The sequence below is a fragment of the Diadema antillarum genome, unplaced genomic scaffold, assembly GCF_040938485.1.
Source record: "Diadema antillarum isolate AM-2024a unplaced genomic scaffold, OU_Dant_1.0 scf00000092, whole genome shotgun sequence".
NCBI lineage: Eukaryota > Metazoa > Echinodermata > Echinoidea > Diadematoida > Diadematidae > Diadema > Diadema antillarum.
Window position 1 is genome coordinate 2,087,013 of NW_027270981.1, and position 72,089 is coordinate 2,159,101.

The 72,089-nt window shown below is 37.1% G+C and overlaps 1 protein-coding gene across 1 annotated transcript; it reads left to right on the plus strand.

Moving 5' to 3' along the window:
* Nucleotides 1-13,350: 13,350 nt before the first annotated feature.
* LOC139718294 (uncharacterized) lies at nt 13,351-34,567 on the plus strand (the record flags this gene model as incomplete). Its single annotated transcript, XM_071629778.1, has 3 exons — nt 13,351-13,466; nt 29,985-30,489; nt 34,450-34,567. Coding segments are annotated over exons 2-3 (576 nt in total), but the record flags the coding sequence as incomplete, so codon positions are not given.
* Between the last annotated feature and the right edge of the window lie 37,522 nt (nt 34,568-72,089).

The window sequence follows — 72,089 nt, forward strand, 5'->3', positions numbered from 1 at the left end:
AGACACGTGGTTACAAACACTAAGTTTCCTTTGCTTTCATCGTTATCAAGAAGCGATTTTGAACAATTTCAGATGTTCTGGTTTTTTCAATTTCGTTACGAGAAGGCAATAATGATTTCATGTAAATCATGTTAAGGAAAGTTGATAGTTTGGTTATTTTATCATTACTCATCTTTGTCTTCTCAACAAGAAGATGATACACATGAGCTCATTTGCTAAAGAAGTTGAAGGATTGCTGGTAACCACGTAGGGGCTTTTGTCATAACATTTTGCATCTTCATCCCTCGAAACTAAGTACATGCAGTATTAGTTTATAGATAACATAATATTTTTGTTGTTGCTGTGAGCTTATTCATATGAATTTTAGACATGTTTCTCGAAAGGTTTCTGTCATATGCTTTACTGAAGAACAGCAAATGTTGAGTTTATTGGCAAGAGAGGTTGATCATTACTTTACATTTAAGTTCATTGAAGTGCCGGAGCATAAACTTGTCTTGAAATATTAGCATCCAAAACCCTCCAAACCAAAAACGTGCAATATTAGACACGACAGGAATTCCTTGTTGTTGTGAGTTATGTTTCTTAAAAACACTGATTTTTTTCTGCTTTTGCAATGTAATATGTTCAAAAACACTCTTGAACAATTTTCAGATTTCGTTTCTTTCTTAAGAGAAGAAAACGGTGAGGTCATGTGAAGCATGTTCCTATAAGTTTGATTTCGTTAATAATTTTTCTTTACCCATCTCCTCAACCGTAAGGTGATACGGTACCTAAAAAGTCATAGGCCAAAGGTGTTGAGCTTTACTTCCCCTTTTTAAAGCAAATTTAAGAGCTGGAGCATTATTTTTAAAAAAGTTGGCATTTTAAGCTATGTACACCGAGGACGAGTCTTACTGAATGGATTTCTTGTTGCAGTAGAATTGTATTTTTTATGAGCTTGATGGAGTATTAGACAATTGTATAAAGTGTTTGCAAAAACTGTTAATGTATTCCCTTTTGCTAATGTCCAAAGAGTTCATTTGCCAAGTTTTGATTGTCTTTTGTTTTAATCATCAGGGGTTTGTTTTATCATGGTCATAGAGGAAAGAAACTTGATTATAAAAAAGCCTTCATATAAGAAGAGATACTGTAGGACACAATTTCATAAAAAGTTGTGATTTTCAAAATTTCCAAAATGCAATTGATGAATATTTCTCCCCAGGGCACAGAAAGAAAGTAGTTTTTGGTCTTGTTTTTTTTTACGTCAGTATGTTATAATACCCGCGGGTTTACGCCCATCCCACCAATTTCCATCCGGATACTGTACCCGGCCCTGTTTTTTTTTTTTTTTTTTTTTTTTCATTTTTGTTTTACACTGCAAAGAAAATGAGAACACTGATGTTTGAGAAAAATCCCGACATGTTTGATTGGGCAATTCTTTTTTATGTCTATTATTCTTTCCAAATAAGTTTTTTGGTTATCACTGAGGACAAATACAGATACCCTATTTCTTCTGCCAAAACCACAGCACTGTATATTCTCATATTTCTACAGTATTTCGTCTCAACACTTGCATGCCCTATTGATATTTCAAAGCATGTTTCCCTGTGCGCTCAAGAAACTCCCCCATTAAAGGGCACCTCCGGGTGATTCTCAGATTTTTACATTTGTACAACTATGAACTAGTTATACTGAGGACAGAGTTTCAGAATTTGTGATAATTGGGATGAAGAATAAGAATATTTTCAAAAAATAGAACAAATTGCAATGAACAAGGATGATGACATGGGAGAGTCACCATAAGAATGCATGAGTTGGGGCTCAAGGAAACAGAACAAAAGAATAAGGCAATGCATAAATTATAGACAGGTGAACTCGCAAGCAAGCGGTATTTTTATGGAATTACATTGCTATCATTTCTGAAATATGTGAACCTTATAGCTGGTAAAATTGGGTCTTTGAGAGCGTCTGGGGGCTACGCCCCACCACTTTTAAAAAGCGTCTGGCAACGGTCATGCATTTATTCTGCAAGTGTAAGAACAAGTTCCAGTGGGTTTCATGGGCTTACTTTCCTAATTTTAAGCTAGGCTAGCCTAGCTGGTAAGAGTTTGGTCTTTGTGGCGTCTGGCGGCTATTGTCTGGCAACAATCATTCAATTATCCTTTGAGTGTATCACAAGAACAAGTTCCAGTGGGTTTCAGGAGGTTATTTTTCCAGGTATATATAGGCTAGTCTAGCTGGTAAAATTGGGTCTTTGAGGGCGTCTGGCGGCTGCCCCCCCCCCCCCCCCCCCACCACCATTTAAAACGTCTGGCAACGGTCATGCATATATCCTGTAAGTGTAAAGAACAAGTTCCAGTGGGTTTCACAAGGTTACTTGTTCAGCTAGGCAAGCCTAGCTGGAAAAAGTTTGGCCTTTAAGGGCGTCTGGCGGCTACCCCCCACCACTTAAAACGTCTGGCAATGGTCATTCATTTATCCTGTAAGTGTAACGAACAAGTTCCAGTGGGTTACATTAGGTTACTTTTTCAGCTAGGCTAGCCTAGCTGGAAAAATTTGGGTCTTTAAGGGCGTCTGGCGACTACCCCCCACCACTTAAAACGTCTGGCAATGGTCATTCATTTATCCTGTAAGTGTAACGAACAAGTTCCAGTGGGTTTCATGAGGTTACTTTTTCAGCTAGGCTAGCCTAGCTGGAAAAATTTGGGTCTTTAAGGGCGTCTGGCGGCTACCCCCCACCACTTAAAACGTCTGGCAATGGTCATTCATTTATCCTGTAAGTGTAACGAACAAGTTCCAGTGGTTTTCATGAGGTTACTTTTTCAGCTAGGCTAGCCTAGCTGGAGTTGGGCCTTTAAGAGTGTCTGGCGGCTACCCCCCACCACTTAAAACGTCTGGCAATGGTCATTCATTTATCCTGTAAGTGTAACGAACAAGTTCCAGTTGTTTTCATGGGGTTACTTTTCCAGCTAGGCTAGCCTAATTTTGGGGGGTCCTTTTTGTGGCCCTCCTGGCCACACCCACCACCGATGACCAGCCAGACGTGCATTTCCATACTTAGGGGCATACGTACTAAATTGCTATATACATAAAAATTGGTAACCTTTTCAGCTAGGCTGACCCCCGCTGGCTCCCGGACTATTATAATTAAAACTTTGTAATCACAAAAGACTTATTTGTTTATTTTGTTTTTGAATACGAAGTACGTAAGTAATGAAGTAATGGAAAAAAAATCCCATAATTACATTACAGATTGGCCAGATACTCATACATATATGTAAGTAAATCTAAAGTAAACACAGACCCCCTTGAGGCAAAAGGACAAAAAAGCATACATTTTTCTCTCCTTAGTGACCGAATAATGCATCTTACCAACAAAGATATCGCCTTGAATTGATTTCTGTTGGGCCAGTGCAATATCTGCCTCCCAACACTTTTTTTTTTCTCTGGGATCTCCTTGAAATCGCGCTGTCCTCGCTGCGAACCTGTGAGATGCTTCAGGATGTCATCTTGTTCTCAAGATGACTCTTTATTGCTGCGTTTGTTGTTGCAGTTGTTGCTCCACACCCTTGTTCCTGTATGTTGTCGAATTTCATTAATTTCAGCATCCAGAGGCAAGATCAGGCAGCATAGGATATTGTTATTCATTCAAATATATGATTCCATTTTCGAGAAAGTGACCAGTGCCTACGTGTCATCATGTATTTATTGCAACTGGATTTCTCCTCCCTCTATCAGTGCTCAGTGACTTCGATTTCATTTCCAGTATTCCACTTCCCTTATCAGTTATAAAGCACATCAGGGCCCTGTTGAATAAAAAAAGATGCAATCAAACATATGTCAGAAAATCAAAATTAAGTCAGAGTTCAGCCAATCAGAATTAAGTATTTAAAGACTTATGTTTGATTTTCTGGTATATGTTTGATCTCAACTTTTATGCACCTGGGGCCAGGTTACTTACAGTTCTGATCGACAAAATGAATTATTATTGCGTGCAGGATGATCAGCTTCCTAGGGTTGTGAACAAATTTGGTAAAACGCCCTATTCATCATTATCATCATTTAAATTTTCTTTTCATTTCCAGCCAATATATTATCAATCAATATATTAAGTGAGTCTGTAAGGTTTTAGTGATAAGATAGACATTTGTGACCATGTGTTTTCATTTGATTGAGAATCAGCTTCTTATCTAACAATCAAATTGTTCAAACTTAGCTTGTATGATCTCAATCATATTCATAGGCGTTACAGTGGACATTGCTTCTTCAACAGGTGAAGATTGATGACACTAATGATGTTTTTTTTTTTTAATTGCCGTCTTCAGAATAAAAAACAACAACCCACACACAAGTTCCATATACACTGCATACGTACAGTATGAAGAAACAGGGGATTGCCCGTTCAGTCATATCTGCAAAATATGACTGTTCTTCCACAGGGTGGTGAGTTGGCTCAGTCAGTAGCGCATCTGCCTTACAATCCTAAGGGCCCGGGTTTATACCCGAGTCTGGACTGAGCAATGTTGTGTGTAATCATACCATCCCCTCTAGCAAGAGGCAAAACACTCTGTCCCTCGGATAGGACATAAAATGGAAGTCCCGTGTATGAGAGAGTCACAACTCATGCACGTAAAAGATCCCATTTCATTCATTCATTGCAAAGAGCAGGGTGTTTAACCTGATGAAGTGGTCCCACCTCACATCCAACTGGACCCTGGACAATATGGGCTATCCAGCCATCTTCTCAGATGGAAATGAACAAAACAAACAAACAAACCACACGGTTCCAAACTTGAATGATGATGCGATGTCATAATCTTTATGATAATCTTCTTCTTTTTTTTTGGGGGGGGGGGGGGGGGGGTGGGGGGCGTATATAATGCCAACTACTATAAAGTCTGTAAGTAATGTGTGTGAAATAAACTCTTTCAAAGAAATAAAGTGAGGAATATCCTGGTACAGAAATTACATAGCAAATGGTGTACATCAATACACACACAAAACACAACTAAAGAACAACTTTCAGGTTGTAATTAACCATAAATGCTTATCAGTGCTTCACACAGACAACCATTGTTATTTAATTTTTTGTTAATTTTTGACCCTATTTTTCATGCAGATATGTAAGTGTATTTACAACTCTGTTGGTATAAAAAGAGATTTTTACAATGCTGCAATGCAAACAACCGGGGAAAGAAACTGTGCCAGAAGCTAACCTTCAATATTTTTTTTTTTTTCTAGAGGCATTGAATGCCGGCTGTATGAGTTTATGACTTGGAAGCTAACCTTTTTATGTTTTCTGTAACTCATACTGATTTCTCTTCTCTTTCTGCTTGTATGCTTATAACAATTTTGTGTCTATTTGTGGGCTTGTAAACCAGATTTTTGATAGGTCTATTTCGTTTGTCACAAATCTGTCATGTGTTAAATCTCTAAGCCCCAGTTTCTGTTCTATTCCCTTGCTACCTTCCAATCCCAGCGTTGGAAATTTGGGATGTAAATCTTACCTCCAACCTAACATTATGAAAGATCATTTTATTTTGTCAAATGTTCGTGGCTACCAGCAATAATGTTTGAATGATCATGTAATTCTATTCTTGTGCTGCTGTTTGTTGTGAAAAATACACAACAACTTAAACAGTTTATAATTCCGGATGCAGAACTTAATAAGCGCAATGCCAAATAGTTTGGTTTTGATGAAGGTGCATCCTGTGTCATCCGGGAACAAAAAAAGCAAAAAACAAAACAAAACAAAACAAAACAAAACAGAACAAAACAAGACAAAACATAAATCCTCACAAATAACAGAAAACAGACCCGTTGAAGTTCATATTACTGCCTACAGTTCAGTTTCATAATGGTCACGTGTATAGATCCAAACAGCTTCTGCACAGATATCACCTTAATTTTTGTCTCTATTTTTTTTTAAAACAACATTTCTTTGTGATGCTGTTGTTATTGGTGGTTGTTGTTGTTGCATTTTTTTTTTGGGGGGGGGAGGGGTTATCTCATTCACATGCTTGCATTGCTATATATATATATATATATATATATATATATATATATATATATATATATATATATGTATGTATACATATATATATATATATATATATATATATATATATATATATGTATACATATATTTTTTTTCCCAATAGATAACTACAAATAGTCTTCTTGTACATTCTGTGAAATGACACTAGGGCCTATATTGTACTAGAGTATTATACTGCATTACAAGAAATGTAGCAGAGATTTTCAGTACAAAAATCAAACAAAACAAAAGAGCATGCATGAAAAGAAAAAAAAAGAGTCAATGTAGTAGGTCCATCATTATAACTATATAATGAAGATGAGTTTGATGAACATTCAATAATCAAAACCTCCAGTTATTCTTGTTCATGAGTGATTTGGTGCATAAAGTCATTAGTCACCACCAGTCAAAACTAAAATCTTGTTCTAGCATCAGAATATAGGATACAGAATTTTGAAAGTCAAAGGCATTGTTTACCATTTGCAGATGAAACAAAAATTCAGCTTTAGTGCTTCAAAGTTAGGGATAGAAACAACCAGTGTAAAAAGTAAATGAGTATAATCAATGTTAAGTATTGCTAAATATACAAAATATGAACAACAGCTATTATAAAATTGTATCTAGACTAAACCATCTACAGTTTTGGTTTAGTGAGAAAAATGGTGATATCTCCTTATATTTTAGGCTTTAGGGCAAAATGTGTATATGGTAGGATGTTTTTTGATACGACTGACCTACACATATGCATCAAATATGATAATTTGAACATTTTTTTAAATCACTGTTCCCAATGTTAAACAGCACCTTTAATGTGCCGCTATGTCAGGAATATCCAGGGACAGGAAGTGCGGGTTTCCTATCTGCTGGCCATCTTCCAGCTTTGCATACTTCAATGACCAGAGAAGTGGCATCCTCAAAAGCAAAGGGACGTAACAGTTTTTATGCATTATATGAGGTGTTGTGGTTTGCTACCAGAAATAATGGTTAACTCACATACATCAAAGGGATCACTGTACAGGAGTTATTACTAGAAAGACCGTATTACTATTCTGAATCCAAGTATAGTTACCCTAGAAACCACCACAGTAAAAAACAGAAGAATTTGATAAAGCTTCATTTATTTTTCTTACCCATTCATGAGAATGGAGACAATCTTGAATACATGTGCAGGAGACATTCATGTGATGGAAGTTGTGACCAAAATTCGGACATTTTTTTCATATTTACATAGTCTTATTTGTTTACATGATATTCTAGAAGAAACTGTAAAGCTTAGGAGTACCAACTTCTGACAAATCAAGAATGTTATATCATTATGCAGGATCTTTCAAAGAGGAATGTGCAGGTTTTACAAATGCTGAAACAATTTTTACATCATAACTTGTTGAGGATGAGTTGATTTTGCGCCTTTCTCATAGATGCACTTCCCACGGACATATGTTCCCCTTATGGGAACACACATTTCCTATAGATATGTGCCCGAGTGTATATTTGGAACTAGCCTTCAAAGGTTGAGGACAAAATCCATGCTTAAGTGGCACATGCGTGTCTAGTTCTAATGCCAACTATCCCTTAAATGGGGGATGATGAACATAGTCCAAGTTCAACAGATAAAGGGTATGTCCGGCCCTTGAAAGGTGGCAAATAGTAATTGAGCTGAAGAGTTTTAACCAGCATACTTTGTAAAGTATGCCATATGACCAAATCACTTTAAAAGAAATATCAACAGCAGACAGTGGATGAATATAATGTAAAGATCTGAGGTACACTGTGCTGTATTATTCATGAAGGCATAAGAGAGATTGCTCACACATCCCTGGTAACAGCCACGCTTTCGTTTTGTTGCCTTGTCCAGTTGTGCCGTCGCCATAGCTACTGCCTGGCTCCCCCTAGTCTGACAATCTAGACCCATGATTTGACTTTTTTTCCCCAACCAAAGAAATTAATGATGTATAGTAGTAACATTGATAGGGCATATGTACATATGCCGCAATACTGATAACCTTGTAAATGTAATGAATAGCAGTTCCTCAACACTCCGCTCTTGATACATACATCATATTCCTAGTATTTTTCAGTGTTGTTTTCTTGCTTCTTTGCAGTGCAATGGGCAAAAGGGAAACTAGTCTAGTCACTGTAATTTTGCCCCAGGCACTCTGCTCTTGTCTAAAAGCAATAAAAGTCTTCCCTGTCAGATATCAAGGGCAATGAAACAAAATATGATGGTTCGTTTTATCGAGAGCATGATATACACGCCAGAGTGTGCCATCTAGAACCCAATGTAATTCAATAAACATAATTAGACCCTGCTCTTACATGTCCTACCAGAGTCTGCTGTCTCTTCAAAGAAGAAAACAAGAAGATCATTCTATTAATGTTGTCGTGTGAGTGTACATATTAGATATAAGATAAATGTTAAATTATTGGTCACCATTTATTATTCCAAAGGTTTGTTATTCTAAAGTTTTGTTATATCCATAAATGAAATAAATTTCGTAATTTCAAAGGTTTGTTAACTAGTACACACCTTCTTTTCATCTTCGGATTAACAAACATGATTTCATTTATTGAACCTTGAACCTTTTTTTTTTCAATTCAGTTATTTCATTTCCATCAATAAAAGGAACTACATAATACAAGATGATACATTTATCAGTTCAACTGTTAAACAATTTGAAAGGACAAATCATTGAATATGATACAAAATATATGAACGAATGATAGTGTAGCAAAAAAAAAAAGAGAACAATGCCCACTTTGCAATTGCAACAAAAAAAAACTAAAAAAAGGCGATGGAGAGAGTGATCCACTGAAAAGCAAAGCTTGAAGGAAATGGATCACTAAGAAAAAAAAAACCAACAACAACACCAATATATACCAATATAACATAATTATGCTAAATCAATTATTTCATTTCTGGATTGATGAACCTTTGAAATAACATCACAAGTGTTCAGATTAATCCGTTAAAGATGGGATGATTTTGCTACAACACTACAACACACATAGACACTTGCCCGAGTACACTCGGGACTCGGGACTCGGCATTCGTTTTTCTTCTTCAACGGGCTAACAAACCCTGTTTCATTTTCAGAGTAACAAGTATCTAGGTATAAGGATTTTGCATGTTTCAGATGATGAACCTTCGGAATGATACTCTTTATATCATTTTTGCATTTACAAACCTTATGAATAATGAATATCACTCAATTCATTCTTGTTTTAATGTAAATCTATTTAGTTTTCTGAGTAGGCCTAGAGGGAATATAACTCATTTGCCTGAATAACAATGGTCCTCCATAGCATCATACGAATCATTTATGAAATGATATACAAACTTTACACACATGAAAGTGCAGCATAGAATTGTAATTACTCATTTATTTGTATATATATATATATATATATATATATATATATGTGTGTGTGTGTGTGTGTGTGTGTGTGATTGTGTGATTGTATGATTGTGTAAACATATATTTATGTATGTATGTATAAAGGCTCAACATAAACATCAACTAATCACTACATTTTATTTTCACTTGTGTTACAATATTAATTTTGCTGGGCAGAAAAGTAAAGAAAAGTATGAAAATAAATGATTTAATGGAACATTTAAATAATACAGCAATCTAATTTTGTAAAAATTGGCAGGTATGATGAAGTGCTTCAAATACCACATACTTTGACTAAGAAATTCTAAAGAAAAATAAAAAAATTCTTTGACATAGTATTAAAAATGATTATAAATCATGGGAATTATGTTAAAATTGGCAGACATGCTATTAGGCACTACATTGACTTGTGGCATAAACATGATTTTCCATGGCACCATCATATTCATGAAGTAAACATATTTAACAAAGGAGTATACTTACTTCTATCATGAGACTGAGTGTGGCTATGGGAAGAAAAAAAAAGTTTGGCTGAGTTTTCCCATAAAATAGAAAGAATTTGGCTTTGAAGACTAGCCGCAATATGGCAACCTTCATCGTGGCAACTGGCTACAATGCGTGCAGTTATCTAGCACTGAGCCAAAAGTTATTCTACCCTTTTAAGGCAGAGAAGAACACATTGGCCCGAATTCATGACAATGGTACAAATGAAACCATGGTTTAAACCATAGACAAAAACCATGGAGCACCAAGTGTCGCATGGAATATTTCGTTACGAAATCAGTCGTTTCGTCGATGAAATGATTATTTTGATACGAAATGACAACATTTTGTAACTAAATGAACATTTCGTCCATGAAATGATAATCTCGTTAACGAAACGGTCATTTTGTCAACAAAATGACCAATTTCGTAACGAAATATTCCGTGCGACACTTGGTGCTCCATGGTTTTTGTCTATGGTTTAAACCATGGTTTCATTTGTACCACCTTCATGAATTTGGGCCATTGAAAGCAATGTATGAATTTATAAATTTTTGGTGGACTAATTATGGTCCACCAAAACTTATAATTTGTTAAAAAGTAGGTGGCCCAACATCTAAATTTCTTGTGGCTCTGAGCCACCTTTAATGTTGAGCCTTAGATATACATGTATCATGCATGTGTGTGTGTGTGTGTGTGTGTGAGTGTTACTTAATTTGGTAGTGAAGACACATTTTACTACGTTGTTTTATGAATGTTACTCTCTTCAATTTCATGTTCAAATCTGATATTGAAAATGTCATGAGCTCCAATAAAACTTTTATTGCGGAAATGGGTAATTCTCATCTCACGTGATGGATGTCTACACAAAACTACTTCCGCTCATTTCTTTTGCTGAGGAAGGTTGATATTTGTAAACAACACAGTTAATTAACACAATTAATCTCAGATGTTTAAATCGATTTTTGTCAAACATTTATCTTTTAAACTCTGTTTTCATCAGGTAATTTCAGAGCTGCATAATCCTTGATTTGGTAGGTTTTTTCTAATAGGCCTTGTCTAGAATTTTTTGGGGGGCTCTGCCCACTCACATGATTTAGCGTAACATAATCATCGATATTGTAAATATTTATGTTTTTTATATTTATATGACATTTTTGACTTCAACCAGTCTCTGCTGTATTTTCATTTTTGTCAAAATGCTCTTTCTCGTGTTGTAAATAATGCTGTCTTTTTTTCTGCATCACATTGTGTTGTTTTGTATGCTGTAAACTCATATGGACTCACTGAAAAATAGCCCTGGGGCTGATGGTGCTTGAAAACTATTAAAATAAAACAAACGAACAGGCCTACCAGAATGTACCAATAATATATTCAGTTCGAAAAATGTATTACACCTGGAGATTTAATGAACAACATGGGTATCTTGGTGGCAGATTTTCAATAATGTCCAATCGGTACTAATCTGACCCTATAATATTTGAGTTTCTAGCTTGAGCATAACCAGCCAGTAATTGCAATCACTGCTTAATAGGAGTATTACTTCTGCAAACATTTTTCGAGAAGGAAAACATTAATCTTGAAGTAGTTGTTGCACAACATTATTTGTATTGCCTCACTAAAGTTTGATTAATATAGCTTGTCCATATCACTTTTGTCCCTTCAGTAAAAGTGAGTGAATGTGAAACACCAACAATATCAGTAGCGACATTCACACACACAAATTTTCAGTTTTTGCAGCGCTATGCATAAATCAATTTTGTTTGCATCCATATACACAATCTGTGCAGGACAAATTATTGCGATGTTTGAAAAAAGAAGAAGCAGTGGTTAAAGGGATGGGTCCCTGGGCATTCAAGTGTGTGAACTTACTGTGGTGAGTTGCATTGTGGGATTAAAAAACTTGCGTGTCTTTTTGCTTACCATTCACACACCACTGCTGAGGGCAAATTATCATGATGTTTTAAAAAAAAATCAAGCAAGGTAGATTTGTGCATCACAATTGCAGCATTTAGGATTTTTTTTTTGTTGGTGTCCACACACAAGAATGAATGGTTTTTTGCACTATGTTGTAAAATTTGAGTTTCAAAATGCATTAATTTGGGTGTGTGTGAACGGCACTATTGTGTGAACTACTTTATGATGGTCTGGAAATGGTATGGATTTAGCATGCCAAAGTGAGCTTTATCCTGCCCAGGGTAGACATCGTACATTTGGACTTGACGTGGGCTGGCTGGAGAAGTGTAGTCTGAGAGATAAGGCATCCAGGCAATGTCATGTTTGTTTGCCCAAGTCTACTGTAACAACTTGTCCCCTTTACTGCATGTCTAGCCTACATGAAAGGCTCTGGCATATTTTGGTGATGAATTCAGTGTCCAATTACAGGTTCTGAAGTATACTAACAATATCCTTATCATTTTACATATGTCTCTCCTTAGTTTTATGCCACAAAATTGTGAGTTATGTCCAGCAGTGTTTTGCAGCAGCAGTAGCAGTTGTTGGATGTAGATAGCTTGCAACATCTGGCTTTTCTTTGGAATTATCATATAATTTATTGTCACACACACACACACATCTTTCAATTTCAAATTCAATTGAAATTGCTTGGATCTACAATGAAAAATTATTAACATTGAACATGGCAGTCGATGTGTCAGAGTTTTGATCAAAGCAAAAATCCTTAGAAAAATATAATGGAACCTACTTAAAAGCGAGCTTGTTAAGTAAGCGTAGATCTGGCCAACAGAAGCCTCGTCTGAAGAACAAAAATGACAAGGAGCACGAAGCAATCGATGTTATAAAATTAGCCTGGATCAAAGGCTAACTGGGCTCCATCATGACATGATCTCTACCAACATCACATTGGTGGTTATGCTCCATGAAGGTATCTTATGTTGGCCCCAAGGATCCATCCTTGGGAGCGCAGCATCCTCTGCCTCCTCGCTTTAACATCGCCTGCCCAAAGCTGATGCTGCTCGCCCACTCTCCCTTTGGCACCTGGTACGTGGGTTAGGAAGAGCGAGTGAGAAAATCCAGTGAGCAGAATTACACCCCCTGGCTAATTGGTACATCACACTTCAAATGGCAACCTTTGGATGAGACAATGATATATCATCTTCGGGCCAGTCCTTAGAATGGTCAGTACAGACATTGTGTAGTGCAAGCCTTCTCAGCCATAAATATTTTGCTTATTAATGTTTGCAAATTTCATGGTGTGTTTCCAGTAGGATTTAATTGTCAGTGTGGATGGGTATCCCTGAGCAATTATCATGAAGTTTGTTTTGGGGGAATTTTTTTTTTCATTCTCTCTTCTTTTTTTTTGGATAATTGTTTATCAATGTCAGTGACAACTTCCTGGAAATTCTGCCACTTTCTGCCGTGTGGCCTGTGTACCGGATGCTTGAAGTGGATAATGGATATAACATCTTCCTCTTTGGCAGATCCCGATGGACAAGCTCCATGATCATATCAAACATGCGATGTGGGAGGTAATAAATGGCACCATAATACTGGATTGATGACTGCGTGGCATCTTGCTTTTCCCACCTCCATGATGATGCCTCTATTTTTTGGTAAGAAAAAAAAATTATGTGATGTCTCCACTGTTTAGAAATGCTGCCGAGCTGAGTGGTAATTTGTTCCCTCTCTGTTCTATACGTGGGTAGCGGCAATATCTTTCACAGCCCCCCATTTTTAGACGCACCTCGGATGTGTCAGAGATAGGACGTCACAGCAGATACAGGAGGGGATTTGTGCAGGCTGTTTGTGGAACTGTGCGCAGATGACAATATTTTTTCTGCCATGTGCCAGTGAATTGGACGAGAGAGCAAATCGTGCAAAGCTCACTTATTTATTGTGCTCTCATAATGCTGCAGTTCTGGACACATTTATTGCATGCTGATCTGCCTTTGGACATGGACGATGTGATATTTTTGGTTTTGGTGTCCTGTTTTGAACATTCATCATGTCAAACATGTTGTGCAGCTTAAAGGAATGTAACACCCACATTCATTATGTTTCAGTTGAGAGAAACCACTTGGATTGATACTCTGGATTTGTAATTGCCTGGAAGGCTAATATCAGAAAGAAGCAGCCAAAAGGTAATGTAATTTGAAAAGTTAAATTTTCTTCTTATTTCTGAGTCTGTTGAGTCATTGGCCAAATGATTTTCCCTATGGCAAAGACATATTTCTTTTAAATATTGTGTACAGCACCTCTTAACTTGACAGCAAAGATAATTGGGCATTTTCTGACTGTTGTTAGTGAGCAGGCAATATAATATAAAAAAGTCAGGTTGTACGGTATAGGCCTATAGGCCTACCATGCAAAGTTTAAACCAAGTTTGCCTTGCTTTGGGGCACACCTACAATGTGCAGGCCCCTAGATACCATTCATCACTTTATCTTTGCATATCTAATCTTGTGCAAGTTTAAACTATCATAGTTTGTAATGAGGTGATACTTCGATTAAGCTAAATTTGACTGAATTGAATTGATGAATTCCAAGCCCACAATTTGTTTAAGAAGAAATACTTCATTTCTTTAAAATTGTCTTGACATTCCTTTTGGTGGAAAATTTGCAAAGCTGATAAAATTTTCAACTTTATTCTGAAAATGTAGACAGACACAATCAGAGCAAACTTTCAAAACTTGACAATGATCATGAAAGTTAACCCATTGAAGACAAGTCCAGTGTATGCTTGGGCAAGTGTGTAAGGGAAATGCATGTTGTAGCAAAATCAGCACATCCTCAATGGGTTAAAACAAATACAATTTACATCTTTGATAAGTGTGGAACTCCAAGTTGACAAGGATTAAACAGTAAGCCATTATGATTAATCCATTGAGGATGTTTCCCGGGTATATTAGGGCAGGCGTCTATATGAAATGCGTGTTGTAGCAAAATCAAACCGTCCTCAACAGGTTAAATTATCACAATTTTGTTCTGAGCGTGACATATGTCACACAGGTTATATATGCTTCATCTTCTTGTGATTGTGAAAGAAAGAATATAATTCCCAAAAATATAACTGGGGTGTGATATGAAGTCCTAGCTTGTGGCAATCTAAACATGAGAAATTTTGCAGTTGTTTAAACTCTGCAAAATTGTCATTATCCCTATACTCATACAAAGAATTTGTGAAGTCACAGTGTATTGGCCCATTATTTGTGTGTTTTAGCATTCTCTGAATAGAAATGTGCCATCACTTAAATTGAAGCATATCTATTCATTTCATAGTAGTTTTGCAAAATTTCTTGCAGTTGTTTTGCTCAAATGTATAAAGATGTCTGCAACACTCCCACTGCGGCTCTACAAGATTAATTCTAATTGGTAGGAGTGTTGTTTGATTTGTCAACGAGGAAATTGTGCTAGTCTATTTGCTGTCATCTTTTCGTTATACCTTCAGTAGCACATAATAAGAATATGCCACAGGTAAGAGGAAGTAACATTGAGGGTATAATCACCTTTTTGCTTGGCATCCTTCCTCATATGCTCTTTCTTCTCCTGTTCCATCCAGGTCTAGGATGTACAGCTTAAATCTCAGGGACAGATATGGATAAAAGACTGGCACAACTTCAAATGTTTCAAAGATAAGCTAGAAAAAAACAACAACTACCAAACATTTTTGAACAATGTTGCAGAAAATGTTTGCCAGAAATTGCCCATACTGGTAACACATAACCTGGGTGTCTCAAACTTATGAATAAAATCAAGAAGTGCTCAAACCTTTATAGGAAAATTGATGGCCCTGAGACAAACAGCCATTACATATTGTATGATTTATGGACATGAAGGCGACATAAGAGGTAGAACAGTTCCTTTTTCTTGTTTTGTTTTGTTTTCTCTTGTTTTGTTTTTGCCTTTTTTTAGCAATAGGTTCAGCCCTCAGTTTATACTCTCAATATTTATATATCAATTATTCCCCTTTCCTTTGTGCAAAACATTCTGTGTAGATACTGATCAGGTGCAGTAAAAGACTTGCTTATCATTTGCTTTACTTACCAGCAATTCTCTTCAAAACCTTAAAAAAAAAACAACAACAAACATATAGATATGTTGAAGGGGAAGTCTCCCAAAGCGTACTGTAAAACGAGAAATGTTCGTGTGCATTTTAATTTCGTGAATTTCGCGAGTGCCAAGATTCGCAAAATTAAAATGCACGCGAAATTTCTTATCTACACTATATGCATTGAACGTAAGAGGCAATTCGCGAAAATTTCTTGCCACGAAAAAGGCCATCGGCTCCAATTCGCGAAAATTTCGTGCCGCGAATATATCGTGTTTTACAGTATTAGGGCAATTATTCCCCCCCCCCCCCTCCTCTGGCTAAATACTGGTTAGTAATAAGGTTAGAGTAAAGATTCGGGTTAAGGTTAGGTTTAGGGTTATAGTTTGGGTTAGGATCAGGATTAAGGTTAGGGTCAGGGGAAGGGTCTGGGGTAATTGCCAGGGGGTAATTGCCCTAGACCCCTGTGTATGTTTTGGCAAGATGAAGAAAGGGTATGGATATGTTCAAAGATAGTTTTAGGAAAATCAGCAAATCTTTTAAGGTTTTGAAGTGTATCATTAATTCCATATTCTGCCCCTTCAAATGGGAACTCTGCACAGTTTATGATGACATTATAGCAGAACAATAATATTAATATAAAAGAATTTTCCAAATAAAACATTCACATTGCCTTGACCTATAACTTAGATATAGGTGGAGGCAATTATCATTCTTTTTATCTTCTGGTGAAGCCAACTCCGGTATTCTTTTCTTTTTCTCCTTCTCTTTCTTCTCTCTCTTTGTAAATATATTTTTTTCATATATAACTTGAAGAGCACTTAGAGAGTGCAGACCTCTGCAAAGCAGCTCATTTCCACCCATATACATGCATGCTGAAATTCACCATTATTTCCCGCTGATGAACATGAACATCATCTAATGCTGCTTATACTGCATCTTGAGTACACACTCACACAGTACGCATATACACAACGCGTAGCTCCAGCTCAAACTCCCTCATTTATGGACCCTATTTAGCCATGATAATCCAAAACATCTAGGGAAAAAAAAGCTATCCTTGATCCAGATGGTTATCCCTATCACTGCCAAAATTTATTCATCTCTTCCTTGTGTCATTATCAACTTTTGCTGGAAGTTTCATCCAAATCTGTTCACAACTCTTTGACATATTTTGCAAACAGACAGACAAAATAATAAACCAACAAACAGAGACAAAAATGTGACCTCCTTATATTAGTGAAGGTTAATATATATACTTGTAGAGAGAGATAGAGAGATAGAGAGATAACATAATATTACATGTAATATGTGCATATGTGTATACATGAGAGAGACAGGGAGATATAGCATAATAGATACTTTCACACATTTGCACATTTGTATATACTAGTAGATGTATGTAAACTTATTCCCCTAATCAGATTATTGAGAATGAGAACATGCATATTATTGTGTCTCTTAGCTTCAGGGAGATTCCTGGAAGTCATTTGCTGTCAGAAAAAAAAATGATACAAGCACTCCTGTGACCTCAAAACCTTAAACCCTCTCTGTTGACATGACATTTCGGAGTGGCTACCATTCATTGTTTATCTGACTTTAATCATATCCCACCTCTTACATAGTCTTGCCTTCAGGACATTCGACTGGTATACACCAGCCACCCACTAAAGCCACAAGCAAAGAGTATGATGGTGATTTCTTCATTTCACGCACATGCTCACCGTATTATTTTGAAAGTTTACAAGTTGTATTTCCCAAACCCTCAATGCACTTTATGTGCAGATTGGCACCTCAGTTGGAGCACGCACTTCACCAGTTGGTGCAAAAGTCTAGAAAATTAACCATCAATGGGCAGAGATTACCTGGTCCTCTAATCTACCCATTCTCTAATCTAACCGTTCTCTCGGACTGGGGCATTTTTAGACCTGGGTGGGCTGTGGAATGTTTAATACATTCAAATTTGGGGGGGATTAGACAAATGATTATGGAAAAGTATGGTATGCTATTATGATGATAATGATAATTGAGCTTCTATATTATTAGAGAACATTGATTTGTTACAACAAATCAATGTTCTCTAATAATAGATGCAATGTACAATAACTCTTATAATGACATGCTTCAGCACAGAAAAGGGATATCAGGAAAGATGGCATTAGATATTTGTGAAATCTTTTTCTCTTCTTTTTAAGGAAGAATCCAGACCAGTAAAAAGTTAGTCTGAAAAGAGAGAATACAATTTTCTAAGCAAAACAATGAAAATTTGATTAAAATCACACGAAATTAGAAGTAGATATGAAATTATGAACTTTAGCTAATTACCCCAAAACAGTACTTGAACAGTTGATGTGAATATGCAATAGTAAATTGATGATGTCATCCCCTCATAACTTGCCATACAGTTTGTACATAAGATTATGAAATTTCAAAGGGGGGGGGGAGGGAGGTTCAAATGCCATAATGCAGTCTCAAACCCTGATATATCTGAATGATCATTATTTTGAAGTAATTCAACAAGGAATAACACGTTTTACACTTTCATAGCAGATAACTGAATTTCTGACAATTTTCTTTCCCGTATATGATCAATGGAAAATTGTAAGGTGATGACATCATCCCCTCACTCATTCACATATTCACATCTGCTGTTGGACAACTGTTTTGCAAAAGTTGGCAAATCTTTAGAATTGCTTAACTTCCTTATCTTTAATCCAATTTTGACCAAATTTTCACTGTTGTGCTTGTCATATTTTGCTTTTTCTTTTCAGACTAACTTTGATCTGGACCAGAATTCCCCTTTAAGCCCTTGTTTAGAATACATTCATTCCTATCAAGTTCTCAGGGAGAGTGATTTTTCATAACTATACTCATCCATGGCACTCATAAAAAGACCATAAAGAGAGACCGAATTGATGGTTTGTAGCATCGTATACTTTTACAACTCTGTTACCATTATAAGTTGTTAATGTGATTGGAATTTAACACAACAGACGAGTGTGTGTACCCTGGGTATATCATTTGCTTATGCTACTTGTTTTCAGCGACATAATGAATACATAATTGATGGCACTCATCACAGCTGCAATCACCATTACATTACTGGAATATGCGCAGCGAGTAATTACATCATCAGATCCGTTGTCATGACAATGGCAAATAATGAGTCTGCAATATGATTCCCGTACATTGGTGGCACATATGACATCAATCAATTTGTACACCATATGTTGTAAAGGGTGCCAAGAGCTAATTTTAGGCCTCAATTACAATCCAGCATTCAGAATTGGATAATTTATACATGCCTCGAGCCCTGAAGTCTTTTGAGGTATAATCCAAATTCACATCAAATTCATGCACAAATTTGGAAACTTCCGTAGCGAAGTGATATAAGTTTTTCAATGCTCTTGTTTGCGTGCTTCTGCAGCAGTGTAAACTGCATGACACCATATTAGTTTTTAGAGGCAGCCAAAGAGATGATTGATTTTGCTGAAAATAGGTGAACTGATAGTATGCCATCCCAGCCAAATTCTTTTGTTTTAGATTCATCTTGTGCTTTATTTGCTGTCTAAGGAAGAAAAAGGAGAAAATAAATTGCTTCTTTTACATTGAACTATGATTCTAATACCCAATTTTTTTTTATTCACACATGGCATCGGCTGAGAACCAGAAGGGCGTTATCACAATTTTGAGGGGCATTGAATTATTGGTATCATATTGTAGAGCTGATCCCCTCTACATTTGGTATCAATTTTCAATATTTTAATTTTCAGTTAAATGTTTAAAATCAAAACCACAAGGCTGGTAATTTACCCGATATTTGGAATGCTTATAAATCTATCCACTTTTCATAAAATAAGATTTGATTTCATGAAAATTGATTGTTTTGTTTTTATTCATGTTCTTGAAAGTGGTCATAGTAATATTCAAGCAATCCATCCTTTCTGTGCAGACTGCCTTTAATCATTTGAAGTGGAGGGGTAATACAACACTACCTATTATGAAGTGTCAAGCTTCTGTTCAACAAGCTGGACTAGAAGAGCTGTCATCATATCTTTTTAGAGTGGTATCCACACCAAAGAATTGATTATCTCTGTGGATACCATCCAGCACACTCAAAAGTTCCATTCACATACAAAAAAAAAAAGGATTGTTGGTTTTTTTTTGCATTTCAAAGTAAAAATCTTATTCTTATCAAAAATTTTATTTGCCACCATTCACTCATACCGCCCCCCCCCAAAAAAAAAAAGTTGCTTTCAAACTGCATAAACATGCATAAAACAATGATAGAAGCATTACTGTGCGCACCCTAGCACGCGGACTTACAATTAGTGTGGTAATTAGCATCAAGGGACTAAAAAAACTTGATTTTTGTTGTATGTTCCATTCATACACACTGCATAAAGCTGGTTATAATGAGGGATTAAAAGAAAGAAGAAAGATCAAGATGGATTGATAATAGAATATTGATATAAAAAAAAAGATTATATTTTTTTTGTGTGTGTGTGTTTATGTGAATGGGGCTGAAGTCTTATTTCCAGTGACTCTTTTTTCCCTGCTTGGACCTGATGTGTTTGCTTCACTAGAGGGTCACATGTGGCTGAATGGCCAAGAGATAATCTCTTCTGACGTGATCAGGGCATGTGGAGCAGTGCAGTGCGTATGAGTTGATAGTATGGGGGCTTGGTAAGTTGCTCTTATCATGGTGCTTACCTGGGAATGCAAAATTCGAGCATGCCTTGAGAGATGTGTGTAGAGAGGCATTTCATTTTGATTCTGTCTTTCCTGATTGCATTGAAAACCAGGAGTTCAATGAAATAAAGATGTCCATGGCATCCAGGTATTCTTGTACTTATAAATGAGAGTACCACTAGGTAACAATAGTGATAATAACAATAATAATTAGAAATGGTGGGCATTAAAGGTGCTTTTACCATTTCTATTAGTTTCATTCAGTTTTTGTTGAGCCCATCGGAGGTGAGGGGAGACTAAGGGATGACCTGTGGTGTCTGTCCGTCTGTCGTCCGTCTGTCGTCCATCCGTCGTCCGTCCGTCCGTCGTCCATCCGTCGTCCGTCCATCTTCCGTCTGTAATGCTACAAAAACTTGAATAACTCTCTACTGAGGACTTCAATTTCAATCAAACTTGGAGGGAAGAGTGGTTATACAAAGTTACACATTTTGCCAAACGTGAAGGTCACCTCAAGGTCAAAAATCACAGGCATGGGTCAATGAACTTTAGGGCCCAATGTTAAGTTTTATGGCATGTTTCAATTATGGCTCATAACTTTTGATGTATATGTCTGTTTGTGACCAAACTTGGATGGTAGATGTCCCTTGGGGAGTTGAAGGTCACCACAAGGTCAAAGCTCACAGACAGAGGTCAATAAACTTTTAAGGCCCGATGTTAAGTTTTTACGGCGCGTGTTGGTTATGGCTCAAAACTTTTGATCCATATGTCTGTTTGTGACCAAACTTGGATGGTAGATGTGCCTTTGGGAGTTGAAGGACATCATAAGGTCAAAGGTCACAAACAGGGGTCAACGAACTTTTAGGGCCCAACGTTAAGTTTTCACGGCGTGTGTTGGTTATGGCTCATAACTTTTGATACATATGTCCGTTTGTGACCAAACTTGGCTGGTAAATGTCCCTTAGGGGAATTGAAGGTCACCACAAGGTCAAAAGTCATAGGCGGGGTCAATGAACTTCTGGGAGTTAGAAAAACATTAATTTCTTCAACGCGAATGGGCGAGACACATTTTTGCACTTGCCTTGGTTTTTTTTATCTACTAATGCAAAACATGCAAAATAGGCCTATGTTAATCAAAATGTGCACTTTAACATGGAGAACAAATTATTAGCATTGATAACTGAGCTTCTTTGCAGGAATTTTATGTTGACTTTAACTTTTCATGGAACACTTTAGTACATTTTATCAAGTGCTTGATAATCTCATTTTTAGAGCTGTCAAATATCATATTGTAGACAGACCAGTCAGTTATTTCATCTATTAAAAAGAATTAAAATGAGTGTTTAGATTGAAAGGTCCACAGAAGTATAGTAGAAGGAGGCTGAATAAAATGTTTTACCTTTCACTTCAAAATCAAAGGAGGAGATGAGACATTCAAGAGATCATACAAAATGTACATATTCAAAGGAGTAATTGATGATCTATGTATCATTAGAAAAGAACCAGATATCACACAGTAACTTCTATTGAAAATTGATGTGCAGTGTTCGGTCTGCCATGAATCAACTTTAGGCATCAATTATTTTGCACGAGATAGTCACTAAGCTATCTCAACCCCCCCCCCCCAAAAAAAAAAAAAAAACATTAAAAAGAATTTGCCAAAGCAAAAACATCTACATAAATGTTTGGCTTCCATTTGGAACAGATGTTTCCTGCCAAATGCAAAGTCACTGCACTATCTAACCCCCAGAAATTTTTGTGGTTTTCCTGAAGCGTCAAGTCTGGTGGTAAACATTGCTCAGTGTTTTATGCCATAGGACCTACATACAATCTTTCCAAATGGTAATGACTTGCGATTAGTTTAATCTAACCCCATATCCTTGTTTTTCCCCATATTTCTCTCTGTCTATGATGTATTAACTCATTCAAAAGTCTATATTTCATTGCTTTGATATTCATCCATGTTTTTGGAAAGTATGGAGACAAATGAAGATGAATATGCCATAATGCACAAAGTTAGATGTTTCAATATTTTGAAGACGAGAATTTGTTGTTAATAACTGTGTCACGTGATTCAAAATTCCTGAATGTCATATGATTTGGAGTTGCCATTTTACATCACACACTGTGCAAGAAGTGGGCAATGTAAGGATGGTGTGATTTAATCTGGAAAAGTAATGACCTAATTTTATCTGTGAGAAATACATTCACAGCGCTACCTCTTTGTCTGTAGTTCACAATCAAGTGACAGTTCAAAATCATCACCATGACTACTTGTGAAGTATAGGCTAAGCAGGAAACTTGCATCAAGGCCCAAATTTCTCAAATACTGTGACTTGTTAATCATTTTTAGTAAATCTTTATAATGCATTATCGTACAACGTAGCATTTTCTTTTACTATTGAAAAAAAAGATATATATATATATTTCCATGTTTGTTTGGATAAAGAATACAAAAACAAACTAGGGTCAAAACTTAAACTAGCTCAGTATTAAAATGTTTGGCATATATGTAGAACCTAATCATGTCTTCCTGGCCCTCCCATTTCATGCAGATGATCTTACCCACTACTAAATATCTAGGCCATTAGAGTAGCAGGTGCATCTGCAGCTGTTTTATAGTGGTACAGTAAATGTCAGTTCTTGACCGTAATTACATCTGTGTTATAGTGTCGACTCCAACAAGCTTTCAGCAATAGAAGACACGAAGGCTTTGGTAAAATGTGAATTGTAATAATGACACCGAATAGGACCATCTTGAAAGCATGTTTAGTCATGCATCATATTTTGTGTTCATCATCTCCATGTGATGTTCATCATTCATCTATTTACCATTCTAATCATTCATTCATTTTATTCATTCAGTCATTTGATTTACACACCAATTATGGCTGTGTTGGACTATAGGTCTACTGTCCTTGATGCTATCAAATTGCGTTATCATAAGGTAACAGGTAAGCAATGGAATAGCACTGACGTAGGTCAGCTTATGCTTGAATGTGACATTTAGTCCCAGTCAGATTCAATCACATTTCATAGCTCCTTCGTCCATCATGACTGCCTGACAAGAGACCAGCTAGGTCACATGACCCTAAGAGCAAATACAGGGTGATCAAGATTAAAGGTGATAGGTACCCTTCCGATCTCTTTGCGTAAGTGATGTTGGTGTCAGAGCTTGTTCGTGAATGAAACTAGCCTAGCAGTATATCCTTTGAGTAAAACAAAGTGTCAAAGGCTGCATATATCATCTTCCCCGTGTTAGAAGCATGTTTCAATACACACTATCAGAATGCATTTGCAAAAGTCTTTTGGGACCTTGTTTCTTGAGTTCATCATCTCTATTGCAAGTTGGGAGGAAGGCCCTGTCACTTCACAGCTCCATTGCAGAGATCATGTAGTTTGCACTAGTAGATCCAAGCTATAAATACATCTCAAAATGACTTTGCGTTTATCATCTCGACAGAAATGAGTTTCTGACTCAAATGCATTTGAGATTGTACCTTTTTCAAGGTGTCAGAAACGTGTTTCTAACCCCATAATCAAAACAGCTTTGCATTTGTCATCTGCCCAAATCTCCCTGAGAGTCATTTGGAAACCTAGATTCTTTGCAAGAAGTGAGTTGATGCCCGCACCCAGATAATCCTAAGTCTTGGAAATAGCATTAGAACACGTCCTAAAAAGTGAACCCGTGTTATCAGGAGTAGATATTAACCTGCTTTTGTTCCAGAAGGAAATAAAGACTTCCACTTTGACATGGCTATGTTCAAAAAGCTGTCAAATGATTCTTTATGAAAGAATCAAGATTTATCAAATATTTTCATTGCTTCATATCTATCAACATCTGATATATACTACATTCTCCAAGTGAGACATCCTACACAAAAAAGGCCACAGAGGATGCCATGGTTTTGTGTTCTGCTCTCACAATTTCTCCACTCTCTCATGAAATATTTTTTCTTCACAAGGGTTCAGAATATCGCGAGCTGAAGATTTGATTTCTTTCTTACACCCCCTCTCCCTTAGGGGGATCACAGAAGAAAAAGCATATTGAGGAACAACAATAACACCCAAACTTTAGTTGTTGTGATTTCTGGTATCCATCAAGCGGAGCATCATACCACAGTGAAAGAGTTTCCTTGAGCATGCCAGGAATGGGAAAAGGACTCACGAGGGGATGGGAAGGTGAAACTCCGGCATGCCTCATTCATGTTTTCCTTGCTCAACATTCAGGGAGACATTAATGCCATAATGTAGCCATGGGCTAAGTCTGCTCAGGGTCACTGCTCTGTGAGTTTCAGAGTCGCAATCCATGTAGTGTAATTCTGCCTGGCTGAGGAGAATATCAGGCGGAGAGCAGCTTTCTCCAATTTCATGTAAAGCCAGAGGGGAAATATGAGAGTATGTTACTTACTATGATCAAAACTGTTTCATGTCAGTGATTGTATGAGGCACATGATCAGCTGCACCTTGAAGTTGACTCTAACGGTGACATGAAACAAACTTGAAATTGTCCTCAAATTGGAATTCAGCCCATTGATACTGCATGCCAAAAATTCAAGCAACTTTGAACCATTTTAGAGGAGAGGAAATTGTTCGTAGTCCAATTATACTTACTAAACACGTGTTCAAGAGCCTACCATCATAAGTCTGTTCATACCAAAGAGCAAACTAGATTGAAAAACACATTTGGGCCATTTTAACCCTTTCTGTGCCAGGAACTTTGAACAGTGTGTACAGTGCCATAGGGTTTTCTGTGCCAATCAATACTCAAAGTATGCAAAGGGTTAAGGAACAAATGTTTAATTCACTCAGCATACTTGGGATGGTACCATAGGAAAGCAATAACTTACTTTCCGCTTGGAGTGTAGGGTTTTGTACATGGTCCCATGGCCATCCAAAGCAAGCAAGCAAGCAAACAAAACAAATCACACTTCTGAGATGATGATGCAGTGTTTTGATTATGTGAGATTATGTAGATTATGTTTATGATTATGTTCCAAAAGACAATACTGAACATTAGATTTTGCAGCACTGTTAATCCATTAAGTTAATGCTCAAGCAATTTGACCAAGGCATATTGGACAAGTCATAGTTTGACGTGGACAATGGCTTTGATATCTTCCACAGCTGTCTTTGAACCAAAATCTCTTGTATACATGCAATAGGGATGTAATTCTGTGTTTAATTCAAAGGTTACAGGTATGGTATAGATGGCTAGATGTGTTGTACTTTGCTTAGAACTGCTTTCAATTGCACATCACACAACAACAACAACAACAACAACAATATTTAATATCTTCCTCCTTCTCAACCTGTCACTCCGTCAAGGGAGAAGTTTCTTATCCACCAGAGATCCATCACAATCTTGTCGATTTCCTGCCATTTCTGGCGGAAGTAGATGACTTAGTTCTGTCCTGCTGCAGCTAGTGACAGACATGCAGAAGATAGATGGCTTTTCCATCTGACCGTCTGAGGCTGCGGCCGGATTCCAGCGCCTCCCACTTGCTCGGACAGATGGAGGCAACGAGAAGGTCGACGGGACGGTCAGTGGAAAGAAATGTATGCCGGTCTTTCGGGGACACTTTTCAGCTTGTGCATTTGATTCATGCAAGCATTCATCCGTCCCGTATTCCCTGGTGTCATATACCCGTGACCGTCTTGTGTTTCTCTCACTGAAGCACTAAGTATGTCAGTGTTTGGTGTCCAAGAGAATGTTATAATTTCTGTGATTGGGTTTGATGGATTTTTTAATCACTTTATATAAAAATAGAGGTGAATTTGAAAATTGTGTAAGCATAAGATCACATATGGGCACTTCTCTCCTATCCTCACCAAACATAGCAAGTCAATTTTGACAACCCCACTATGAATGATATCACAGAGGCACAAGATGACCACTGCATTGAAGGAGGGACTCCCTCACCCAACCCGTTGTATTGCATCATACGACAGAACAAGTAAGGACTGATTGACTTACACAGTATTAATGCAATGATAGTTAGACGTAAGACTTTCATTTTGATCAGCGAAGAAAGTATTCCAACTCTTAACATTCCGGTCACCAAATAGAGCTCAACAGAGGTCTATGAAAAGAGGACACACTTTTGTTGTTAATGTGTAAGAAACTGACCAGCCATTCTCATCAGCTGGTCTACACAAGTTCATTCTTTGTTGGAACATGATTTCCATATTGTTACATTGAACAAGCTTATGCATTATGTTGCTTTGACAATGAACGAAGTGCCTAACCAACTGAGAAAAAAAGGCAAGTCTTTGTCCAGATGCGTTCATGAGCTACTTACACACTGACTTATTGTGGCTGTAGGCCCTATATCATCAGTAAAACTGCATCCACGCGGTAGAAGTATTCCCGTGCCTGAAATGAGTGCATTATGTTACGTCTGTCCGTTATCTCTTTTCCTACCCCCCTTTTTCTAATAAGTGTGAGCAATTGGCAGAAGTGTTTCCAATTCCTCCGGTAGCCATCTGATTTTGTCTCGGCACGGCACACCAGAGGATGGTTAACCTCGATCCTTCCATCCATTCAGCAAGACCCTCCCTCTCCAGAAATCAAACCAGATATTTTTAGCCTCTTGGCCATCACTTCGCTTCATCTGTCCCCAATGTGACGTGGTGCCTGTACGGATGATGGCAGCCTCTGACGAGAGAAATGGGCTCAGCTGAGAATGTGAGAAGTTCGGCCGGGGCGCAAGATTTTCTGTGATGCTCGCCATCACCAATATTATTTCCCCCTTGCATATGTTAGCCTACTTCCAAGATGTTTGTTTTTTTGTCACAGTGGCATCAAATGATGCGGTTATATGTCTTGAGAAATTGCTGAAGTATGTGGACAGCATGAAATTGGACATTTGATGCAGAAGAACGGACTACGCTTTTCCTTCCCTATCCAAGGACCATCCCATGGGGTGTCTGATTTAATCGAACATGCTGTGCTATATATTTCTTGGCATTTTTAAAAACATATTTCCTGGCTTGTATGACATTAAAATTTTTCAGGGTATTTTCAACTTTAGTTTGTGTACAATCATGAATCTCTGGTCAGCACACAGTCTTTCAATCATTCTCTTTGTATCTCCTGTCCCTTGCCCCCCCCCCCCCCCCCCAATGTATAGGTGACCCATTGTATTCACGGAACATGCTTTTATCATGATTGCATTTTTGACCTAAAACACTGTATGGCTTCCAGGCTGAAGAAGTGACCGTTGTTGAGGTGATGTTGAAAAAATTCATGACTTGGTGAACTGATGTTATGCAAGAAATTTGTCTTGTCTGCAATTTGAAAATATCGTCAGTGTTAACTTGCATCCTTTGTTTGTTTGGTTTGTTTGTTTGATATTAGTCTGCTTGATCTATGTTCATTCCTTGATCATAGTTTGGGTTGGGTGGATTTTTTTTCCTTTCTTTTCTTGGTGTGTATTTAGTTGTGAATATAGATTTAACATATTCTGTGGTCTGGCTAGGTTTTGATGAGATGGATCTTTTTCAATTTCATTTGTATTTGTATTTTTATTTTATAGAAATGTATACTTACCTGCACTGTGATGCTAAGTAGCAAGTAAGGTTGACTTTGCTGATATTTGCTTGGCAATTTAGGTTTCTCTTTTTAGTAATTCAGCATTTATGTTTATATATATATTTTTTTAAATTTATTTGATATCATTATGTGCAGCTGGTCAGACAAATGAGGTCTCATTTCATCTTCTAGAAACATATCCTATTTTTTGTTCTGTAAATTAGATCATCTGTCAGTGCTCCAATGGACATGTAAGGCAAGAGTGCTTTTTAAGGACTTTTTATCTGATCAACAGACCTTTGAAGTTCTGCGTAGTTGCCCCAAGGAATAACCGACACTGCTTCAAGGCAGTTGTCAGTTAAATGGAGGGCATGGCTGATGTGCAGCGACAGCCAAATTGAAAGTTGTGGCTATCAATTCTCATTTAATGCAGGGCAAAATTATTTTTTTATATCAAGAGTGATAGGAATTGGCGTTGCCTCATTTTTTCTCTGATGTTTCTAGGTTTGTTGGGGGGCATTGACACTGAAATGTAGTATTTTGTTTTTGATGTCACTCCAAGTTTTATTATGATTATTATTGTTTATTTCCTACTTCCTACTTCTAAAATTAGGAAAAGAGTTGAAATTTGATCTGTGGTGTGCGCGGCGCACAGATGCTTGACTAATTTGGCGGCACATTTCAAAACATATTAAGTTTCCCAATGAAGTACGTGCATGCAATGTACGTGGGATTAAGTCATCACCCTCGTGTTACACAAGGTTTGTTGTTATCAAACCTCCCTGTAATGAGGTTCCCATGTAGGATCTATACAGTAATCTCCTTGTAAAACAGCAATGGGATCAAGTTCAATAGGATGCCAGTATCACTGAGGAGACTTGGCTCCGTGTAAATGATCGATGCTGTCTTTGAAACAGAAGGAGGCAGTCTGGCTGTGTGGGAAGAAAGCAAAACAAAATGAGGCAAAAACATGAAACAGGGTTTTGAGCTGCTTGTTACACATAATGGACAGACATTGCCTTGATAACAGTGTGATGGATATCAGTAGTTGTTGCCGTATTGGGTTAAACTGTCTAGCTCTCAATTTGCTAATGGTGACTGGTGTGCCTCTCGCTCCTCCTGTGGCTGCTAATGACGGGGACAAGCTGAGCAAATCTTTTTTGCTCTGCCCCAACCCAAATATGTGCTCTGAAGATGTAGCTGTAGTTTGGGGCAAGGAGAGGGGGAAAGATAATGTTTACTCCTGTGTCTGTCATGAGGAAGCGGCTCTATTTGCCTGTAAGTTTGACATTAACATGTGTATTATTTTCTCTTTTTTGACAGTCTTATTAAGTCAAAGGTAACAAATTAAACATTGTTCCATTTTTCGGTATACCACAGCATTTCTTGGATGGTTGTTGCTTGGTGAGAAATGCTTTTCAATGTCTGTCCTTCATTATAGTCTTGAGTGTGTCATTCTCCCTTGGAGTTGTTGCAATCTCAGTCGAATTTAAGATCTGTGAAAGTGAAACAATGAAAACAAGAATATTTGAGACTCAATTCTCTTTCCATTAATTAACAAGAAACTTTATCATCATTGCCAAGTGTTTATGCAGAGGAGACTTGAAGCTATCATTCCTGTGAGTAGGTGAGCTAGAACCCTCTTCACTTCTCAAATAAAAAGCACAATGAAATCCCAAGTGAAGGGGTCAAAAATTCACATACACAGACACAAAAAAGCTGATACCTGCAAGAATCTTTGAAGGATGAAGATTACTCCCAGAAGAAGAATATGTGTTATAGCCTGAAACTGTATCTCTAAGAGAATGGACCTGAAATACCGCTTTACAAATCGGTAGTTTTTTTCTTTTTTTGCTTCAGGAAATCATCATTTGGATCAACCCCAGCAATGAAAGCACCTCTCCACCATGGCAGAAACTGCTCCTCCAATGTCAGCATTAGCATCTCTTCCTCCTCCATCACCCCCATCCCCATCCCGGTCTCCCTCTCTGCCTCCATCCCACCCTCAGTACACGCCCTCAGTGTCCTCCACCAGCTCAACCGGATCCTCCTCCTCCCCCCGGCAGGGGACCAGCCTCCTCCGCCGCGTGCTCTGCGCCATTCGCTCGGAGGGCGGGGCCGCCGGATCCAAGCGGCCGCGGAGCAAGTCGTCGGCCATGACCAACCATGAGTACAGGAGGCGGGACCGAGACGAGGGCAGTCTCCTGCGACCCAGAGCTGCCTCCTCACCCGCCCCATTCGGGGACCGAGGGGTTCCCGCCATTCATGTCACCGATGAGATTCTGCTGGAGGAGAGAGGACAAAATGGAATGGGTGGCGGGTTGATGGAAGACGGGATGAGGGATGGGAGTGAGTGTGGGAGCAGGTAAGAGTGAAAACAAGCCCATCAACTTCTTTCTTTCCTATGCATGATGGAAGTCATATATAGTCCAACCTCGATCATCTGACCCTCTCTTATTTGAACTGTTTTGTTATCCAGATGCTTCCAAGCAGCGAAGACAGAAACTAAAAGTGATGTCAAACCCAATTAAAACTCATACGAAGCTCATGCAATTTACCTATGATATTCTCAACAGAAACATTATATGAATTTTACAGTAACATGTTTTGATTGCATGACTATATTAAGTAGGCTAGAATAAATTAAACTACTATTGCGGTGTACCCTAAGACCTCCATAGCTACCACTGGGTCAGCAGCCTACTTGTATTCATATACAATGTGTACATTAAGCATTGTTCGTTCATATCCGGCCAAATTGCTTATCCGGAGGTGCACTGGTCCTAACATGGCCGGATTACAGAAATTTTACTTTAGTAAGATTCTTGTGACTTGACCCAGTTTGTTTGTTCCAATAGTGGTATAACAGAGACTCCAACTCTCCCGTTTTCGACGGGAGATCTCCCGCCGAAAACCCATTTTTGCAAAATCTCCCGTTCTCCCATTTGAGATTTAATTTCTCCCGCCCTGGCTCTGTGTCTCCCGTTCGAAAGGATTTCTTCCTTATTGCTACTGTATGTTGCAAAAAATAAGCCTTATATAGCACCAGAGAGCATATGGAACCCTGGGAACTTCGCACTTCGCACACATCAACTTGGAGTGTCCCGTTTGCTGGGGGTTTCAGGCGAGAGAATCTTCAGATCAGAAGGTGCTTTGGGTTGGAGTCTCTGGTATAATTGTTTCTCATGGAGTTGTACTCTAGGAACAGGTATGCATACAACAGAATCCAAGAGTGTGCTATTTTATAGGTTTTCAACAAAAACAAAACAAAAGAACAACACAACAAGCAAATACTCTGTAAGTCTGAATGGGATTGTAGCATCACCATTCAAAGGTTGAAAAAAAAAAAACCCCAAAAATCTCTTCCTCTTCCTTGATCCTCCAACTTTAACTTCTGCTCTTCTTTTCTTTATTTGCTGTCCCAATTGCTTTGTGACATCATATATTTTCACAAATAGTATACTGCCAAAGTGGAAATTTTCACAGTTCAGAAAATTTTTGCACATTTCGCACCAGAAACAAGCACGAAAATAAATGCTTTATTTTTGCTTGCATTGTGTATCACTATGTCATGTTTTGATTTTGCAGGATTAAAAATACAAGAAATTCATCTTACTCAGGTGAAAATATCCACTTTGGCAATACTGTATATGTCATATATTTAGCAAGTCTAATTCTTAGCAAATCGGGACTTCCCAACAATTTTGCGAGCGGTTAAATTCACAATCTTGGAATTCAGTATTAAATGGAGAAATGTATTTGTTAGATGCCACATTCATGTCAGAATCAATCAGTATTTTCATGTGTTTTTAAATTCGCGAACAGCACCTGACTCTTTGAGTTGAGTTGAGTTGAATAACTGAAACTGCACCGGTCTTACACTCGAGACACAGTAAACAGTTCCAGCATATTTATTTTCATATTTCACTTGAGATACATTTCATCGAAATACATTTAAAAAAATACAAACCAAGCAGATACAAAATATGTTATAAATCGGGTCATAGACAGAAAGTGTGTCAGTGTATATAATGTACATAGGACAATTCTCTATAACTTGTGAAATATGATGGAACCGCAAAAGCAAAGCTTGTAAACGCAGGTTCCAAGAAAATATACCAGTGTAAATTTGATGTGCATTCAATGGAGATAGGACACAAAGTAATAATGACGAAACTACATAAAAACTAAATTATCAAGGTACAAAGGAAAAAGAAAATAAAAGAGATGAAAAAGAAAAGAAAAAAAACAAGAACCTAAGGAATAAGAACAGGGTAAAAAATTTAATATAGCATATAGATACACAAGTATATACACATATCAAGAATCAAATTCATAACGAGTTCAATATGTTACTACTGGTATGGATGCAGTGATTATATAATGGGAGCATAAACCAGAAGTAAACAATCATAAACTGCAGGTTGATTCATCATACATTAAATGAGGATACTGCAGATAAATATCAAAGAAAAATTCTAGTCAGGCAGGTTATATTCATTTATTAACTTTGAAATGGCGAAAATAAAAACTGTGCGAAACATTCAGCATATACAGTATACTTACTATGTGGAAAAAGTAAAAAGTGACATCATTTTGCAAATAGTATGCCAGGAGTGTCAAACATGCCAACATTCTGACATAGCTTAAAATACTTAGAATCACATGAAGTTTTTTTCAACCAATCCCTAGCAGATGCATTTTTGTCTCGCCCACCGGAGGTGAAGGCGAGACTAAGGGATCCAAATGGTGTCCGTCCGTCGTCCGTCCGTAGTCCGTCACAAATGTTAAAGTTTACCTGCAAGACTCTCTTATGATGCATAACTTGGCAACTGTTACAGCAATGGCAGCCACACTTGGGTGATAGAAGCACTAGGGGTATCTTCATGTTATGGTGTTGTCAGAGGTCATGTGATGATGTCGAAGGTCATTTGAGGTCATATATTAAAGAGTATGTGCAAGACTCTCTTTTCTACGTTAAGGTTTACCTGCAAGACTCTCTTTTGACAAATAACTTCACATAAGTTGCTTGGATTGCAACCTAACTTGGGTCATAGATGCACTGGGGGTACCTTCATGCTATGGTGCCGTTGGAGGTCACAGGATAAGGTCAAAGGTCATTTGAGGTCATACGTTAAAGTTTACTTGCAAGACTCTCTTATCACATGTAACTCGACACATGTTGCTACAATGGCAATCAAACTTGGGTGATGGATGCACTTGGGGTACCTTCATGTTATGGTGCTGTAAGAGGTCACACGATAAGGTCAAAGGTCATTTGAGGTCATACGTTAAAGTTTACTTGCAAGAATCTCTTATCACACGTAACTCAGCACATGTTGCTACAATGGCAATCAAACTTGGGTGATGGTAGATGTCTCTTGGGAAGTTGAAGGTAACCACAAGGTCAATGGTTACAGACAGGGGTCAACGAACTTTTAGGGCCCAATGTTAAGTTTTTAGGGCGCATTTCGTTTATGGCTCATAACTTTAGATCCCTTTGTTCGTTTGTGACCAAACTTGGATGGAAGATGTCCCTTGGGGAGGTGAAGGTCGTCACAAGGTCAAAGGTCACAGACAGGGGTCAACAAACTTTTAGGGCCCAATGTTATGTTTTTAGGGCACGTTTTGATTGTGGCTCATAACTTTTGATCCCTATGTTCTTTTGTGACCAAACTTGGACAGTGGATGTCCCTTGGGGAGTTAAAGGTCATCACAAGGTCAAAGGTCACAGAAAGGGGTCAACAAATTTTTAGGGCCCAATGTTAAGTTTTTATGGCGCGTTTCGATTACGGCTCATTACTTTTGATCCCTTTGTCCGTTTGTGACCAAACTTGGATGGTAAATGTCCCTTAGGGTGTTCAAGGTCACCACAAGGTCAAAGGTCATAAGCAGGTCAATTAACTTCTGGGAGTTATAAAAAATATTAATTCCTTGTACGCGAATGGGCGAGACACAATTTGGCGATTGCCTTGTTTTTTATCTAAAAGGTAGTACGGTATACTACAGTTCTGCGGTTCAAAAGTTCATCTTTGCAAATGTGGTATCCTGCCCCAAAAGCTACCAGCAAGGCTACCGAAATGTGGAATATAGCAGTAGTAGGCTCACACTTTCGTAGTGAAGCTTCTCCAACTAGTGTATGTTACCATGATGTTCAACATTTTTTAATGTATATTTCTTTGGTGCAGTATCATGTTTTACTTTTATAGAAGTATGAAAATTATGGGTTTTTTTTATTATGTCTGAAATATTTTTTGATTGAATTTACAAGGGTTTAATACCATTGATAGCTCTACATTTCTTTCTTTTTCTTTTCCAAATGAAGCATCGATGGAGGAAGTCTGCATTCTGGCGGTCATTCCCCTGACATCGGCGATGAGGGCCGCCATAAAAAGAAGCGATGGCTCGACATCACCACTGGTGCAATACCCAAATCTTTCAAGGTATGTCAGAAAGGTATTCTGCTGCCCTCTGTGTCCTGTTGACCTTTTGAAACGAGGGTCAATTTTGATTGGCTGGCACGTAATGGTGTGCATGTGTTTATGTGAGGGTAGTCTGGCTGCTGTTGTAGATTTTGTTTTGACTGGGGGGGGGGGGGAAGTACATTAAGTTTTAGTATAAAGTTTGCACTATCTGGCTAAGGGTGTAGAAGAATGGCAGTGCAGGCCTTGACTTGATCAGTTATCTCATGAACAAGTTTAAAGCTGATGTTCTTTTCTGTGTGTGTGTGTGTCAGAGTGAACAGCTACCATGTATCAATAATATATTGAGTTGTAAACAAATAAAATTCTGAATTTTAACCCATTAAAGACACTCAGTCGTGGCGAGTGGTTTGTGCGGCACGGAGACGAACGCAACACGCTGCCTCCCCCATTCTGTATCAAATGTAGTGACCCCGAATGAGAATAGCGCTGGCTCAATGGGTCAGCGAACAAAACGTAAGAGTTCTGTGGGCTACAAGAGAGCTCTCTGTGCTAATCTCCAAACCCAAAATGGCTGTCTGAGCGAGCCACGGGAGCTTCCGAACGGACGCACACTCTCAGTGTGCATGCGCATGAAGAGAGGCCAAAAGAGCCACGCGGCTTCTGACCTCTCTCCTCCAATCACCGCAGCTCGCGGTGACAATATTTGTGTATGATGCGTACACACACGCACACACACACATACACACACGAGTCTTCTGGCCTCTCTCCTCCAATCACCGCAGCTCGCAGTGACAGTGTTTGTGTATGATGCGTACACACACACGCACACACACACACGTGTCTCAGTGGCAGCATTGTTCCGCACGTTTATGGATATAGCACCGAGTCTGGCATTGCGCAATTGCATGCACAAACTTCGGTCGTTCAGAGTTTACGTACCATTAGGGATGGCGATCGGCTGCCTTTAAGGATGAGCTGATTCTGCTAAAATTTCCTATAGACACAAGCTGAGAGTATACTCAGGATTATTCATGGGTGGGCTACAGTGCTGGTAGACAAACAAGTATAATACATGTGTAATACTCTATCAAAATAATCCAATTGTTGATCTGTCTTATACAAATACATTATGATTTATATAAAAAGATAAGTTCTGTCCAAAAGTAGCTTTAAAGCCCAGATCTGGATCCTTAAAATCTTGTAGTCTTTCAGGTTTATGCTTTTTGGGTTTGTTGTGTTTTGATCTTTGCCAATTTTGCTCTCACACAACAGTTCTCTATTTTGTTGGTAGTACCAGGTAAATTTATGATTTTGTAACACAATGTTTTGCCATGCTTGCATTAAAAGAAAAGAAGTGCTTGAAGTCTCCATTCCTCTCTCTCTTTCAATTCTGGAGCAATTCAGAGTTTGTGTGTTAAAAGCAAGTGTGTGAGAAATTCTCATACAACATGTAACACAGTTTAACATGAGCATCTGCTTGCTTGCAGATGTGCCCTTCACTGGCAATATAAAGACAGTATCTGACAGTCTTTTCTTTCTTTGGGAATTACTGCTGTAAGTGCCTCTGTTTAATTTCATGTTTGTTTGTTTGTTTTTTTTGTTGTCATGTTCATGTATACTGGAGCTGACTTTATCTATTTGTTATAAAGAAAAAAAAAGAAATCTATTTGTGATAATGAATGGTACATTTTGCTGATTTGAATTTGAGTTTGAGTTTATTACCAACAAAACATATTTACATGAGTATATGAATACATATGGTACATTTTGCTTGAGTGTGGGAGTATGAAAATATGAACACAATTTACAAAGATTTATGTAAAGGTATAGATACATACATAATCATACAACTGTATTTACCTTGATTGCTTAGAAAAAAAAAAGTTAGCACAAGTGCTAGTCAAGAATGGTTCTCCAGTGATTTTCTACATTGGAAAAAATAAAGAACATACATGTAGTACAAAAACTGTGAATTTAATTTATGATAAACTTATACTTTATCAGCAACTTTTGACAACAAATGAAATCGTAGATTTGCTGTAGCAGTTCCCACGCACACACAAACAAGTCACAATACCATTTAATGTTAGTATCGACATGGATTCTGAAGAGCGCCATCATGTGGTGAGGGTAAGCTCACTCTGACGTGTTGGTCTTTCACCCATGTAATGTTTCCTAGAGAACTGTGCAGAAACCACCTATCTTCATGAAGTAACATTGACAAAAGATTCTGTAGGCCGCAAAACGTGTGTTATCTTTAGTGTCTCATGCTTGCTCGGCATGCAAGAAAATCATCTGCTTTCACCCCAGGGTCTCTTGCTTATGTATTTGTTCAATTTTAATGTTGTGGGTATACAGGGTTTGTTGTTTTCTTTTTTTTCCAGCATACTAAACGAGCACTGTCGACTAACCTCTTTCAGAATGCTAGGGGAAGACTATCATATTTACTATATATATTATATATTACTATATTAACTAACTTTACAACAAAATTGTGTGCCATATCTCCTGTCATGTTCGTTGCATTTATGATATTCTCCAGGGACCAGAAAGGTAAAATGTATTTACAGGTATCAAGTTTTGTAATCTGCAGAAAAGGTTGTTGCAAACGAGCATGTGAATATAAAAGAAAACATAACATGAAACAAAGGACCATATAAGGGGATTTATGCTTAAATGTTCTTTCAGCAACATAATCTGTATAAAATCCTTGTTTTTTTGTATTCATTTCATTGTGAATATGAAACTAATATTGAACGAAATTTGAGTAAAGAATATCATTAAAAAAAAAGGAAATAGGTGAAAAGGAAAATACAAAGAGGTCCTTAAAAAACAAAGAGGTCGTAATAAATGGTGGGATCCATCTTTTATTACAAACACTTTGTTTTACCTTGTTGTTTGATGTCCAAAAACAAAGAGGTCCTAGTAAAAGGTGGAAACCGCCTTTTATTACGACCACTTTGTTTCAATTTGTTCTTTTATATCTCAGCCATTTCAAAACCAATTTTCATGAAACTTTGAATTCCTCTGAGACTTGTATGCTCTTTCATACTTCATAGGTGGTTCTAATCATCTTACAAGAATTTAAATTCTGAATATATCATCTCAACCAAAACTATGCCATCTCTTTAAGTTATATTTCACTTGAAAAGAAATTTCAGCAGCAGCAACACCAATTTATTTTCATAAGAATGTGTGGACTTATATAGTTCCTGTGCACAGTGTGTGCATTTTTTTTATATCATTCACATAGAGGGTCAAACTCTCACTTTTCATCTCTGTTTTAGTTTTTGTAGATTTTCTCAGTAATTATCGTGTATTGGAAAAAGAAATAAAACCTATTCTAAGCTTCTAAGCTCTTGGTAATAGATCCCAATGCCAATTCATCCTCATTATGAATTGTTGAATAATGATGATGATGATGATGATGATGATGATGATGATGATAGTAATAATAATAATAATAATAATAATAATAATAATAATAATAACAATAATAAAAATAATAATAATAATAATAAATAATGATGATGGTATTGATGATGATGATAATAACAATGATAATAATGATAATAATGAAAATAATAATAATAATAATAATAATAATAATTGTAACAATAATAATAGTGGCTATATGTATAGTGCACAGGTCCAACAATAATCTATTATTACAAGATGTTAAAAATTGTGTTTTTTGTACAGTATTTCAGAAATAGATCACTGTAATCCGCAAACTCGGCCCGTGATGATTTATTTTTGTTTGTGGACTGAGAACCGTGGTGCAGTGGAACTGGTGCTGCTGCTGATGAGTACTGCTGCTGAGCTACACATGTATGCACTGCCTTTGACACCACTAGCGGCAGGGCATGAGCATCATGCTGTTTGGTGCCATGATCAGAGATGGAGACAAAAAATGATTTAATCACATGATTTGTATGATGTATTAGCAGTCATTATGTTATGTTAAGATTACTGGCACACACAAAAAAATCTTCCCACTTAAAGCATAAAAAATTATTTATTCATTTTAGAGTACAACACTGAATAATAACAATGATAATGATGATGATGATAACAATAATGATAACAATTCTCACTATTATTATCATTGTTGTTATTGTTATTGTTATCGTTATTATTATTATTACTACTACTACTATTACTACTACTACTACTACTGTTACTACTACTACTGCTACTACTACTACTGTTACTACTACTACTGCTACTACTACTACTACTACTACTACTACTACTACTACTACTACTACTACTACTACTACAACTCTCATATGAATTATACAAATAATTCACTGAAATGGCATATCTGTAGTTGCTACCTTGTGACAACATTTTTTTTTGTCCGGCATTATGTGTCATCCCCAAGCTTGAGGTGCATTGATACCTCATTGGAGAGCAAATTTTATACTTTATTTCCTTGGTATTTCATATTACGAAATGATTTGGCATTTGACTTCAAGAAATATGGCAAACTTTGTTGTGACAGTAAACAGGAAGCGTGTATGTCCGCGTGAGTCTATACAGCTACATTCAAACGTGGTGGAACATTAAGTTTTATTGGACAAACAGGATTTGTATTTCAGAACCGTGGCCCTGAAGCTCCTCAAACAAATGGGAAAGTGATACTTGAGGTGTATTTCATAAATAGAACTGGGCATGTGATCTGAGCCCAACCCAGAAAATGAGAAAGGTATAATGCACTCATTGCAATTTATTGCCGAAGTTTTTTTCTAGGGACAAAGGTCATAGAGACTGAAGAACAGGAGGTTAGTTCACGAAGTTCACCATATTAAAGGGAATATTTAGTTTTTTGGACCTGCCGGAAGGTGCAAAAGCATGCCCCTTTTAATTCAAGTCTATATCAAAGTTTGACATCATATATCATGTCAGCAATTGTGTCTCAAATTTCTGGTAACTTGAATGTCTAGCAAAGATGTAAGTGTCACAGGTGACTCCCACTCGAACAAAGTCTTCGGGATTGGCATTTTTCTTCCGCTATATCAAAATTTCATTATAGCTGAATAGAAAAGTATATAACAATATATAGTTGGTATTTGGGGGAATGAATTTTTACTTCGTTGTAACAAGAATTTTGTTATAGAGGAGTGCACTGTATCAAGTGCAAGATGTTAGATGATACACGTATTGATCACCACCAAAACATTAACCCATTCCATACAGGAACCTGGTGGCCTGTGTATTAAGTCTAATGGGATTTCAGAATTTAGAATGGAACGGGTTAATTTGCTGGGAGCATGTGGTCCATGGTCTTGAAGGAAGAAAAAAAACACACACCGTGATCGAGAACACAAATGACAGTATACTCAAGTTTTCTATTATTACCAAGGTGTGTGTAATATTTGAAATTCTTTCTCTATTCTTCTTTAGAATCTGTCAATCCCTTCCATTTTCCTCGATCAAAACAAATTCCGCTTGTTATATGTAACATATTGTGATGATTTGCTGTTGTGTATGTTTTTTCATTTATGCAACTTTTGGTTGGGAGGGAAAATTTATAAGTTCAAACCCAGACTATTAGACTAGATGTCTGTTGTAAGGAATGATTAAATGAAGATAAACACTTAATTATGCATGACTTTTTTTTTTACTGCAGTTTCTTGGAACAAGTTGGAGCACATATTAAATGTATCTTTTACTTAAAATGTATATAGATTTAAGAACAAAACACACCTTTTTTTTTTTGCCAGAGCTAGAAATTAGACCTGACAAACTGACAACCACTTTCTTTGAAACAAGATGATGAGTGTGTGAAAATTTTTTCTTTCTTTCACAACTTGGCACAAAGCATTAAAGGATGTGAGTGTGAAGAAATAATAAGCCTACTTTTTTAAACCACCCTCAGACAAAATGATGGAATTGGGACACACATTATGGTGCTAGGTGACAGATTGATAATATCAAAAACACATATCAAGTGATCGCTTGACTTGGTGCTGGCGCGTGTGTCGGCAGCCTAGGATAATGGCAGGCTTTGTCGACGAAACGTGAAAACCATCCCAAATATGTCAGTTTTCATTCTGGAGCAGATATCGCAACCTGGGAACATTCCATCTTTTTCTGCCTCCCAGTCAAACTGTACGATCTCTGCCACTTTTCAATGTATGAGTGGATGATACCAACTGCTAAGGAGAGAATTGTACATCACTGTAGACCCAATTCACATACTTTAAATAAGAGCATTCATATATCAAATCAGTGTGACCAAGTGAACAGATTCCACTGCATACTTTGTCTGCATGCATACTTGTGGGCTTTTGTTATTCTAAACCTGCCACAACAAAAAGGACAGACTTTATTCTTATTTAGCTTTGCAAAGTTTTAGTCATGAAGTGATAATCTCCAAAGAAATTGAATAAATTCTGTTGTTCTCAACATGTTTAATTCACTGAATGAGGTAGGTCTTACATTCCTAGATATTTTTGATATCAGGACAAATGAGAGAGAAAAAAAAGATGAAATTACACAAAACAAATGTAGAAGACCACAAATGTACCTTAATTGAATAAATTCTGTTGTTCTCAACATGTTTGATTCACTAAATGAGGTAGGTCTTACATTCCCAAATATTTTTGATATCAGGACAAATGAGAGGAAAAAAAAGATGAAATTACTCAAAACAAATGTAGAAGACCACAACTGTTACAAAGTACATAATAGTCCGCATTTTTTTGCATAAATGTATGTATTGTATATGTAAGTACATAATCAGGGCTCGACACTAACGGTGGCCCGGGGCCACCAAAAGTGAAAGTCGGGCCACCAAATTTCCCAAAAGGGCAAATTTGGTGGCCCGCCTCGGGCCACCAAAATTTTTTGAAAAGTATGTCAATAAATTCGTAACTTTTTGCGTCGGAAATTAGCAGTTAAATTTGTTCAAAGGATGGATGAAAAGGACTGAATGAATGCCTGAGAGTGAATGTTGCAAGTCTGTTGAAGTTTGTTTATGAGTAGATAATTACACGTATTTCCAACTTCTAGCTAATTCTTACTATCATAAATCTTAAATATTTGACTCATTAAAAAAAGGACTTTTCATGTTTTTTATTGTTTTTTCTTCGGGACACCAAATTTTTCTCTCGGGCCACCAAAAATTTGAAATTTAGGATTTTGGTGGCCCCATCGGGCCACCAAACAAAAAAGTTAGTGTCGAGCCCTGACATAATGAAGTTTAATTTATAGCCTGTCCTTTTTTCCACATAAAGAATAAATTTTGTTAAAGGACAAGTTCACCTTTATAAACATAAGGATTGAGAGAATGTAGCAATATTAGTAGAACACATCCTTGAAAGTTTGAGGAAAATCAGACAATCCGTTCAAAAGTTATGAATTTTTAAAATTTTTGTGCAGCAACCGCTGGATGAGAAGACTACTGCAGTGTATGAATAACTTGCGTACAACAATATAAGGAAAATATAAAGAGAATTTCACAAAATTCCATCTTTTGAAAAAAGTACACATTCCCCTGACTCGTTACCGACAAATGTTATGGGCAATATTATTCCCCCTGCCTTTAGAAAGAGGCAAGTCAAGAGCTCTTTTATTATGCGAAAAAAGTGAAAATATGTTGAATTTTCTTTTACATTTTCTTTATACTGTTGTACGCATATGACTCACAAGCTGTAGTGGTCTCCTCATCCAGCGGTTCCAACACAAAAATTTTAAAAATTCATAACTTTTGCATCGATTGTCCAATTTTCCTCAAACTTTCACTGATGTGTTCTACTAATATTGTTGCATTCTCTCAATCCTTATGTTTATGAAGGTGAACTTGTCCTTTAAACTGGCCTGGCCTGCAAACTTGCAGCACACATAAACACAAACACACACACACCCTCTCCACACACACACACACACACACAAAGATATAGATACAGTACAGATATACCTTTACAGTTCACATGCGGACCACCGCTCAAGCAAGTTTACCCAAGCATTTGTAGTTTATGGGTGTGATTATCGCAAAGGTCAATGCACTCTAACTGGTCTTCATCATCATCCTTGTTTACTCCCATACTTTCTCTTGGGGAAGGGGGGGGGGGGTATATATTAATGCACAACACACTTCTAGCAGGTCCGTGAATGACCTGCTAGTTGCTGTTAAGTTGATTGAAAAGTTTTCTTCCTGCCTTGAGACCACCTGCTCGAGACGTTCTCCAGAAGCACCTTGGCAGGGATACTCCCTGGCATTAAAGGCCTAGTCACACAGAGAGACAAGAGTGGCCAGAGCGAATCGATCTTCATATCATATCATTGCCATGAACAATTATCGCGATATTTCTGTTCATCTGAACTGGTGCATGACCGGTCATCCAGCTATTTTGTCTGTGTCAATGAATGACTGATGCAGATTGAAGACATGGTCTTCATAGGAAGGTGGTCTTTGTACATGCACTCATTGACCTGTCACGTCCCAGGAACCATATTGTTATGATATCATGCTTTTTTTTTATTGTAATTGTTACAATTCATTGAGAGTGTTTCATAAGCAAGAGCAAAAATTTCTTTTCATTTGAGCCTTTGCTTCTCATATTCTATATGATTGCTTTGATTGCAAAATGTTCAAAAACCTCTCAATTGGGAAAGTTTTTAGCAGACTCGTGAACAGGTGACACTTTTAGTGAAGATTCAAGTTCCCTTCGTGTTGTCAAGGAGGCACTTTGTTATGCCTGAGTGCACTGGCTTACTTACCCACATGATTAGTTCAAATGGGGTGAATTTGCCGACTGCTGATGGAAAAGCATGGCAAGGTACAGCCAAGGAGGTATGGTTCTCTCATACCTCCTTGGTACAGCTAAGTGCCGGGGACATTTAAAGGATTTAAGTGGGCTAACATGTAATATGAACTGCAGGGAGACAATAATTTAGCCTTCATATAGAAGTGTTCATCTGATGTAAAACTATCCTGTTGAGACTATTTTAGTTTTCAAATGTGAATAGGTTCATTTTTTTTTTTTTTGGTTAGGCCAGAAAAGAAGGATAAAAGAGAAGACGGAAAAAAGAGTGGAAACAATGCTGTTAGAGAAAATGTGTGGGTGTGTTTGATAATCCTGTATAACTCATCATGGTTGATCACTTCAGCGCGCATTTTTGGCAGTTTGGGAATATCTCCGCACAGTTTCCCATGGTCCCAATTACACTCACTCACCCAGCCATAGCCTAATCCCCCAGGCTACAATTTCAGAGGGAAAGTGCAACCGATTGTCATAGTTACCATCCAAATATTTCATGAACTCTGGACAGAGAGTGGGCATTTCGTGAAAAACTAGGCTAATGTTTCACAGCAATCCCTTCTTCATTTTCTTTTACTTTTTTTTTTGTGTGTATGCCAACAAACTCTCTGAGGCTGGGTAAGATTACTTGTAAAGACTTTGGTTCTTTATATCTTTTTTTGTGTGCTTTGTTTCTGAAAAACAAAACAAAACAAAAATAAAACTGTGTGAGAAGGTCAAAGCCGTAGGGAAATACTGTTTGGTGACAGTTTTCCTTTGGCGTGCTGTTATGGGCGAGGCTCTTTTTGTATTCAAATGAACAATCTTGTGTTGATGCACATGTTCACTGGTCATTTGTAACAAAATTATTCATTTTTTTTTGTATGAAATACATGTGATGAGTTTGATAAAGCACCCAAGAACCTGAATAATCAATATCGGACACTTCATTGTTCAGAGTTAACCCATTGAAGACTAGTTGGAGTATATTTGGGCATGTGTCTATGAGAAATGCATGTTATACAACTATCTGCTGTAAGACAAGGCAAACCCATAGTGCCTCTTTTCCTGTTAACCTAAATACTGCTGTGTGTTAATGTATTTAATCAAAGAAATATCACTACATTATCAGATGATCAGTTTACAAATTGCTCAGTTAATAATGATAATAATAATAATAATTACATTTATATGGCGCTTCATACTGACGTTTCTAAGCGCGCTTTTGCTACTCACACAAATAGACTAGAAAACACAATGGCATTAACAAAATCAGCGTTAACAGTAACAAAAGAAGAAGAAAGAAAAGAAAAGAAAAGAAAAATACATGTGATACAATGGTACAATAATTGATAACTGTGTGCGCCTCCAGAAAAAAAATTACAACTGATTAAACAGGTGAGTTTTGAGAAGAATTTTAATTGATTCGACAGATGAGGCATTCTGAATATAAAGAGGGAATTTATTCCAAAGAGTGGGAGCAATGGAAGAGAAGGCTCGGTCACCATAACGGGTTTTTGTACGTGGGCCATGAAGTTGGTCATGTAAATCACAGAAACTTAGATGTCCATGGTACTTGCAAGAAACTGCTGTTGCACAAGGATATCTTTTCTGTTTTTGTTTGTGTTTTGGTTATTTTCTGGTTAACTCTGAATGAGCGGTGTGCCAGCAAATTTCTGTATGCAATATGCTACGTGGAAAACCCCTTGCAGACCTCCCAACCACTCTGAATTTGAAGGAAAGAATCTGAATTTTGACCATTTTCCAGCTCTTCTTTCATTAGGAGTTTCTTGTTCTTCTTGATAATTTGACTACACTCTGCTGTGGGAACTGTGCTTTCTTTCCTACTTTTGTGCCAAATCATCCCTTTTTTCCAGTCAGAAAAGTTGGGAGGTCTGCCCTTTCCACACTTAGCAGGAGTAACGCATGTACAGATGACATGAAATATAAGGTCGTACTACCTCTATGACATAAAGACAATCTCTAAAGTGAGTGTTTATGTGTATGTGTGTGTGTGTGTGTTGTGTGTGTTGTGAGAGAAATATATATATATATATATATATATGTTCACTATTGATTGATGAATAGATACATGTAGAATGTGAGAGAGGAAGATAGTGAAGTATCATTTTTTTGTATGCTAAGGGTATTTTGTTTCCTAAGGCTCTCCCCCACCCCCCCCCCCCCCCCCATCAAATGTGAGTGTTGCTACCTCTGAAATGCTTACACTTACAGATCTAGGAATTTTTTCAGCACCATGGTATTAGGTCTTGCTTGTATTGTCCAAGATGTTGTAATCATTTTTTTGTTTGGTCACTAAGAATGAAAGAAAAAAAACCTTTGCAATTAGCATCCAAAGCATCTACAATTTTCACATAGTACTATTATGCTAATTTCTCATGGAATTCAAAGAATTTACTTCGTTTCTTGGCACCAAGTTGGGACTCCTGCTCAAGTTGTCATGTATTCTTTTTTCAGAACTATTTGAGAGAATTTAAATCAACTGCATTCATGTTCTGAGCAAAATCTCACAGCTGTTCTCAGTGTTTCATGTTGATAGCATTCTACCATATATTGCTCAGTTGACAACCCTGTGTGTTAAAATATCCTCATTTGATGAATGTCCCAATAACAAAAGTACAAAAGTGGAATTCAGGTCATTTTTAGAAGAAAGAAACAAAAATCCCAGGAAATCCAAAATATACCATTGAATGCAGCATCTTCATTGTTGATGTGCATTCAGTTAGATAAAAACATTGTGACTGACACTATAGCCAGCCTCTGTAATGCCAAGTATGCATAGCATGTAAACAGATTTCCATAAGTCAAAACAACAAACGGCATGTTGCAGACATACCACCCATATTCAGTAATACTAGCTGTAAAATGTGCCTGATGGGAGACAGTGTTGTAAACTGTATGACTCTTCTTTTTTTGTTATCATTTTTCATCCCTTTCTTTCTCTGTTGCAAAATGAATATGCCCAGATACCAGCATGTTTTTGCTTGACTGCAGCACCGTGTCCACCAGCCATAGTTTAGAGGTGTTTTGTTTCAAATGCAATTCACTTTTATGCCGCCATGCCTGAGCAGATATTTTGAGAGTATCATTCAGACTGTGGCGACAAGATTTTCTCCATTCTCTCAACCTCTCTAATTTTGACAGTGATTGATATGAAGCAGGGGTTTTTCCAGTTGGTTGAATATTCTGCTCATCCAACAGTAGATGAAGCTGTCTTGTTGGACCAATGAGTTTTTGGTATTGTCATGTTGTGGATGCTATCCTTTGTTTCCTGTAACGAGAGTGTGCTAACGTGCTCGCAAGTTTGACACCGATAATGCGTCCAATGGCAGTCTTCCTTCCAGCGAATGTGTCTTGTCTTTGAGGAAAGTGTGACCCCTCCCCCCAACTGGTGATTATCATTGGTGTCTAATCTGCAACCTCAACAGAGCAACAACAAAGAGTATACCACAGTGGTTATAAGAGAGGATCATTTTTTTTTTAAAGTCTGTAATCCTTGTGTAACTCCGTGAAAGAGCTACTCTAGCAAGTTTGGTGGAAAGTGTTTTGATTGGATATTGCATGCACGATGCTGAAAGTACGCAGAGTCAAGAGCTTGAACGTAAGTATTGCTTGCAACCATTTGTATAAAATCCTTCAGTTGTATAATTTATACCAGAAAATGACCTAAACAACACAAAGTGATCATAATTGAGAATTACATTTTCATAACATTTACCTTATTTATTGATTTGTTCCTCTCTCTTTCTTTTGTCATCCTTGATCTATATCTACAATTAACTGTTAAGTATATATTTGTATATCTATATACCTAGAAAATTGTTAAATATATATTTATCTATTTATATACCTTGAAAAGAGGAAGAATATATATTAGTTTGTGAGGAAAATGTAAGAGCTTTGTATTACCATGAATCATAGATGCTCTGTGAATTTACCCAGAAGAATAATGGGAAGACCAGGCAATAGTGAATCTTTCCACCACTCCTAAACATATATATCTTCTTTTTTTTTTAATTCTCAGCACTGAGTAAAATCATTATAACTTTGATATTATCTTCCATAAGAGTACAGAATTTTATGACAGATTTCAAAGACAAGTGCAATTGACTGTGAAAGATGAAGGTCTGCAAAATTTGTAAACATTAATCCATGAGGATGGAAATTATGACAGGTTTCATTCAGATGAAAGAATTCATTTGGAAACCCAGCAAGATGCACATTTTATGTAAATTGCCTGAAAGCAACTCTGAATGCTGTCTGCTCCACAGACAGTTTCCTCAGAATGATCTGTGGTGGTTTGAAGTTGTTTTCCAATCAAAGTTCGCTCAACTTCTGCCATGTGCATTCTCAATATAAATGGCTTGACCTCTAATGTGGAATTAAGGAAGTAGAGCTAGTCCTGACCTTGCATTTACTTCCGCCATGACCCAGCATGGTCAGTAATGCAGTAATGCAGTCTTGCATGTCAGCCAATCAAGAGTCTATGCTGTTTGATTGGCAGGTCATGCGGTTTGTGACAAGCAGCTGTTTTATGAAATGCCATTTGTAGTTAGCAGTTGGTGAGGAGACTCATCCAGTACTGAGCACTCTTTGTAGCAGAATATTTCAAGAGCCACCAAAAAGATGAGATAGTTTCTTGCCATCTTGATTATTTTGGGTCCATGTTCAAGGCAATATCTTTGATCTTGTCTTTTTGACTTCTCGGGTCTTAGAAGGGGATTGAGATCCGAGATCTGGTCTTCTTAACTTCTCAGGTCTGAGAAGGTAAGAAGACAAGATATGAGATCTTATATTCTTGACTTCTTGGATCTAAGAAGATAAGACGACGACGAGTTAGATACCCACTTTAGGATTTGAACAGATTATCTGATATTACCCAACCATCCATCGAGTGTTTCGTGTCTTTTTGACTTCTCGGGTCCTAGAAGGCGATCAAGATCCGATATCCAAGATCTGGTCTTCTCAACATCTCAGGTCTGGGTAGAGAATGCAATAAGATGAAATCTGAGATCTCGTTTATATATTCTCGACTTCATGGATCCAACAAGATAAGACAACGACTTGTTAGAAATGCACTTTAGGATTCGAACAGATGATCTGATTTTACTCAAATATTCATCGAGTGTTTCACTGATCTTTCTATATGTTCACTGAATCCACATAAGTGTTTCTAGACTTCCTCTTCTAACCACTTCAGACTGTCACAAGGTATGCTCATTGCAGCTGCCCTGGAAACAGCAAGGCAACATACCAACATATCAGTTGTGAGGATTTCAGTTGTCGCTACAACTGCTGCAACAATTGCTGTGTGATAGGACCTCAGCATTTGCCACAATTTTCTTACTATTCCATGCAGCCTTTGACTGCTTGACCTAGTCAGTTGGAAAAAAAGGATATGAGCTTAGGGAACCTTTGGTGTAAAAAAAAGAAATGCAAATTAGTGACAACCATTGAAAATTCTAAGATTTTTAACCAATTAAATTCCGTAATGGTATGGGATACAATTCTCTATAAAATCCCTTCTATTTATATAATTTGAAAGGACAGCGTTCTGAAACAATGTAGATGGATAGTGAGGGGAATTCGTTCTCAGATAGGGGGACTGTGAATATTATAGCTGTGTGAGTATGAATGTGTTTGTGTTTGTGTGTATGCGTGTGCTTACATGTGCATGATGTTTTGTTTATGGACGTAAAGATGTACAAACATATGCACAGATGTACGTCATAAGCATATAATTGATTATATTTTGTTTGCCTACAGAGGAAGAGTCTTGTTCGCGACCTTCACATTATAATCTTTGTGAAAGAGATGGCGCCGTGTTGCACATTGTTGGAAAAGACAATGTGCGGGTATCTCGCCTATAATAGGTACCGTACCTTGTATATCATTGTCTTACAGGAATCACAAGTCCTAGCAGTCTTTGGAATGGTGTAACGCGATACCCTATCTAGTCCTCCATACCTGGTTTTAGTAGGCCTACTCGTACTGTGGCCTGATTGTTCTTGAGGTAACAAGTGCATACCCTCAACTAGTATGGAATGGCAATATTACTTTATGTACAAGGCAACAAAGGAAGGAAAGTAGGGGGAGGGGAGGGGGCAGGTTGACAGGATAAACTTTGTATTTACCTTTGCAGATATATGATTCTCTTGCTGCCTTGGACAATAGATGTGATTACATTTAAGAGCCTTTAAAGCAGAAGTAGAAGCTAGAACTTTAGCAAAACGATTTTGTTCAAATTGATGGAAGAATTAAATGAGTACGGTAATACTGATTGATAATCTGTAGATGGTATTTAATTGTCATTATTATTATGATGATGATGCTTATTATTATTATTATTATTATTATTATTATTGTTATTATTATGCTTATTATTACTAGTATTATTATTATTATTATCATTATTATTATTATTATTATTATTATCATTATTATCATTATCATTATTATCATTATTAGAGGAAGTAAAAGGAGTAGTACAACGTAGTGGTAGTATCATTATTACTATCATCTTCATCATTATCATTATTGACCTGTCAATTTAAGCTGGACCAAGTTCATGAAAGGTATTAAATACAAAAGAGAAAGAAATTCAGTTTCCTATTGTTCACTTCCTTGAGCTGTCTGGGTAGAAAAAATAAAGAAAAAATAGTGATCAGATATTACAACTACATACAACTAAATATGTATTTGTCGAGGCTCACAAACAGTGGTTTCTGGATGTAAAAAGTTATGAATAGTTTTATAAATCTATTTCACATTTTCTAAGATGGAGATAATTGAATGCCTGAAGATGATCATCTGAACTCCTGTTGGCAATAGCTTAAAGCTGAAAGAATTACATGGTCAATAGCATTCCAGAAATACATTATTATATATCATGGCTCGACACTAACTTTTTTGTTAGGTGGCCTGATGGGGCCACCAAAATCCTAAATTTCAAATTTTTGGTGGCCCGAGAGAAAAATTTGGTGTACGGAAAAAACAATAAAAAACATTAAAAGTCCTTTGTTTTAATGAGTCAAATATTGAAGTTTTATGATAGTAAGAATTAGAAGTTGGACATATCTACTCATAAATAAACTTCAACAAACTTGCAACACTCTCTCTCAGGTACTCTTCCATCCTTTAAACAAATTTAACTGCTAATTTCCGGCGCAAAAAGTTACGAATTTATTGACATACTTTTCAAAGAATTTTGGTGGCCCGAGGTGGGTCACCAAATTTGCCCTTTTTTGAAATTTGGTGGCCCGACTTTCATTTTTGGTGGCCCTGGGCCACCGGGCCACCGTTAGTGTCGAACCCTGTATATATGTATTAAAGAGAATCATTACCAATGAAATTATCATAGCCTGACAAATCTAAAGATGCAATTTGATAAAAGATTGAACAGATAAAATATTTATGTCAATTATAGCACAATATTTGGTGGTTTTAACAAAAACCATTCCCGTGTTCAATATTCATAATGATTCTTCTTTTGTTGTTAGTCTTCTTTTTCCACATTGGATGATTGGAGAAGTGTCTGTACCTACAGATAAATACCCTTGACCAAGAAACTTTGTGATTTTAGCACCAGACCTATAGCAAAGGGATGAATATAAGATTCTTCTATTATTTTGGTTGTTCAGCATTTGCATTCCATACACATGTGTCATATTTCCTGCCTTCATGATTAAAAAAAGAAAAAAACTAATTCAATCTGTGCACAATAAAACTGTAGCCCATCTGCCGACAGACTACAACGAGGTGACAAGTGAAGAATAATTTGTGGTTAACCAGCTCCAAATTTGTCAAGGTTATTTCCTTTGTCGTTAAAAAAAGGCAGTGAGTATACTTGTTATTACCACTGAGGTACCTCAGACAAAAGCCCCATGCAATCTTTCTTTTTTTGTTCCTGCACACTGCATATATACAAACCAATCCACGTGGGAATCTATCTCCAGATGTCATTTCTGCACAAAGCACTCATTTTCATACTTCAGAGGCTTGCAGTGTATGAAATCCTTCTATATCTATATTCTAAACATTAGTTATTCTCTTTTTTCTTTTCTTTTTTATTATGTACAAACTGATGGTACCGTACTGTATTGAGATTTGTGAGATATTTGCCAGTGTATCATCCGATTGCTTTTCAGGAGAGATTTTATATCACTCATCCAAAGAAAAGCACTCGGAAAGTTGCGATGTTACTTAAAGGGTTGCCCATCTGTTTTATGGAATTATCCTAATTAAATGGGGGGAAAATATGTGTGTGTGTGAGAGAGAGAGAGAGAGAGAGAAAGATGGGGGGGGGGGGAGAGAATTCAAATTTAAAAGAGATAGATGAATTTTGGTTGATTAGGTGCTACCATATGGCTTACTTTAATAATTGTTTTAAAAAAAAAACATGCACACAAACTTGCCTTCAAAGTATGTGTTTGAAGAATATATCAGTTTACAATTGAATCTGTGCATAGTTCGGGCCCCTGGTAAATTTTAGATGACAAAAGAAAAAAACAAATCAAGAGACACTGTTAAAGTTTTGTTTGTTGCCATGATTAATCATGCAATCAATATGAATTTCTTTTTATAATTAAACTGCATTTTTGCCAAAAGACAGGAACATATCGTTTTAATACCAAGCACTCTGAAAACTATCAATTCAATTGCGTGTATGCGGCATTATACCACATCGCCCCTGCCATTAATCCCCATGCTGTCATAACCTGGTTTGTCCAATACAAACATTATTGAGATTTAAGAGTTTCATAGTGAATAGGTTAATTGATGGCATGTTTATGATTTCACATCAGTGATTTTTAATTTTCTGCAGGATGAACAGTCCCAGCATGTGATATTTTTCATGCTTTTATTTGACTTCAACAAGAGAAGCCAGTGCTGATGTGAAACCCATATCTCCTTTTATGACATTAATGAGAGATTTTTGCTTCAGTAGAAACTGATGGGAAATTTATCCCCTCTCGAAGAAAAAGAAAAAAAAAAGAAAGACCTGCACAAGAAACAGAAGCATGTGAATGCGTGCATGACCACATCACATCTAACATGGTTTCCACGCATTGGTAATCAACTGTTAATTTTGTGTTCAGTAATGCAATGCACTCTTCTTATATATTTTTTTTTTTATCCTCTCTGCTAGAGTGGAGACTCTTAATAGAATTATGTGCTAAAATCAGCAGAGTATGTAGCCTTTTTTGGATGAAATGTTCACACAGGGTGTTACTTATGAGACTATGGTTATATCGGAAAGAACTGCAAGAGAAAGCTAGTTCTCTCTCTACACCATACAATTATATTATATATCATATGATGTAAAGACCTCGTTAGTCTTCCATTGACCTGTACAAAAATCTTCAATGAGCTTTTTAGCCAGAAAAAAAACAAAACAAAAACAAAACAAGCTTGTATCCATTGCATCAAATGAATTTGATTCTGTTGCAGTGGTCACTTGGGGGTAGGGGATGGGAATAGTTCTACTAGATTATACCCAAGAATGATTCTTACAATAGTTTGTGAACAAACCTCAGGGAGAATTGTGAGTCAATAACATCATCATGTAGGCTGCATTGCATTCTTATGTGACAATAAGGAAATTACATTATCCTCTCAAATCTATACACATACAGCATACAAACACACACTTACATTGAATAGCATCGCCACCCCCAAAACAAAATATGCAAATGAAGTTATCTTTGTTAAGCTCTATCACTATAAATGTACATTACAATATATTTCGATTGATTAATTGCTATTAAGACTTGTATCCATGAAAAATTATGGCAGGTATACATGGACAGTGTGCGACACATTAAAGGGACTGTACAGTACTTGTTGAGGTGAGGATTCAGGTTTATAATTTTTTTTTGTTTTTTTGTGAGATATAAATGAGAAAATACCTACGAAATATGAAAGAGCATGTAATTTCATGAAGGATTCAACATTTATTTGATGAAAATTGGCCTTGAAATGGCTGAGATATCCAAAACAGAGCAATCCCAACAGACGGTGGGACCCACCTATTATGAGGATTCCTTTGTTTAACCTTGTTTTTGGATGTCTCAGCTATTCCAAAACAAATTTTCATCTAATAAACTTTGAATTCCTCTTACTCCTACCTTATTCATGCCTTCTATAAGATCTGCATGTGCTCCCTCTATAGCTGTAGATTGTCCAATCATGCCCTGGTGAGAACAATCACTCAACGCAAATGGCCTAAATGTTCTTGAAGGAAAATTTACCCGAGTTCTTAACTTCATAAAAGATATTAGAATACCAACTCTTTCTAGAAGGGTAACTTGTGGTAGCAACAGCTAATCAGGAACCATGATTCTTGTCATTATCATGACACTTGTCATTCCAGCAAGAGTTGCTATCATAGCAACATACAGCAGCATACAAGAGAAAAAGATCAATGAAAACTTTTTGAAAATGGAAGAATGCTGGAAGTGAGCATGGCTGATTAACCCTTTCTGTGCCAATTAGTCAAATTTGCACAAATTCCTATGGACCGGAAATAGATGTGGCACACAGACTGATAAGAATCAGTCATACCATCTTGTAGAATATTACACTGGTTATTATTCAAAAGTGGCTGATTTTGTCACATAATTTTTATACTTCTTCTTTAGACCTTCTCTCCTTTGGCTCATATACAAAGTGCCCAACTGTTTTCACAGTGAAACTAGGTAGTGCATTATCATTTTGTCCGGAAATTGTGTGTTCATGTAGATGTATTTACAGTCACGAAATATATTGTTGGGGTATTTTTAACCTTTTTCCCCATATGAGTGCGAATACAGCCCCTTTTCAGTAGTTCAAGGTATTTTACAATAGGTTTAAGCCGACGAATGGCACTGCTCATTTTTTTCTTTCACTCATCACATGTTACTCAGATGCGTTGGTGTTCAGAGTCCCACTCACTGGAATATGTGTATCCCCCACCCAGATTTTTCTCTTTATAGTCCCTTGGGAAGTTTAACGAACCTTTACTGCACTTTGTTTGTTGATTAGCATGCACACTGGAGTGCTACTTTTACTTGCAGATTGGTATCTAGTTGTCTGGAGACCAGTTTTCAAATTAAAGGCATAATTTACCATTTGCAGATGAAACAAACACCCAGCATTAATGCTTCAAAATAGTTCTAAAATTTGAGTTAGGGATAGAAACAACCAATGTAAAATTTGGAACAAGACACAGTAATCGTTAAGTATTGTTAAATATACAAAATGTGAACAATAGTTATAATAAAATTGCTTCCAGACTAAACCGTCTACAGTTACGGCTTATTGAGAAAAATACAGATATCTCCTACTTATACTTTAGGATTTATCAAAAAAAATTTATATGATAGGATGTTTTGTGGTACAACAGACCTACACATATGCATTAAATGTCATATCTTGATTTTTTTTTTTAAATCACTGTTCCCAAAGGTAAACAAGACCTTTAATGTAGACATTACAAAATCCCCGTTTCACCATGGCCTTCCTTTTGGACTGAGACACATTGCCATTGCTGAGTGGGCTAACTAACTTTTCAACTAGGCCAAGTTTAGATGGATTACTGAATGTCAAGTTGAGCTAAGTGCTTTGGCATGTACAGGGTTAATGGAGCAACAGTCTTTTAGAAAGGTGTGGCATGTAGTTGTCATTGTTTTTCTGAATTCAAAATTATGTAGACCAAATGAATTATTAAAAGAGGACAGAAAACCACAAATCTTTCTTAACAACAAAGTTTCTTCCAGTGGAATGTTTCGTATGGGGGGGGGGGGGGGGGTTCATGGTCATTTGAGATGCTGGATAATTTCGTTAACTTAATGTTACTGACTTCTGGCGTCCCTTTAAGGTCAAGTGAAATTGTCTTGTAATGATGATTGGGAACAGATTCTGACCAAAAATTAGTACAATTGTCTGAATGATACTTGCAGAAGTATTACAAAATGTTTTATATCATGCAAATTGTGAACTGAAGGCAAGGTTCAGTAACATTTTTCCCCGGGTATATTGTTTTCTTTTGTTTATTGCCTGTGCCCATAACTGTACAGACATTGATGAGGTTCCTGTCCAGTGCAGTATACTACATGATGTGCTATGATATACTTGAATGTTAGTTTCCATGATCGTGGCTTGCTCTCCACACACAGCTTCCCCTATACATGTTCGTCTTTTGAACTTGCCCGCTTGGTTGTCACGCCTACATACCCCTCAGGCGTTCTAGACCGAAACTTGATACCAAATCCAGTTAAAGCTTATCAAAACCAGACAACAACTTATTAAAAAAAAATCCAAAATATTTTTTCCTACCTGAAAGTATTTTAAGCTGTTCATGATCTGCATACCAATGAGGTTTTTCAATCTTTCAAAATTACGGGGAAAAAAAAAGAATTTTGCTAAAAATAGACCCAAACTGCCATGCAGACATTGACCTTGCTGTGGTTTCGTTATTTTCAACCATGCTGCATGCCCCAGAAGAGGACAAGTGGTAAATCTAAGGGTGAGCGGCTAATCCCATATTCAATTTCAATCTACTGCCTTAGGATTAGGATAGGATTAAGCTCTAGTTGCAACCTCTACAGGGCACCTCTGTACTGAGGAGGTTTAATAGGGGTCTCTGGCCCTTGAGCCAATATGCTCTTGGACATTCATAATTTAAGAAATATTGAGTCAACTGGCTTGTTTGTTTGATTTCATATTTTGCCATCTCAAAAGGAAAGAGCTGTATTTGCATGATTTCTAAAATTGTAGATTTTTCCCCCAAAAGTTTTGTTGTTTGTCTGTGCTTTTGCTTGCATGGAGATTTTCAATAGGGTTTGTAGAACTTTTGCTGGTGATAAAGGATAGCTAAATCTACATGGTAAATGTTTGAAATGAAGCATGATTAAATACAATTTCTTTTAAAATACCTTGTCTTCAAAAGGTCAAGATGAAGGATGTATTAGTCTAAATTTAGTGGAAAAAAGGATTTAGATATAGCAATCTAGTCATTAAACGCTTTAAGAACATGTTTTTTTTTAAAATTAAGTATGCAGTAAGCATAGTACCTAGCATCATACCATGCAATTTTGATGTATTGTTCAAAAACTTTGCAAGTACAGTGCTGATCAAACTTTTGTGTAGGCATCACCTTACTGCATACTTAATTCAACGAAAGACTGGTCATATGGAAGGGAAAAATTAAATTAAAAAAGTTGAAAAACCACCAAACTTAAGAAATTTTCCAGGGGTTTAACTCATGACAGGACATCTCGAACAGTTCATATTAAGGCAAATTTTTGTCGATCGAGTCAAGGAAAGGCCAGGAAATATAAAGTTGGCTCAAAACTGCAAGGCTGATTCTACAGGGCTGATTCTTCAGGTCCAATACTCTATAATTACGTAAATAAAAACCACATTTTAACGGGTTTCACTGTCCTCTGTTTTTTCAGCCTTGTCCTTGATTTCAACGTATTTTTGTCAACCAGACTTTAATTGAAGTAGAGGCGACGTTTATCTCAAAAACCCTCTTGAGCTTGAGAGAATGAACACCTCGTATGAGACATTCGCATCCATTAGTCTTGCTGAGCAAATATTGAAATGAGTTCGTTTTCGCCTGCCCAGTGTTGACCCAAGTGCGGGGAATTAGTGGGCGAGGGTATGAATTACATCACCGGCAGATAACGCCATGTGATAACGTGAAGTTTAACCGGCTCACTTTGGCACAAACAAACAAACAAATAGCAAGTTCACAAGTCGGAGGGCACCGGTTTGGGACTGTCCTCACTCCACTAGTAGAGTGAGATCATAAGGAGGCAGGCTGACTCTGACGCTTCAAGATTAATTTCTCAGCGAGTCTCTAAAAACAAATATTTATCATCTAAGTTCTAGATCTTCACAATGTATTATCTGCTAAAGAAGCAATCCATACCATTGCTCACTTATCTGTAGCTTCTAAGTTGACGCCGTGATGGAAAGACACATTCCCTATCTTCTTGAGTTTGAAAAAGCCTACCCAATAGATAGCATGTTGAACAGAATTGCTTATTAGATTTATATGACTGACTGCTAGATATGATTAATATTTTCTTCTCAGTTTAATCTGTTAGAGATTCATCTTGGTTTTAATCATCATCTCACACCATACCTTTTTAAGGAGCTTGTAGACCAACAGTTTGGAAAAACCTCCTCAAATGATGTTGTATCAATTCTCATATCTTTTTTTGTTTGTTTAAAGGGCTTGTATAGTTTTGGTTGAGACCTAATTTCAGGTTTCTAACATTTTTTGGTGAGATAATAGGAAACCTCTTATGAAATATGAAAGCGCATGTAATTCTATGAGCAATTCAACGTTTATTTGAAGAAAATTGGTTTTGAAATGGCTGAGATAGCCAAAAAAGAGCAATTCTAATAAAGTGTGGGACCCACACTTTATTACGATTGCTTTGTTTTACTTTGTTTTTGGATGTTTCAGTCATTCCAAACCCGATTTTCATCAAATAAACTTTGAATTCCTCTTAAAAATGGTATGGTCTGTACTATATCATAAGTGTTTTCTTGGTATCTCGCAAAAAGTTAAAATCCCAATTCTCATCTCCATCAATACTGTACCATCCCTTTAAAATATTTTGTTCTGTACATTCCACTTGTGATTCATGCGAGTCTGTTTCAACAAGAGGATGACAATTGAGAACATTCAGAGAGTTCTGTGAGAGACAAAGGAGCAATAATTGCTTCATCACCATAGCAACTCTCACCAATATGACATGCCCTTCCGGCTGTCACGGGTAAAAATACAACAAACAGTCGAGAGAGATTGATAAACAAAACCAAAAAGGGACAGCTGTTTGTTTTTTCCCCCCTCTTTCCTACCAGTATCCGTAGGATGTACAGACTGACACACAAATCAATGGGATCGCGGAATTTTGGCAGAATCATCATAGCATTTCCTGTTGATGCTTTTGGTGAAATTGTCTGCATACAGTAATCAATAGTCCCAGTGTACTACAAAGCCAGTTTGTCGTTACACTGTATATTCGCATGAGCAGAAAACGGTCATTTGTGATAACTGGCATGTCAGTTTTTAAACATCACTGAGATAATCATCTGTGATGTAATCATCCTCCATGTTATCCTCTTTACCTGAAATGGTGTGTGGTAGCACATCTACCCGACAGCAACAAGTGAAATGGATGCATCCCCATGTGTTAACCCGTTCCATACGGGAACCTGGCGGCCTGTGTATTAAGTCCATGGGGATTTCAGAATTCAGTATGGAACGGGTTAATTGATGGACCATTCCAGTGGCCTGGTCTACGCATTCATTCTTTGCTTGAACATAACCATTTACTGATAAAGAGAAAGAATTTGAAAGAAGAAGAAGAGCAAAGGAATATAACGATGAATCAGAGAAGAAGATGAAGAACAAAGAGGGAGAAGGAGGAGGAAGTGGGGAAAGAAAAGAGTAAAGGAAAACTGTACAAACTATGGCAATGACATTTCTTCTCCTACTGTAGTATCATTTCTTTCGTTGAAGAGTAGAAGTAGGCTTTACTTTTTTTGGGTGGGGGGAGGGCTGAAAGAGATTGCCAGTTCAGGTTGTCTCTGTCTACCCAATGACTTGGAAATGTCAAAACATTTGTGTGATGACATGTCTGTCTGACTGATATTGTTTTCAGTTTCCACTTGGGGGAAAAGGGAGTAAACACTTTCACCCTTCCTTAGTCTGTTCTTGTCTTCATCCAGGAGAGGTACATTGAGACATTCCTTGGTGATGATGTCACTTTGGTTTAGACTGCCCTTAAAGTTTTGGTTTTGAAGCTGCTAATGTCTGGTTTTGAGACGAACATTGGAATAAATCATATATGGGAAATATGCAAGACACTGCCATCCTGATGGGAAAGATATGCTCAGAGAGAGAATCCTTCATTTATCAAAACTACAATCATATCAAATTCTTGATAAGGGATCTATGACTCTTTTGTTGGAGATGCCTTTAGATTATTTTCATGTTGTTCCATTCTTTCACTACTACCAGTGATAACAGTTGTTGTGATGAAGCATTTTCAAAACAACACATGTTGGTTGTCTATTCAGTCCTCGGTCATGAATGTATTGGGTATTTTGGTGGTACTCACAAATCATCACCAAGCATAGAATGTTGTCAACAATTTCCATGCATCCTATAAATATCCAAATACTATACTTCCAGGTTGAAAGATTCTTTGTAGACTTATTATGAAGAGAAGGCAGGATATTTCAGGGAGGCTTACAACATAAAGCAGAGTTGTACACATCAAAGTCATTTATCAGGAATGGGAACTTGACGGGGGGGGGGGGGGGGGGGTGTAATTTGGGAAAGCAGCATTTCTTATGGGTCATTTCAGGTCATGAGTGAATCAAATTGTAGTCCTTGTTCTATTGTCCAGTTTTCTCTGAATAGCAAAAAGAAAAAAAAAGTAGGTTAATCCAAAATCTTCAAAGACTTGACCCAAATATAATCAGATTAAGATTGTCAAGGAGGGCTATTCCAGTGCAGGGTTGAAAAAGAAAAATGCATTTGTCATTTGTTTGTAGTCAGGCAGTTTCAGCTTGGAATTGAATGTCTTGAGAACAGAATTGGCATCAGCTTCGCAGCCTCAAGATCAAAATTAATTTGTGTTTTTGACAAAACCCATACAAATGTCTCCATTTTTATTGAGTTTGGGGAGAGATTGGAATGCATACTATCAAGTTGTCAAGTCATATGGTACAAATTGAGATAGATTTTGTTTTGAGATGTAAAAATAGTGGGGTCAAAGAAATGTATAAACCTTTAGTTTGTTAATTGCAACAACAACAAAAAGCACACCGAACAAACAACAGTTTGCTGAGAATGATTCACAGATTTCCCCCCCCCCCCCCTGTAGATTGATTACAGGCAAAGAATAGTCAGCACAAACTATACTCATACTTTCTATAAAACTGATATACTACACTTGAATGATAAAATTGCCTACCAATCCCAGCCCCCCTCTCCCCCACCCCCCTCTCCCCCCACCCCCCCCCCCCCCCCCACCCCACCCCCCCCCCACACACATCTTTTCATGTCTATCTTTTCCTCTTCCAGAACTTTGGTTGGGTAGTGACTCAATTTTGATTGGTGAGTTCTTGCTTAATAGAGAGACTGCATGCCCACTCACCCCACCGCCCCCCGCCCCCCACACACACATGCACAGATGAAGTCCATATATTCATGGTGTTGTAATTTGTTAACGATGGTGATTTGAATGGCAAAGCACACATATGTAAACAAAAAATGCTTGATTACAGAATATGTTGATTGATTTTGCATTGTGTGAATTTGTACTGGAATATAGAAAATCTACCACTGGTATCTGTTTACATAATGTATACAAAACAAACACATTAAAAAAGCTTTCAGAAAATTTAGTGTAGAAAAACTCCACCAAGCAATGTTGCTCAAGATCTTCAGTGAAAACTAGACATTAAAAGACACCCCTGACCAGGAAAGTTACCAGCTGTATCAGGTATTGCATCATATCACTAGAAAAAAAAAAAAAGAGAAGGAATTTGATCCATAGGGGTCATTGGTGTGTGTGTATCTATCAGGTTGTTCTTTTGTCCTATCCCGTATACAGAGATGCCACAGTACCTTGGTATAGCATGTCAGATTTTCCAAGGTAAATCATGAAAAAGGTTTTCCTGGAAGGTGATGTCATACTAGCAGAGTGTGAGGGTACCGATTGCCATCTTGCTCCTATTCCCCAAACTGGAATCAAACCTTCTGCACAAGGCTCTGGTGGTGCTGAAATATTATGATTCTATCTTTAGCAGTATGTGGGATAGTATGTATTATGAGGAGCTGTATAATGTGAGCACTATCATTTATATCAAGTTTCTGGACTTGTATGCAAAGCATCAGGTTATCTTTGTTTTTGCCTTGCCTTGGTTTGTGTTTCATTTGACATCGAAAGAGTATGCATTCAATTTTTGATGTTCAAAATATGAAAGATACTGTAAAATGGGGAATGTTCGCATGCGTTTCAATTTCGCAAATTTTGCGAGAGCCAAGATTCGCAAAATTAAAATGCACGTGAAAGTTCTTGTCTACACTATACACATTGAACGTTAGAGGCAACCCGTGAAAATATCATGCCGCAAAAATATTGTGTTTTACAGTAACACAGTATTGAAACAAAATGAAAAACGAGAAAGCCAGGGAACTGTTAAAAAAGGGTATCCCTGAAGTTGAAGTAAAAATTAGAATACAAAATAAAAAAGTCAAACATGTTCACTGTAAGTCACTCAAGGCTAAACAGAAACTGACTTGGCCATAAAAGAGAAAAACACAAACTTATTTATATTGTGTTGTTATATGGCCTTGCTATTCCACAGATGAAAGAGGAAATATAAACATTTATGTCCATGCACATAAGTCAAAGGTTCTTTTTCTAATTCGTTATTATCATTGAATTATCCTTATTCCGTTCTCTTCCTCCTTTTTGTAGCACTTGGCAAATATCTCTGCATTTTTGTGAGTTTACATTGAGCAGACTCCCTGTACAAGCCTTGCCAGACTTTTTTTGGTCTTTTTTTTCCCCCTCATCAAGTACAGTGGTGGAATCTTGTGACCATATGCATCATTCTCTACAACACACCAGTGTACATTGTGTATGCCGTATATAATTTCTGGTTTTGTCTTACCTCATCAACCCACTGAGGAAAATTTTAGATTCCCCACCAACAATCATTAGAAACAGCAAAGACTACTGTAAAACGAGGAATGTTCGCGTGTATTCTAATTTCGCGAATTTCGCGAGCGCCTGGATTCACGAAATTAAAATGCATGCAAAAGTTCTTGTGTACACTATATGCATTGAATGCCAGTGGCAGTTCGCAAAAAATTTCATACCGCAAAAAAGGCCGTCGGCTCCAATTCGCAAAAAATTCATGCCGCGAATATATCATGTTTTACAGTATCCTGTTAATGTCAGTGATGGTACTGGATATTGGTGCTGTGAGGTTTAAGTTGTTCCCAGTTAAATGATTAGAAGTAATGATATCCACTCAGCTCTTGATCTTACCATTAATTCTCCTAAAGATGGAACATAATGACTCACGTGATTTTGTATTAGTTTATCATGAAATTATGGGTTAACTTCACTGAGGAACTTTGTTTGTTGTGAAGGACATGAGGACGAAGTAATTAAAAAAAAAACAACAATGTTTTTTGTTTATCATGCTAATCTGAAATTTCTGTTTGTTTTTTATTTGTCTTTTAACACTAGTCCTTTATTGCATGAAAGGGAGCCAGGAACATTTGTGGAGAGTGTGCACTAGCTTTTGCAGTAAACTGAATAGACAAGAAATTTGAAAATTTTTAATCATATGTATGACTGTGTTTGCCTGTGCCTTGCTCTTATCTGTCAGCGCAGCATTTTATCTTAAATAAAGAAGAGTTTGCAAGTTTAATTTCCAGTGATGATGTCTGTAGGAGTAACAATAGTGATATAAGGAGAAAACTCAGAGGGAAATGACCTTAACACTTTGTTTTTTTCTCCCCGGGAGGATATGTGTGTTTACATCCTCCTGAAAACTAGTAAAGAATTAAATTCCTTGTAGTTTTTTTTTGTTTCTTTAGAGCATGATTTCCTAATAAAAGAAAGAGCTATATGGTATGCAGAGAATTCTTGTCTTATGTTGACAGTATTGATTTAGAAAATCTAGGAGTTATGCAGTATATGAAGTGGACTGGAAATACAGGATATATAAAAAAAAAATGTGTGTGTGGGGGGGATCATGAGACTTTTTTTTCTAGATCCATTGAGGAAGGTTAACAACTCAAACAACTGATCAATCAACCCAATATAAACATGAAATGACATTCATGAAATGACATTCTTTTAGATAATATATCTATTGTATGAGATTTACAGAAACAGGCAAGAAAAAAAAATATAAAGAATGGTGAGAATGTGAAACATGTATGATGGAATGTTTGACAGTATACAACCTGACAGCCACTTTTTTCAGTCAGAGTTGAACAAGTAATCTTTTATCAAAAACATTCTTTTGTTGCTTTTTTTTTGAGAGAAGCAGTATAAAGCTTACAGCTTTTGTTGCTGTTTTTGTAAGAATTTCAACACAAAGATGTAACTTCTGTGAAGTAAGCCATGCTTCAACTAACAGGGCATTCAGACGCAAAAAATTTATACTAGAACGGTACAGCTATGCCAAAACGGTATAGCTATACGATGAATTTATACGTCTGAACGCTGACTAACGAAACGACGTATAACGAAACGACGTATAGCGAAACGACGGTCAGAGCATCGTTTCGAACTAGAACTCGATAACGAATCAGCATTCCATGTCCGTCTGAACGTATGGCGACCATAGAACGGTATAACTGGGCGGGGCTTAATGGGAGCGCGCACGAAAGGTGACCCCACAGCTGTCACTCATGACTATAACAGCATGCGTAGTGGGGAACTGCACATCTATACGACGTTTCCCAGAACGGTCAAAATTAATGTCTGAACGGTCTGTCGGTTATACGATGATTCTTTATACGTCGTTTCGTTATCGAGTTTTGGTATAAAATGGCATGCGTCTGAAAAGGGGGCTTGTATGAAACTTGATGTAAATGTAAGGAAATAGCAAGCATAATTCGGTTTATGGGGAGGAACTTTTATAATGTGCTGTCTCTCAGTACTTCTTACATTTTTGTTCATGTGACAGCCTACTGTTATGCAAGCTGTTGTGTAATATGTTGAGTAGACATGGGTTTCTTAAAAACATGCAAAACTTTTATTCCCATAACTTTCTCATTTTACATCCTATTTTAACATAATGACTGGCTTCATTCACTTTTCTTTTGTCTTAAGATTTTCTTCCACTTGACCATGCCTAAGAAGATATGCACAAACCCACATGTTCCTATCATTCAAGAGAGGAGAGATATATCTTTTTGCCACTTTTTAAACAAAATAGTGAGGGTATATGACACAAAATATCATAATTTTAAGATATTTTGAATGACCGATAACATTCCAAATCAGATGAATTGCTGATACTCAAACAATCATGTACCATGTTTTTTAAACAAAGTTTCAGCAATCTGATAAGGACATATTTTATTGCTACTGCAGGGCTCGACACTAACGGTGGCCCGGTGGCCCAGGGCCACCAAAAACGCACGTCGGGCCACCAAACTTTCAGAAATGAAGCATTTGGTGGCCTGATCGGGCCACCAAAAAAGGTTGGATGTTTGCCTTTAAGCCACCAAAAATAAAAGTTAGTTTGGAGCCCTGGCTACTCTTATGTAGATTGGACCAGCCTATTGCATGATTACTTTCAAGTGCTTTCCGAGTAGAAATAGGCCTATAGACAAAGCATGGAGCTACAGGGCTAAAGTATATGAAACATAACTGTGTTAAAAAACTAACTGGTTGGGCCTAGCAGTTTCTAGTCACTGCATGGTCTTCGAGATGCTTCAACAGCTGGATGGCATTGGCGGTGAAAACAAACATGTAATAAACTGGGCTTTCACAAAACCACAAATCCTGTTGTGTGGTCAAATTTCTCAAACACCTTCCTCCTTTAAATTCCATCTTGAATGATATTTGTTGTGCCCCCTTTTGTGTGTGCGTGTAAATGGGGGGGGGGGTAGGGGTGAGTGGATACCTGAGATACAGCAGTGTTTTGTGAAACAGGAACTAAACTGTAGCTATTCAGATCATATGGGACTGCATCTATAATGTATACCTGTAGGGACATTGCAGGAGGGTTAGAATTTTTGTTGAGCTCCCTCCTTCCCTCCCCCTTTTTGTTCTCTTCCTCTGTCTCTGAATTTCCTTATTTGTATGTTATTTCATATATATGCAACCTCAAATAAATAACAAGTGAACTTATGTGTATTCCTTTTCCAGCATTTTGTCTATATTGAAGTTCTGGACCCAAGAGTTGTGATATCCAAAAAACAAACAAACAAACAAACAAACAAAACAAAAACAAAAATAAACACTTCTTGGGTTTTGTCTTTGCGACTGTTTCATCAGTTTTGACACCATTTTCAGTATTTTATATGGACAACCACAACTTGCCAGCTTCCATTAAAAGGGGGAAACCAATCATCTCTCATCGCATTGCATACGTTGTCATCTTAGTGAAATGTCTTCCACCCTTATTTGATGTATCTATGGCAATTATGATTACTATATCATATAAATTTATCAATTTATACCACATAAAGAGCTCCCCAGCACTACAACAAACATACATGAATCTTCACAGATTTGCAAGTGATAATCCTTTACCTTAACACTCTTGCAACACAGAAAAACAACACCACCTAAACTGTATTTTCTACCCTGTTTTAAAGTGGAGAAAAAAAAATCTTTCTGATGAATGGACTTCCTGTTAAACAGTTGCTGACATCTATGTTAATTTCTTTCTATCATTTTCTGTAGGTGCTACCAGGGAAGTTAAAAACAGCCAAGCAAAGAGCTGGTAAGTTGAAAGGGTTATTAAAACTTAACACGCTTAATTCAAATTGTTGAGTAATGGTAGTCTTCTGTATATTAAGTGAGTTGAGTGATCTATTTGTGTACATTTACTGTATGTGCTGATTTGACACAACAAAACTACCAAGTTGTGCATGAGTATACTATAATGATGTGTTATGCACATAGGGTGTGTGCATATAGACTTGGAAGGAGTATAAAAAAGTTTTGCTATCCAAGAGTAAAATTTTGTGTTGATCTCAGATGTTCTTTGCATAAAACTTGTTATTAGAGTTAAAGGTATGTTACATTTGGTTTTGTTATGTATAATGTATCACAAGTCTACATGGCTGTTGCATTATCAACATCCCAAGTTTGATCTTCAGCCAGATGACATTGGACATGGCATAATGGCCTTCACAGCAGACAGAGGATCAATGATGATAGCCTTGTCTCAAGACTGAATGGCTGTTTTTTTTTTACTCTTCCTCTCATCCATGTTATTCTCCACCTTCCTGATATATTTATACCTTCCAGAACAACAGAGATTGTCATCCCACCACCTTGGTTACCATGCTTTTTTTTTAAACATTGCGACAAACTTGTTGTATCAGTCCGACACTGGCACCATATTTTGCGGCAGTATCACCTTAGGGGTAGTATAATATTCTTTTTAACTATTCAAGGTAGGTGTGAGAACAGTGACAGGCACTGGTGAAGAGGTGTATTCACATGAGGTTTATTGCTTTTTTTAAAGCTCATTTCCCCCTTTCCTGTCTTATCCAAGCCCATAAATCTTACTGATTCTCTTCTTTTTTTCTTTTAGTACTAAATAGGCAAGCAATGTTTACTCTCATAACTTGATGTACCCATTACATGGAGAAAAACAAGCTCAACTTTGAAAACCAGCTTCAATACAGTATACAGGCTGGAGAGATATCTTCCAACCCACAAGGATTTATTTTGTATACATTAACTCTCCCCCTCCCCATTTTCTGCTTATATTCTCTTTCTTCCATGATCTCTTCGACCGTTTGATTGAGTGTAATGATTGTGCCCACCCAGATGCTGCACTGCACTAATAATGCCTGACTTGGCTGAATAATAAATTTAGGGGCTCCCCCTCTTCACTTCAGCCATATGTTGGCAGACCAATTGGCTATGTGTTAAAGGCACAGTTAACAATCATGTTTCAACTTAAGAAAAATATGACCTGTGTTTTAGTTCTACATTTATCACATTGTCTCTATTCCTATGTAAACATGAACCTATATAAAGAAAAAATGGTTTAGATTGAACACTAAATGGCTAAGGAGGTGAAAAATTGCAAGTGCCTAGATTTGCCATACTTATTTTGTTGCTGTTGTTGTTGTTCCAGGGGCAGGAGTTTCAGAATGAATTTTGTAAATTTCATTGATTAGCATTGTAAAACTTGTTAACAGAAATCTTGATGATTACAACATATTTTGCAAAGTTTGGAAAGCTTACTTGAGTACATTTATATTTGTTTTGATGTGTATTAAACATGATATCACACAGTTCAGGCGGGGAAGTTTGACAATGTTCTAAAACTGAGCAACCACAGTGTGAAACGGCGTCTTTAATCTGTGGGGATATCTGGGTTACCAGCAAAAGTGGTGTGAGTGCCAGAATGTGGAGTGTGGGGCACTGGCACCCTTTCTTGGAGGTGAGATCCCCGTATTTGGCACACGTGCTAGCTTGTTCACATGTACGTGATTCCCGGAAGGACATGCCATGGAGGCATATTGGATATGTTTGAACATGTTTGTACACACTTGCCACCTTTTGTTACATTACATGTTACCTTCAATTCTAGGCCTTTTAGAGTTCCTTGTAAACTGCAATTACACCCCAAACTCAAGGAGAATTTAGTGAATAGAATAAAGATTATGCAAACAGAACAGTGAAACAGGACAATATCATACAAACTGGCAAACAAAATCAACAGGCATGAAATGTGTAATGTTTCAAGAGTTTTCAAGGAACAATGACACCAGTCACATTCACATTTGAAAATTAGAAGATGTTATCATATCAGAGCTTCTTAAAACTTCATCAAATCCTGACAAAATAACGATATTTGCATCAGATTGTGTAAGAATTTGAAGATTTAGTAGTTATGACTTCATAAAGGAAATAGTAGTGATCATAGTTTCTGAATTCCCCAGAATGATATCGGCAATAATATTTTGATGTACAAACCAGATAGAAAATATTATTGTGAGGTAATGTCATCCGCACTTTGTTTCACTTGCATATATGTGAATGCAACTGATATTACTACTTTGCAAAAGCATGTTTTGCGTAAAAATTCCATAGCTTTCTAATTTTTTGGTTCAGTTTGTAATGAAACATTTCCTGTTGTGTTTGTTTTACACTGCTTGTCATGTATAAGTTATCTTCATCGTGGAATGGAAGTTGGGTTTTTTTTGTTTTGTTTTTAAGTCTTGCTGTAGATTTGGAAAACTTCAAACAAAAATTGTAAAAGTTAATTTCAGATTGTTATGACATGAGATAGGCTACAGTCTTTGAAAGTATTGTTTAGGAAATACTTATCAACTGCAAAATTCATTAGCCAGGAAAAAAAAATCTGATATGATTTCTTTTCCATATTGCAGTAAAACCTGAAACATAGTTGTGTTGAGTGAAATTATGTGTCTTTAGATAAAACTCGGTTCACACTGAATGGCCATACCGGTAATATTGGAGACATCTGACTTTTAAAAAAAAATGCGTGGGAGTGTATACAAAAGAAAAAAAAGACAGAAATAATGATAATTATAAATGAGACTAATTTCATCATGTTATAGATGGGAATGGTATGACAATATGTTTGGTAAAATTATGATAGTTATGGATTTCATCTGGTCTATATCTTGCTTTAACTTATGCCAAATAATGTCTCTTTCATGCTGTTATGAAAATGAAGATGTGTTGATGCATAACTTTGTTGTTCTTGTTTATGAAAAAAGAAAATATAATACATAAAAAAGAAAAATGTGCTGAAAATACACACTTACTTTGCTTTTTTTCATCATGGTGGTCATGACCACTTTTGTGGGTAAAAACTGTTCAAAATTATAGATCACATCTTCTATGTTTTAATCACCCTTTGTCTGAGATTTTTTGTCTGCCTGTAAAGTTCTTGCCAAACATTGTGTGAATATTCACAACTCTTTTGACTTCTGGCCTTTTACCGAAGGGGAAGAGTGGATATTTCTTGTGTTATTGTTGTTACCGGAGGTTGGTATGTGTGGCACGAACAGCTTTGACCTGCTTCAGACAAGTTCGATGTCGGGCTAGCAGAGTTGCTGGCTTCTGAGCTGCCTCTGCCTTGGCCAAATGTTTAGCGAGCACTGCCATAAAACTTGTCATAACTGTGTCAGCGTAATCCATGCCCCCAAGGGTCCTCACCCGATCCCTTTACCTGGAAATGCACACATTGTCATTCACACTCACTAGTGTGTTCTGTTTGACTTGCACTGACATTGTCAGCTCAAAATGCGCCTTTTGAGATTACGCAGATTCTCTTCTCAAAGGACGGGGTAGGGAATGACATTGGGAGTAGAATGAAGTTCAAAGAACTCTAAAGGGATAGTATCATATAGACTTTCTGACTTATGGTAACATTTGGACCATTGTCAGGGGTATTGTGATGGCCAACATTTTGCAAGACATCTGGTGGTGTTGAAAGATGAGGCCATATCTGGATGAAATAACCATTTGTCAACATTCATTCTGCAGTGATATTAGAGTATCAGATTGACACTGATAATAACATTAATGACAAAATCACATTTATGTATATACATATATTTTTAATCAGTGTGTGACTTGCAGAACAACTTAAACATGGAGTTGACAGAATCCATCATAGGAGACCATTAACCCATTGAGGACAGACTGATTTTGCTACAACACACATTTCCCATAGACCCCTGCCCGAGTATACTCGGGACTTGTCCTCAACGGGTTAATAGCTTCATGTGTGAAACAAACTCCACATCACAGGAGTACATATCATGAACTTGAATCAGAAGCTACTTTACATTTTTGGTTTGGGGAAATGAAGGAAATACCTAGTGAGTGCTTCCTACTTCAGCTTCCTTTAATTGTTTTTCAAGTTCTTGAAGCACATCCAAGCTGTGCATGGTAAGAATGGCAATGCATTTCAACTTGAAGCCATGATTTTTTACCATAAAGCAAAGATGTAATTCTGGATCATGGTGATAAGGTACAAGATACATGGGACTCTGCGATAGTGACTGTGACTCGATCCCTTCACTGAAATGGACTAAAACTTTCTTCCAAGGAGTCACGACCCCGGAGGAACACCCATTTCTCAACCTTGGATGCAACAATTGGAGGCAAAGTTGTTGCCAATGTCCTCACCCTGTAATCTGTGCCCCAGGATGTTTTCTGAATGTCTTGGTTTGACTTCGATCGGAAAAAAAAAAAGGTTTGAGAAGCAAGGAGAGGATGAAGAAAAAAAAAGAGAGAGAGATAGAAGAACAGAAAGAGAGGGAGAGAGAGAGACTAGAATAGAGGATGAGGAGGAAGAAGAAGGTCATTTAAGTGCTACAGATCTTCAGTCAAATGGTATTTTCCACACAAATAAAATATGACAAATTGTTCTATAATTTGAACTATGAGATGTTTTAGAGCTGATGTTAGAAAACAGTGAGAAAAAGATTATAATGAATGGGCACTGTGAATTCTGCTCTGTTATGATAATTAGCAGAGGAAATGATCAGTAGGCTTTATTTCCGTAGAAAATGTTAGAGGTATTCAGTGAAACCCTTTTTGAGAAATGGATAATATTTTCATAGGGTCATATCTTGGAAATATAATAACAAGGAGAATGTCTGGGACCAGATGCTAAGCAAATTAAATGGGAGGTGTATGAATTGAAGACTTTACATGTGTGCCCAATAAAATCACAAGTCAAATATTGACAGTTCGAATTCACACAAGCACCACACTTGTAGATACGTGCATCCAAGAGGTCAAACTTTTAGAACTTGCCTTTTAAGAAACAAGGTTTTTTTACGTAGTTCAATCAATCCCCCGAGTCTGGTAGCATTCTTTATCCTTGTTCTCCATTTCTTGGTATAGTCATTGACCTCATCCAGACATGGAGAATCCTGGTTGGATTTAGGCGGTGACTTTGATTCTCTGGAGATGTGTGGCAGGTGAACTTGAATTTGAGACTCTCTCCTTCAAGCCGTTCATTTATTTTCTAGAGTCTGTACTTTGCACAGCAAGACTTACATGTATCCCTGCCCTAGTTCAGAATTTTAATGAAACGTTCCTCATTATTTGACTGTGATTATTTGACTGTATTATTGAGGATGTATCCAGAAGCTGACAAATAAACAGAAATTATAGGACTGATCCTCTATATGGTACTCCACATAATTATGATATGCTTCCCCCCCCCCATAAACCTTTTTCAGTAAATTGTAAGACACTTTGCTATTGTATAGACTCTACTTATAAAATAGAGATATTGGGCAGAAAGTGTGATTATGAATTTAAGACAGCATGGGTTTTCTGCTTTGTTCATTTTATCAATTCATCGATTTTTTGAGGGAGCAGGAGGAGTAAAATATCACACATATTTCCTCACTGAGCAGATGGTTTCATTGAGAATCTTCTTTTCTAACATAATTCTTATACTTGGACACAATACATTTAGCTATTCATGCCATTGTTGTCATGGAAATTTCAACATATTTTCTTTCAAGAGGACAATCATTTTGCCACTATTACTAATTGACTATCTCAAAAGATCTTAATGATATAATGTCCTGGTAGGTATCACTAGATCTATTGAATGAGATGTGAGTGCCTGAAATTTGGTCTTTACGAAAATATTCACAAAAAGGTCATTCAGACATCCATTTTGCATCTGTGCTGAGAGACAATTTTTTTTTTTCTTTTTTTTTTGGGGGGAGGGGGTTGAGGGATGGGGGCAGTACAAGAAGACATTTGTGACGTATGGCTAATGGAATGTCTGAGATACAGTAAAGCTTGTCTGTTTGTTTTTTATCCATCCTTCTGCCCAAGTTATTAAAAGGAAAGATTTTGATGACTTTGTTGACTTGCTATGCCCCAAGAAATTTTGGGGCGGTATCTTCTTAAGAAAACGCCAAGCAGTGATGCGGAATACGCGGTGATTGGCAGAAGCTTATATTACTAACGGCCTTGTTTGTTTATGTAATATTTTGAAAATGGTATCCTACAGACAAGAATTCT